The following is a 72,089-nucleotide window of genomic DNA, read 5'->3' as shown; positions in this document are numbered from 1 at the left end:
ATATAATAATCAGTTAATTCCAATCCTTATCGACCTGCAGACACTTTCATGGCAATAAGCCCTTGTCACATTGTCCTGCATTGGGTAATAATAATTGAGTAGTTTTATAAATCACACCTCCTGCCAGCAAATTACGTTTGCGTGTAAGAAGAAACTGCAGATGCTGGATTAAACGGAAGATAAACACAAAAAGCTGGAGTAACTCAGTTAGACAGGCAGCATCCCTGGAGAGAAGGAATGGGTGATGTTTCGGGTAGAGACTCTTCTTCAGACTGGTTAGGGATAAGGGAAACGAGAGATTTAGATGGTGACGCAGAGAGATTAAGAACAATGAATGAAAGATATGCAAAAAAAGAACGATGATAAAGGAAACAGGCCATTGTAAGCTGTTTGTAAGGTGATAATGAGAAGGTAGTATGACTTGGGTGGGGGAGGCATAGAGAGAGCGAGAGAGGGAATGCCGGGGCTACCCGAAGTGAGAGAAATCAATACTCATAGCACAGGGCTGCAAGCTGTCAAAGCAAAATATGAGATGCTGTTCCTCCAATCTGCATTTAGCCTCACTCTGACAATGGAGGAGACCGAGGACAGAAAGGTCTGTGTATGAATGGGAAGGAGAATTAAAGTGTCCAGCAACTGGGAGATCAGGTTGGTTCACGTGGGCTGAGCGAAGGTGTTCCACCAAACGATCGCCCAGTCGACCTGCAAACATTTTCATGGCAATAAGCCCTTGTCACATTGTCCTGCATTGGGTAATAATAATTGAGTAGTTTTATAAATCACACCTCCTGCCAGCGAATTATGTTTGCGTGTAAGAAGGAACTGCAGATGCTGGATTACTGGTGCTTGGTCTGATGCAGATGCTTGCAGATACTGATGTAGATGCTTGGTCTCACTGATGTACAAGAGTGCACATCTTGAACAATGGATACAGTAGAATTATGTTTACTGGGGAGAGGAGGGGGGAAAAGACAGGGGGAGAAGAGCTATAACAGTAATTTTACTTTACATCAAACTTACCATGTTAGTTATGATAATTAGTCCAAAGGTCTCCAATGAAGTAGATAGGTCAAGTCTGCTCTCTAGTCATTTATAGAATGGTTCAGCTGCCTGAGAACAGCTGGGAAGAAACTGGCCCTGAACCTGAAGGAATGTATTTTCACACTTCTGTACCTCTTGCCCGATGGGAGAGGGGAGAAGAGGGAGTGATAGTGTAAGACTGGACCTTGATTAGGCCAGTGGCCCTGCCAAGGCAGCGTGGTGTAGATGGAGACAATGGAAGGGCAGTTATTTTGCGTGATCATCTGGGACAGGAAGAGGGCGGTTCATATCACCTCTCCTTGAAGTAACTCCCGATGAATTGACACAACGTATACTGGGAGCCATGGTTGACGTGTGCATTGGATTCCTGGGATCAGCTGGAGGTAAAGGATCACCGGGGGTCTGTGCACTTTATTGCCATTGGCCCTTTGTCCAAAATGCAGCCCGCTACAGGTGACAGAGGCCAAATAAATCCTCAGACAATCTTAGCCGCAAGACACTCCTTCATGAAGTGGATCTACTCAATAAAAATCAAGACTGTAGGCCCTTCTGTCCACAGGTCTCATGTCCTTCCCACCCCTTCAGGCTCCTTTGGTTGTCTTGTCCCATCCTATCCCGTAGAACAAGAACTCTACACCTATAACAAATAGGAATTGAAAATGGCACCAAATCTGGCGACTCTATATACTGTCACAGTGTACGACTGTGTTATATCTGAGATGCTTATCTAAGATGTATACAAGTGCTCATGTACAGTGATACATGTACTGAATGGTATACAAAAATGAATTTCTCTGTACCTCAGAAAACATGACAAATAAAGCACATTTGAACCAAACATCCCAATCTCCTCCCAACACTCAAAGCTCCCATTCTGGGACAAAAAGGTTACCCTTACACTTCTAATTTATGGAAGGCTGTTAGCCAGCACAATTCTCTTCCACTCAATGCCCAACAGAGCTGCAAGTAGTTAACAATCTCTTTAATTAGAATTAATTGGGCTTGATTTCAATGGTATGTTGGTTGGGCAATTGCCACTGCACCAGAGCAAGCATCAGATGAGCATTCCTTGAGAACTGATCCCCCAACTGCACACTTCTCGTGTGTCCTTGACAAAACATACATGGATCTTTCAAATTCAATTTGACAATTAGTACCTGATGGGCTACCACAGTGCATTCATGATTCATGACCAAAATTCCTAGCAAATTCCCACCTGATTTCCAGACCACGATGGGAGCTTTACTCTAATATCAAGTCGAGTTGGGTTTATTGTCATATGCACAAATACAGGGTGGTAGGGTAGGCAGAGATTTCTCCCCAGGCTAGGAATTTGAAAAATGATAGAGCCTAGGTTTAAGGTTCAATGGGGAAAGTTTAAAGGAAGTGTATGTGTAGGGCAAGTTTGTATTACGAAGAAAGGCTAAGTTAACGTTAAGTTAAATTAAGGCGGACTGAACCAACCTGATCTCCCAGTGGCTGAGCACTTCAACTCCCCCTCCCACTCCGAGTCTGACCTTTCTGTCATGGGCCTCCTCCAGTTGGAGGAACAGCACCTCATATTTCGCTTGGGCAGCTTGCAGCCCAGCGGTATGAACATTGACTTCTCCAATTTTAGATAGTTCCTCTGTCCCTCTCTTCTCCCCCCCCTTCCCAGTTCTCCCTCTAACTTCCTGTCTCCACCTATATCCTTCCTTGTCCCGCCCCCCTGACATCAGTCTGAAGAAGGGTCTCGACCCGAAACGTCACCCATTCCTTCTCTCCTGAGATGCTGCCTGGCTTGCTGAGTTACTCCAACATTTTGTGAATAAATACCTTCGATTTGTACCAGCATCTGCAGTTATTTTCTTACACTATTTTAACTTACAAACCCGCACGTCTTTGGGATGTGGGAGGAAACTGGAGGAAACCCATGTGGTCACAGGGAGAACGTGAAAACTCCACACAGACAGCATCCGAGGTCAGGATTGACCCGGGTTCTCTGGCATTTTGAAGCAGCAGCTTTACCAGCTGCGGAACTGTGCCATGGGTGCCTGGAATGCGTTGCCAGGGGAAGTGGTGGAAACAGACACAATAACATTTAACAGGCTTTTACATAGGCACATGAACAGGTGGAGACAGTGCGGAGATTAATGGAATTAGTTTAGCAAATTAATTGGCGTAAACACAGTGGGCTGATGGACCCCCTTCCTGCTATCTCTCATCGGGCACTTCTATCTCCCATCGGGTGGTGAGTGAGAGGTGGAGAGGAAATTGTGAAAGACAGAAGTCCAATTGAAGTCAAGCTTTAATGGACAGTGGGAGGGAGAATGAGAGAAAACAAGAGAGAGCCAACACATCCATTGCACCCTACTGCACCAACCTAGAAGTGGGTACAAGGCGATCAAAGTGTACTTTGTCATTCAAAACCATGAGTTCTGATCAAAGCAGACATACTACTAGCCCACCTCCATGGGCCCTCTACACGAAACCAATAACTATTGAAGCAGTGTGCAGGAAGGAACTGCAGATGCTGGTTTATACTGAAGATTGACACAAAGTGCTGGAGTAACTCACCAGAGCAGACAGCATCTCTGGAGAAAAGGAATAGGGGATGTTTCGGATCGGAACCCATCTTCAGACTGAAAGACTTTCAAACTAAAGAAGGGTTCCAACCCAAAATGTCACCTGCCCTTTTTCTCCAGAGATGCTGCCTGGCCCGCTGAGTTACTACATCATTTTGTATCTAACTATTGAAGCAAGTTGTCCAAAGGTTGGATCCTGCAGGAACGCATTCTACTGCACTCTACCCACTGGGATTATTGATGAATTGCTGATGCAAGTTTACCACCATGAGGCCTAAACTCTGCTTCTCTCTTCATAAATGCCGCCTGACCTGCTGAGTATCTCCAGGGTGACTTCTCCTGAGATTTCATGCATCTGTAGTGTTTTGCATTTAAGTACTGCATAGTTTCTCAAAAATGTACAGCAGCCTGATAACTGTAATGTCCAGGCTCAGGGACAACTTCTTCCCTACAACCATGAGATTTCTGAACACTACAACCTCCAAATAGGCTCAGAACTATATAGACTAGGGAATATCATTTTTCACTTTGCACTACTAATGTTTATTTATTTGTCTGTTTATATATATATATATATATATATATATATCGCCTTATGGCGAGTCCGAAACTCGTTAGTTGTAGACGAAGTTTATTGCAGCCGCAATACACGAATACAGAGATAAACAACAAGTCGGCTAACAGGCTAACAATGTCGGCTAACAGACTAACACTGACTAGCTGGTCTCCAGACCAGCTGTTTCAGCCAATCTCAACGTGGGGGCATGGTCACCCTCTTGTCGAGTAAGCTTAAATCCTGAGGATACAAGCTTTTGTCCAAGTGCACTGACTCTCCCATGTCTATCCATGTTTAAGCCGCTGGCCCGGAGTGGACGGCGGGCGTCGGCTAACATGCGAACGAGTTAACTCTGAGCCATGGACATGGTCATTCACACGAAAGGTAGACGTTGGACTCAATAGATTTAACTTTAACTTTGTTTAATGTGCTTAATTCGTTTCAGGAATAGGATGATTTTACAGGATGGGTTCCTGCTAATTTTACAAAGGGAAACGTTTTTTTTGTTGAACAGATCCGTAATTTTGTTTGTTCATCGGAGGGGATGCCGACTGAATTTGTAGTTAACTAGCTAGCGGTTTCACAATTTAGCCTTTAGCTAGCCTTTGGGCTTAACAGGCTAGATAGTTGAAGTAACCCCCGTTTACAGTATGTTAGGATATTTTCTCTCACTTTGTTTGGGAGAGTGGGGATGGGGGGAGGGAAAGTCCGAGTTTTGTGTGTGTTTTTGTGTTGGTGGTCTTCCTGTTTTTTTGTTTGAGGCAAATTATTATGTCGCTGCTTATGTAATACAATTTACACCTTCTGATGGTACCTGGGGATGATGATGTGCGTGGGAGGGTTACCATGGTGAGCTGGAATGTCCGCGGCATGGGCCACCCAATTAAACGAGCTAAGGTGTTTTCACATCTTAGGTCTTTATCTGCCGACCTTGTGTTCCTCCAAGAAACTCACATTAGAACATTGGGGCAGAGACAGTTGCGCTGCAGATGGGCAGATCAGATATTTCAATCCACATTTTCTAGCAAAGCCCGCGGGGTGGCAATTATGGTTAAGAAAAACATAGATTTCAGACATATTTCTACAGTAAGTGACCCGAATGGTCGATTTCTCATAGTAACTGGGTACCTTTACTCTGTTCATGTAACACTGCTTAACATTTATGGTCCGAATATTGATGATGCAGCTTTCTTTCGCAAAATCTTTGATAAGCTACCTGACCTTTCTAATACGAATGTGATTGTTGCAGGGGACCATAACACAATCCTTGACTGGCACCTGGATAGGTCATCAAATAAAATGTGTAGCCCTTCGAATGCATCCACGGTTTTGAAAAATCTCATCTCCTCCACCAATTTAGTTGACATTTGGAGGATACAGCATCCCACAGACAGAGAATACTCTTTTTTTTCTAAAATGCACAATTCATACTCTCGTATCGATTATTTTTTATTAGACTCGAAACTCATACCTAATGTAATAAATACCAAATATCATAACATTTTGATCTCAGATCACGCTCCAACCTCAATTATCTTTGACTTTAAGCTGTCTAAACGATGTGCTAAATGGCGACTACGCCTTTCCTTGCTTAATGATGGAACTTTCTGTAAATACATGTCTGAAAAAATTACAGAATATTTGGAGACCAATGACACTTCTGATGTCTCGGACTCCACCTTGTGGGAAGCTTTCAAGGCAGTTATGAGGGGTCATATTATTTCGTATGAAGCGTCTTTAAAGAAATCCAGAGAGAGACGTCTACAAGAAATTGATTCGGAGCTTTCTCCAATGGAGACGTTGTATCGGAGCACAAACAACCCCCAAACGCTGCAAAATATGCTCAGTCTTAAATATGAGTATAACACGATTCTAACAAATCAAGTCAGTGACCAGCTACTGCGACTGAAACAGCGATATTTTGAATTAGGGGACAAACCGCATACATTGTTAGCCCGTCAGCTTAGAGGGCAACAAGCAAGTAGGGCCATACATATAATAAAATCAGGCAAGGGTGTTGCTTTAACCGATCCAAAATTAATAAATGAACGCTTTGAGGAGTATTATCAAGAGCTGTATAAATCCAAAGCTAACGGTGATATCAATGCATGGTTAAAAAAGTTGGACATACCAAAATTAGATAGTGCCTCTTGTGAGGCCTTAAACTCAGAACCCTCCTCTGTAGAAATCAAGGATGCAATTAGGTCGTTGCAAAACGGCAAGAGCCCTGGGCCGGACGGTTTTGGAGTCGAATTTTATAAGAAGTTTGCTGACCAGGTAACTCCGATTCTGCACAGGATGCTCTCCCACTCAATCGAGTTGAAAAAGCTCCCACCGTCATTGTACAATGCTAATATTTCTCTCTTATTGAAACAAGACAGGGATGAAACCAATCCCTCCTCATACCGACCAATTTCTATGCTTAATTTGGATTTCAAGATTTTTACTAAAATAATGGCGACTAGACTAAATAAGTGTATAGAATCCATTATCCATACGGATCAGACCGGGTTCATCCCCAATAGGTTCTCTTTCTTTAATGTTAGAAGAGTAATGAACATTATGTATCACAAATTCGATAGTTCTTCCAAACAAGCCATTCTGTGTTTAGACGCAGAAAAAGCTTTCGATCAGGTTGAGTGGGGATATTTACTCAGAGTGCTGGAAGAGTTTGGTCTTGGAGCCTCTTTTATTTCCTGGGTGCGTCTTATATATGCTCATCCCACCGCTTCCATACTCACAAACCAGGATAGGTCACCCCCTTTTGCCCTTCAGAGGGGTACGCGACAGGGCTGCCCCCTCTCGCCGCTCCTCTTTGCGTTAGCCATTGAGCCGCTGGCAATCGGCATAAGAGGGCATGCGCTTATAAAACCGATAATACTGGGTGGGGTGGAACATAAGATTTCGCTTTATGCGGATGATATTGCCATCTTTGTATCTGACCCTGAACATTCTGTTCCTTACCTATTCCAGCTTATTAATTCCTTTGGCGAGGTCTCAGGTTACACTATAAACTGGCAGAAGAGTGAACTTATATCGATAACAGCAGAATTAGACCCTGTATTCTTAGCCAACATGCAGTTTAAAACAAATCCGGATAGTATAAAATATCTGGGCATTAAAATATCTAAAAACCCCAAGACCCTTTTTAAAATTAACTTTACCGAAAGGTTGAACAAGCTAAAGGAGAACATAGAGAAATGGAGAACGTTGCCTATTTCCTTGATTGGCCGCGTGAACGCAGTAAAGATGGTCTCCCTGCCGAGATTTCTGTATTTATTTCAGAATGTTCCTGTTTTTATCCCCAAATCCTACTTTAAGTTAATCGATTCTATCATTATGCCATTTATTTGGGGATATAAAGCACACAGGATCTCAAAAGCTTATCTTCAAAAAACGAGGGAACATGGGGGACTGGGGTTACCGTGTGTAAAAGGACGTCCCTCGTACGCAGAGTCTTTTACTGAATAGGTTTATTAATTGCACTACACACATTATGCCCTAGCTGTCCGTGGTCATCACTGGAACTAGAGAGCGAGCTGGGGGTGGGGAAGCTACAATTATACAAGAGACCATGGGGAGTGGTTAGTAGTGGTGAGGTCACTATGTTAAAGGAACATGCACTGATCTACATCCTTCCTCTTGGAAACAAGAGCGACCACGGCTCATACGCTAGACTTAAACTATAAGCAGGGAGCAGATAGAATGCAGCACAACACAGACTACTCGTACCCACCGTACCGGACAGGCGGCTTGACCAGTCGCCCAGAGCGGGTGCGCAACCCCCCATCCCCTTCGGTCGAAGGAAGAGCAGGGACGGGTGCGGGTACCGAGGCAGGGGAACCAGGGGAAGGAGGAGAACGGGGCGGCGATACCCGCAAACGCGCAGGCGAAGGAGGGGAAGGGGGCTGGGGCGAGCCGGGCACAGACAGCCGAGACGGCGAAGGTTGGGGCACGCGAGGATGGACGGGAGCAGGAGGCACATCAGGCACCGGGGACTGGACGGGAGGTGAATACGGGACCGCGGGAGGCGGTGCAGGCTCGTTGACCAGCATCAGGTGCTGGCGGGTACGACGGTACACGGTGCCCTCGTAATTAACCAGGTACGACCGTGGAGAGTCAGCATTGCCAACGACCACGGCCAGCCGGTGGTGACCCGAGGCGGACTCCATCCGGACAACCTGGCCAGCGAACAGAGGGGGAAGGGGACGGGACGATTTGTCAAAGGAGCGCTTCTGAACGACTTGCTTTTCGATGATGCGCGCCTTGACAGCGGCAGGGCTGCGAGCCGTTGGTTTCAGGGATTGCTGGGAGACGGGGATGGGGGGTCTAGTGGTGCGGGACATGAGGCGCTGGGCAGGGGAACCGAGCGCGGGGTCCCGGGAGATGTTGCGGAGGTTGAGGAGGGCAAGGTACAAGTCAGAACTGGCAAGCCGACAACGTTCCATCAGTTCCTTCGCGCTGCGGACAGCGCGCTCTGCAAGTCCATTGCTTTGCGGGTACTCGGGGCTGCTGGTGATGTGGCGAAAGTTCCACAGGGTGGCGAAAGCGGCAAACTCCGCGCTGGTAAACTGGCTACCGTTGTCGGACTGGAGAGATACCGGGGAACCAAAGGTAGAGAAGTGGCGGCGAAGCTTCCCGATGACGGCAGCAGACGTGAGGGACGGCAGCAGGTCCACCTCGAACCAGCTGGAGTAGGAGTCCACCAGGACCAGGTAGTGTTTGCCACGCCACTCGAAAATGTCGGCGGCAACAGCCATCCACGGCAACTCGGGAGCCGGCTGCTGCAGGAGAGGCTGGCGCTGCTGATGAGGTAGTAGGCGGTTGCAGGCAGCGCAGGCGGAGACCCTGTCCCGGATGTCCTGAACCATGCCAGGCCAGTAAAATTGTGCTTGGGCCTGGGATAAAGTGGCCTCCACCCCGGGGTGTCCGTTGTGGGCAGTCTGAAAGTAGTGATCTCGCAGCGCGGCCGGCACCACGACCTTGTGACCCTTCACCACCACGCCCTCGTGCAGCACCAGTTCATCCCGAACCAGGAAGTAGGGCACGGCACCAGCCGGCAGGGAAGACCGTCGGTCAGGCCAGCCACGGCGGATGACGCTCTCAAGCTGTTGCAGGGCAGGATCAGCGGCAGTGTGTGTGACCAGGGACTGCATCTGCCAAGATGGAACGATGTTGACGTTCAACACCATCAGGTCAGCCGATTCGTACGGATGGCGGGAAATGGAAGGTAGTGGGGCACGGGACAAAGTGTCTGCCACGAACATCTCCTTGCCCTTGCGGTACACGATATCGAAGGTAAAGCGCTGAAGCTGCAGCATCATTCGCTGCAAACGGGACGAGGCTGCGTGGATGGGCTTGTTCAAAATAGAGACCAGCGGTTGGTGGTCAGTTTCGATGGTGAAGGTGTTGCCCAGAACGTAGTCTTTGAATTTGGAGCACGCGAATACCACGGCGAGGAGCTCCTTTTCAATCTGGGCGTAGCGCTGTTCAGCAGGGGTCATTGTGCGAGAGGCATAGGAGACGGGCAGCTGCCGGTCGTCATAGAGCTGCAGGCAGGCAGCACCAAGGCCGAACCGAGATGCATCGCAGGTGAGGACGATTGGCCTGTTCAGGTCGAAAAACTGCAAAGTGGGGGTCCGTGCGAGTCTGGACTTCAGGGCCACGAAGGTCGACTGGTGGTGCGGGAGCCAGACCCAGGCATAGTCCTTCTTGGCCAGCTCCCTCAGGGGGGCACTCAGTTCGCTGAGGTCGGGTATGAACTTGCCTAAGTAGTTGACCATGCCCAGAAAGCGCTGCAGGCCGGGCACGTCAGTGGGAGCGGGCATTTCGGTGATCGCCGCCGTCTTCTCGGGGTCTGGCTTCAGGCCCCCCGCCGTGAAAACATGGCCAACGTAGGTGACTTCCTCAACGCGGAATCGACACTTCCGTTGATTAAGTTTGAGATTGATCTCACGAGCCCTGTCCAGGACTTGGCGGAGGTGTCGGTCGTGCTCAGCGACGTCCCTCCCGTACACCAGGATGTCATCCACAATGATGGCGCACGGCAACCCGGCAAACAGCTGCTCCATTGTACGCTGGAAAACCTCGCTTGCTGAGTTGATCCCAAAAGGCATGCGGAGGAAACGGAACCTGCCAAAAGGTGTGCTGAAGGTGGTCAGGAAGGAGGAACGTGCATCCAAAGGGATCTGCCAAAAGGAGCTCTTGGCATCTAGGACCGAGAAAACTGTGGCTGGACCGACCTGTGCCGCGACGTCCTCCACCGTCCGCATGGGGTAGTGCGGGCGTTTGATAGCCAGGTTCAGGTCTTTTGGGTTGATGCAGATCCTGATCTCGCTCGCATCTTTCTTGGCAGCGACCACCATGGTGGAGACCCACTGGGTGGGGGCACTCACCTCCTTGAGGATGCCCATGTCCACCATGCCACGTAGTGTGGACTCCACGCGGCCCTTCATGGCAAAAGACACACGGTGGGCCGGTCTAACCACCGGGTTGACCCCCGGGTCAACAACGATCTTGTAGGCACAGGGCAGCTTCCCCAGGACGTCATCAAATCGGTCGGGATACTCGATCAGGGGGTCCATGGGGGCCTGCACCAGGTGGATGTCGCGGTGGAATGAAACCAAGCCAAAGTCCTGGCATGCACGGGCGCCCAGCAGGGTGACGTTGTCAGATGCTAGCAGGAGGAACGTGAGGGGCCGAGAGGTCTCCAGAACAGTACAGATAACCGTTGCCTTCCCCACGGCAACCAGAACACCTCCCCCATAGGCATGAAGGCGGGAGTCGTCAGGAGTAACCCTCTCCCCCGAGCTTATCTGCTCGAAGAGGCCAACAGACATAACATTTGCAAAAGCACCAGTATCGACCTTCGCAGGGAAGGAGTGTCCATTGACAGTAACATGCACGGAAGGATCCGTTATCAACGCAGGTGCACCCAAAAGCGAAAACACTGTATCTGGATCGGGGAGTTCCTCGTGTTGGTACTGGGAACCGGTTGCGCTATCACTGTTCGCAAGGTTGTTTAGACTCCTTCTAGGAGCAGGGACAGGTCTCCCACGAGAACGACAAGCTGCAGAAAAATGGTTCAGTTTCCCGCAGGAATTACAAGTTTTGCCCTGCGCTGGGCAAACGTTAAACTGGTGTGACGAGAAGTTGCAGTTTGGGCATCGGCGAGGGGTGACCGTAGTGGGCGCGGAGGGGGCGACCCTGGCCGGCGGGGCATTTAGCCGCCGGCGGCCGGTGAAATTTATGTCATGGGACGCCGGCCGAGATACTGAGGCAACAGCAGAGGCCATGCGTGCGGCATGTACGGCGTCCTTTAGCGACAGGTCAGGCTTCATCAGGAGCTCGTCACGCAGCTTGGAGTTTAGGAGACCGTTGACCAGGACGTCCCTGATCATCTCGTCGGGTGTGATCTTTTCAAGGCGGCACCGCCGAGCCATATGCCTCAAAGAAGCAATGAAGGCGTCAACGTGCTCCCCTGGAGTCTGACGACGCGTGAAAAAGTTAAAACGCTCAATAATGTTATTGGTGGGTATATCACACAGGGCAGTGAACTTGGCCATGAGACATGCCGGGTCGTTGCGGTCCTCCGGAGGGACGAAATCGAACGAAGCATAGCGTTCCATTGCCTCCGGACCAGCCAGGTTGAGGAGCAGGTGAGCCTGTACCGCAGGATTTGCATCAGGATGGGCAATCGCGATATAGTGTTCGTAGTCCCGCTGGAAGACAGTCCAGCGGTGCACTATGTCCCCATCAAAAACGAGCGTGTCCGGACGACGACACGAGGGAGCCATGGCAAAGTGGAAGGAGGGGACACAACTGGGAGGAACAAATAATAAAATAAAACCGATCAACAGGAGACGCAAGTCTACCGCTCTGACACCATGTAAAAGGACGTCCCTCGTACGCAGAGTCTTTTACTGAATAGGTTTATTAATTGCACTACACACATTATGCCCTAGCTGTCCGTGGTCATCACTGGAACTAGAGAGCGAGCTGGGGGTGGGGAAGCTACAATTATACAAGAGACCATGGGGAGTGGTTAGTAGTGGTGAGGTCACTATGTTAAAGGAACATGCACTGATCTACACCGTGCTTTTTATATTACTATTGGGCGGCCAATGTTAGAGTCATGGTATACTGGCAGTATGCATATGAACGGGGAGTTGGATATGACCTGCCACCTTGGCTGGCGATTGAAAAAAGCTTAACCCCAAAAACTTCTCTCCCTGCTCTCCTTTTTTCATTACCCAGATCTCTCACCTCTCTTAGAGAGGATCACTTCACGCTGTCCAATGCTCAGAGAATATGGCACCAAATTAGGAAAGCTTGTGAGCTTCCGAATACGTCAATGCACGCCCCAATCTGGCATAACCACGCTTTCCCCCCATCATTTACAGACACAGCATTCAAAGAATGGAGCTGTAAAGGGATAGTTACAATAAAAGATCTTTACATAAATAGACACTTTGCATCATTTGATCAGCTACAATCCAAGTTCTCATTGCCCAAAACTCAATTCTTCAGGTACTTACAGCTGAGAAATTATGTTCGACAAAACAATTCGCTTTTTGAGTCCCTGCCCGAAGACGACTTGTTGTCCAAAATTTTGCTGGGTCCCCCGGAAGCAAAGAACCTAATCTCATCGTTTGTAGGTATCTTTTTAAACAAACTAGATAAATCTACTTTAAAAATAAAACAAACCTGGGAAGAAGACCTTAACATTGAAATTGATGACGATGTCTGGAAGGAAGTACTGAAAAGTATAAAATCCTGTTCTATTAATTCTAGGCTACAACTGATTCAATTCAAGGTTATACACAGATTACACTACTCTAAGGTTAAGCTGCATAAAATCTTTCCTGATCTCTCACCTTTGTGTAATAGATGCAAGACCGCTGAGGGTACACTCGCTCACCACTTTTGGACTTGTCCAAAACTTCACAACTTTTGGTGTCTTTTATTTCAATGGTACTCCACTGTTTTAAACGTCACTTTAACTCCGGACCCTGAAACTGCTCTATTCGGGTATTCCACAACGCTTGAGAAGCTAGACCATAATGCTCGCACAATCTTGGTTTATGGTATGGTAATTGCCAACAGATGTATTTTGAAACTATGGAAATCAGACTCTGCTCCTCAGTTTGAGACTTGGTTAAGAGAATTAATGGGCATATTACACGTAGAGAGGTTGAGATATGAATTGTCTGGCAACCCTCAAAAGTTCTTCAACATATGGAACCCAGTGCTGCAGCATATTAAGGACAAGTAAAACTATCCCCTCAATGCCACATGCTTTTGTACCTTCTTTGAATCCAGCAGTGAAAATACTGAAATATTTGACTTGTGAAAATTACCTTGCCTCATGTTTTTGTGCTTTTGTCTTTTTTTGTTACATTGTAGTTATGTTTTTTTTAAATGTATTTTTATTTATTTATTTGTTTGTTTTTGTTTGTTGGTTTTCATGATTATGTAGGGAAGGGGAGGGATGGGGTTTACTGTTGTTGTTATATGCATTGTAATCAATTATAAAATAAAAAAAATTAAGAAAACAACAAGTTACAGGACAACCAATATAAACTTACTGTCTTCCTTGAAGACTTCGCCGAACTGGCTAAATCGGGCGCCAAACGCGCACCTGACATCGCTGGCCAATCAGCGATGTCGTTCCCTGGACCAATCCCCATGGTCGCGTTCCCACGTGACCTCGCTGGCCAATCCGAGGGTTCGACGACCTGGACCATTCTCTATGGTCGCTACATGACCCCCCCCAGAACCCGAGGTGCGGAACCTAGCAGGGAGCCGGATTTCGCGACCATAACGAGTACGGAGAGGGACAGCCTGAACCACAGGAGCCGGAGGTTCCGGACTTGGTGGAACAGCCGGCACGAGAGGTTCTGGAGGAACTACCGGCACGGGGGGTCCTAGAGGAACTGCCGAAACGGGGGGTCCTAGGGGAACTGCCGAAACGGGGGGTCCTGGAGGAACTGTCGGAACGGGGGTTTGTGGACTGGGCGGAACTAACGGAGGTCGGCCTCTTCTAGGGGTTTGACCGACCAGGACTGGTTGATCCGGGTCCAAATGGGCAGGTTTGAGCCGGGACACCGAGACGAGTTCACTCTTGCCGCCCATGTCTAAGGTGAAAGTAGCCGTTCCCTTACGTAAAACCCGGAACGGCCCTTGATAGACCCTCTGCAACGGGGCGCGATGGGCATCTTTACGCAAAAAAACAAACTCACAGTCCTTCAGGGAAGACGGTTCATGTACCATGGGACACCCATGACGTGAAGTCGGCACTGGAGCCAGGGAGCCCACCCGTTCCCGGAGAGATGCTAACGCTGATGGGACTGTAGGGAGCAGGGCTGAAGGGTCCGGAAACAGATCTCCGGGTACTCGAAGGGTCGAGCCATATACCAGCTCTACGGACGACGCACCGAGATCTGGCTTAGGAGCAGTCCGGATGCCCAAAAGAACCCAAGGGAGTTGGTCTACCCAGTCCGGGCCTTCAAGCCTTGCACTGAGGGACGCCTTAAGTTGGCGGTGGAACCTTTCTACGAATCCATTTGCCTGGGGGTGATATGCAGTTGTGGGTTGTAATTTGGACCCGTACAGTTCCGCCAGCGCGGCCCGGAGGGACGAAGTGAACTGTGGCCCTCTGTCAGTTGTAATAACTGCCGGGACCCCGAAACGAGCTACCCAATGAAGGGCCAAAGTCCTAGCACAAGATGCTGACGAGATATCAAACAATGGGAAAACCTCTGGCCACCGGGTGAACCGATCCACCACCGTGAGGAGGTGGGTGTAGCCCCGGGAGGAAGGCAAAGGCCCGACCAAATCCACGTGGATGTGGAAAAAACGAAAAGCCGGGACTTCGAAATCCTGTACGGGGGGATGGACGTGGCGCTGGACTTTAGCGGTCTGACAGGGCACGCAGGAACGTGCCCACCCCGCTACCTGTTTCCGCAGGCCATGCCAGACAAACCTCGCTGCCACCAAGGCAGAGGTGGAGCGGATGGACGGGTGCGCCAGCCCATGAATGGCATCGAAAACCCGGCGCTGAAGGGAGGGCGGTACTACCGGCCTGGGACGAGGAAGAGAAACATCGCACCAGACTTTCGTGCCCTCCGACCCACAAGCTACCTGGGCCAACTTCAATCCCGAAGTGGTGGACTGGTACGTCGAAACGGTATCCGCCAGGAGCTGTGCCTCCGCGAGCTCCTGGGGATCCACTTCGCAGTCCACCGCCGAAATAGGGGGAAAAGCAGGTCTAGACAGGGCGTCAGCAACGGCATTAAGCTTACCCGCGATATGACGGACATCTGTGGTAAATTCGGAGAAAGCAGTCAGGTGCCGCTGCTGGCGGGCCGACCATGGGTCAGACAATTTCAAAAAAACAAATGTTAATGGCTTGTGGTCCGTAAATGCCACAAATGGGCGGCCCTCAAGGAAATACCTGAAATGACGGACAGCTAAATAGAGAGCTAGAAGCTCTCGGTCAAATGCGCTATATTTCAGCTCGGCCGAATTTAGTTGCCGGCTGAAAAACGCTAAAGGCTGCCAACGGCCACCAACCTGCTGCTCCAGAACCCCACCCACCGCCACGTCAGAGGCGTCAACCGTCAGGGCCGTGGGGGCGGAGGGGCTCGGATGGACCAACATGGTGGCGTCTGCCAAGGCTGCCTTAGCTGCCGTAAAAGCCGACTCTGCGGCCGGGGACCACAACAACTCTACCGGATTCCCTGCAAGGCATTGGAAAAGTGGGCGCAGGACTCGCGCCGCTGCTGGAACGAATCTATGGTAGAAATTAACCATGCCTACGAACTCCTGCAGCCCTTTTACTGTGGTGGGCATGGGAAAAGCCCGGATAGCCTCCACCTTCTCGGGCAAAGGGGCGGCGCCGGCAGGAGTAATTCTGTGCCCTAGAAAATCGAGAGCAGGCAGGCCGAATTGACATTTGGAGGGTTGGATAATAAGCCCGTGGTCTTGGAGCCGCTGGAACACGGTCCGCAAATGGGCCTGGTGTTCCTGCACTGAGGGGCTGGCTACCAGGATGTCGTCCAAATAAATAAACAAAAAGGGTAAACCCCGGCCCACGCGGTCCATCAGTCGCTGGAAAGCCTGTGCCGCGTTCTTTAAACCGAAAGGCATACGCAACCATTCAAACAACCCGAACGGAGTAATAGTTGCAGTTTTTTGTATGTCCTCCGGTCGCACCGGAATCTGATGGTATCCTCGCACCAAATCGATTTTGGAAAACACCACCGCTCCTTCCAGGCCAGATGAAAAGTCCTGTAGGTGCGGTATGGGGTAGCGATCAGCCGTGGTGACAGCATTGAGACGCCGATAATCGCCACATGGCCTCCACCCCCCAGATGCCTTGGAGACCATGTGCAACGGCGAGGCCCACGGGCTGTCAGACTGACGGACAATTCCCATTTCCTCCATCTTCCTGAACTCCGCCCTTGCCACCACCAGTTTGTCTGGCGGTAGTCTCCTGGCCCGAGCGAAAACGGGAGGGCCTTCGGTGCGGATGTGATGGACCACACCGTGCTTAGCCGAAGGTGCGTCAAAATGTTGGACAAGCAGCTCTGGGAACTCTGCCAGAATCGCAGCATACGAGTCGGGGGCCGCGACGACGGCCTGGACAGTAGGGCTGAGCGAGGAGGCGATTGTCGGAGCGACGTGCTCATCTTCGGCGGAGGGTCGGAGGTCGTTCCCGCGGACATCAGGAATCAGTGAAAAAGCCCAGAGAAAATCTGCGCCCAGGATCGCTTGTTTGACGTCGGCTATGATGAATGGCCATTCGTACGTGCGGAGGCCTAACACAAGGGACATCTTCCGTGTACCGAAAGTGCGAATTGGGCTGCCATTAACCGCGATGAGAGTGGGACCTGTCTTACCCGATCTGGTTTCGAGGTCGGTCGGCGGCACTATGCTGACGATGGCTCCCGTGTCGACCAAAAATTCTGTGTCCGTGAATCGATCATGGACATAGAGGCGCCAGTTCTGGCCAATCGTAACTGCCCCTATGTACGATCGGCCGAGGCATTTCCCGCGAAGGTACAAGGCAAACGACAGTTGCGGGATTCGTTACCCCATCGTAGGTGATAATAGCACCAGCCGCGCTTGTGCGGATCTTTTTGGCGGGCTTTCGGAGAATTGGCGGGAGACGTGGCGCCATCTTGCCGTCGCTGTGGCGTGGTCACCGATGTCGAGACTTTGTTGATTGAACCACTTGCCTTGTTTTTTGCTGCTATGAGCGCGTCCGCTTTCGCTGCATATGCTTCGGGGTCCTTAAAAGAACAATCCGTAAGCAGCAGTCGGACATCATCGGGAAGTTTCTCGCGGAATGCCTGTTCAAACATCGGGCAATCCGTATGCTCACCGGCTAGCACCATCATTTCGGCCATGAGGACGGAAGGCAGTTGGTCTCCAAGCTCCGGTAGGTGCAGAAGTTTTGCCGCACCACCATGCTTATTTAACCCGAAGGTTCACAGTAATACCTTCTTCATGGCTTCATACTTGTCTTCCGCAGGTGAATTTACGATGAACCGCATCACGCGCTTGGTTGTGTCCGGCGATAGAGCGCTGACGAGGTAGAAGTACTTCGTGGATTCGTCCGACACCTTCTTTATATGGAATTGGGCCTCACGTGGATGAACCAAGCTTGCGGTGCGTACGTCCAAAATAACGGAAGATGAACGCCTGCCGCGCTTGACTCCGGTGTGCCCTGCTCGGTCATCGTCAACGAGGCGTCGGGTTCCTGCTCAGTCGGTGATCGTCCAGATCACGTTCGGGGTCACCAATATGGCGAGTCCGAAACTCGTTAGTTGTAGACGAAGTTTATTGCAGCCGCAATACACGAATACAGAGATAAACAACAAGTTACAGGACAACCAATATAAACTTACTGTCTTCCTTGAAGACTTCGCCGAACTGGCTAAATCGGGCGCCAAACGCGCACCTGACATCGCTGGCCAATCAGCGATGTCGTTCCCTGGACCAATCCCCATGGTCGCGTTCCCACGTGACCTCGCTGGCCAATCCGAGGGTTCGACGACCTGGACCATTCTCTATGGTCGCTACAGCCTGCTGTATATATATAGGAATAGATAGGGGGAAAAAACTGCAGATGCTGGTTTAAATCGAAGGTAGACACAAAATGCTGGAGTAACTCAACGGGTCAGGCAGCATCTCAGGAGAGAAGGAATGGGTGACGTTTCGGGTCGAGGCACTTCTTCATATAGGAATATAGGAATTCTTCATATAGGAGTAGGAATGGGAATACATTACTGTCACATGTGACTAGGCCCAGTGAGATTCTTTGCTTGCATACACAATGTGCATACACAATGTACATTATGGTGTTTACAGAGCACTATGTTTACATGTTTGTTGTGCTGCTGCCAGTAAGAAATTTATTGTTCCGTTTCGGGACATATGACAATAAAACGCTCATGAATTTTGACTCTTCTCTTGATATTTTTCTGTTTTTGACCTTTGTCTTAATTTTTTTTTATTTTATAATTGATTACAATGCATATAACAACAACAGTAAACCCCATCCCTCCCCTTCCCTACATAATCATGAAAACAAACAAACAAAAACAAACAAATAAATAAATAAAAATACATTTAAAAAAAACATAACAACAATGTAACAAAAAAAGACAAAAGCACAAAAACATGAGGCAAGGTAATTTTCACAAGTCAAATATTTCAGTATTTTCACTGCTGGATTCAAAGAAGGTACAAAAGCATGTGGCATTGAGGGGATAGTTTTACTTGTCCTTAATATGCTGCAGCACTGGGTTCCATATGTTGAAGAACTTTTGAGGGTTGCCAGACAATTCATATCTCAACCTCTCTACGTGTAATATGCCCATTAATTCTCTTAACCAAGTCTCAAACTGAGGAGCAGAGTCTGATTTCCATAGTTTCAAAATACATCTGTTGGCAATTACCATACCATAAACCAAGATTGTGCGAGCATTATGGTCTAGCTTCTCAAGCGTTGTGGAATACCCGAATAGAGCAGTTTCAGGGTCCGGAGTTAAAGTGACGTTTAAAACAGTGGAGTACCATTGAAATAAAAGACACCAAAAGTTGTGACGTTTTGGACAAGTCCAAAAGTGGTGAGCGAGTGTACCCTCAGCGGTCTTGCATCTATTACACAAAGGTGAGAGATCAGGAAAGATTTTATGCAGCTTAACCTTAGAGTAGTGTAATCTGTGTATAACCTTGAATTGAATCAGTTGTAGCCTAGAATTAATAGAACAGGATTTTATACTTTTCAGTACTTCCTTCCAGACATCGTCATCAATTTCAATGTTAAGGTCTTCTTCCCAGGTTTGTTTTATTTTTAAAGTAGATTTATCTAGTTTGTTTAAAAAAATACCTACAAACGATGAGATTAGGTTCTTTGCTTCCGGGGGACCCAGCAAAATTTTGGACAAGAAGTCGTCTTCGGGCAGGGACTCAAAAAACGAATTGTTTTGTCGAACATAATTTCTCAGCTGTAAGTACCTGAAGAATTGAGTTTTGGGCAATGAGAACTTGGATTGTAGCTGATCAAATGATGCAAAGTGTCTATTTATGTAAAGATCTTTTATTGTAACTATCCCTTTACAGCTCCATTCTTTGAATGCTGTGTCTGTAAATGATGGGGGGAAAGCGTGGTTATGCCAGATTGGGGCGTGCATTGACGTATTCGGAAGCTCACAAGCTTTCCTAATTTGGTGCCATATTCTCTGAGCATTGGACAGAGTGAAGTGATCCTCTCTAAGAGAGGTGAGAGATCTGGGTAATGAAAAAAGGAGAGCAGGGAGAGAAGTTTTTGGGGTTAAGCTTTTTTCAATCGCCAGCCAAGGTGGCAGGTCATATCCAACTCCCCGTTCATATGCATACTGCCAGTATACCATGACTCTAACATTGGCCGCCCAATAGTAATATAAAAAGCACGGTAACCCCAGTCCCCCATGTTCCCTCGTTTTTTGAAGATAAGCTTTTGAGATCCTGTGTGCTTTATATCCCCAAATAAATGGCATAATGATAGAATCGATTAACTTAAAGTAGGATTTGGGGATAAAAACAGGAACATTCTGAAATAAATACAGAATGTGCATACACAATGTACATTATGGTGTTTACAGAGCACTATGTTTACATGTTTGTTGTGCTGCTGCCAGTAAGAAATTTATTGTTCCGTTTCGGGACATATGACAATAAAACGCTCATGAATTTTGACTCTTCTCTTGATATTTTTCTGTTTTTGACCTTTGTGACTCAAACTTTCCATTCGATTCGTGAAAAAGAAAAAGTACCATCTGATCGCTAAGCTGCTGTCCCACAGATGATGTTTCAGGGATGTTTCCAGGGCTGACAGTGACCTTTTCCAGACGATTATATTTTTATAAATGATGCCTGCCAGATGAACTGTATGCCCCTTGTACAAACATGCTGCAGACGCCTCTCTCTTCAGCCGACTCCCACAGCAGTCCATAATTCAGCACTTTGAACACAGTTCCATTAACAGGGTGGATATTTGCAGACGCACTCTCGAGTCCTTCGCACTGTTCCAGAATGTTCCCATCTCCTTCAAGGTCGAACGGAGTTCGAAATGAATAAACTAAAGGAGTTTTGGGTCTTGTTAAAAATTTGGAAGATTGTCTTACTGTAACTCTCAGAATAGAACAGTTAAAGAAATTCATGTATTTTGGAAAAACGTTGCCAGCTCCCCAGAACATTGTCTGAGTGCTAATCCCTTGTGGAGCTGGATGGGCCGATGAGTGACCTCAACCAGCCCACAGAGAGCGGGTCAAACGGGGGAGAAATCCTCCCTCAATGCTCTCCCCTGCTCCACCCACCTCTCCTCTTTAGATTCCACTCTCTTGTTTTCCCTCTTGGATCCCTCTCTCTCCTCTGCCCCAGACATCTTCCCACCCCTCCTCTTTCCAGCTGCCAACCACTCATTCTATGGTATTGGGCAGTCACCACCCCTCAGCCACAAACCTTGCCCTGAAATATCACAGTAGAAAGCTGCCACGCAAACTCTCGTTGGTGTTGGCAGATCTTGCCTCCCTGGTGTCTGGAGAGGAGGATGTTCGGTCCCAGTTAATGGAAGTGCATTGCTTCCATCAGTTGGGACCCAATGGAAGGATTGGGTCCAATTCATGGTCTTTGTGGATCTCACAAAAACTATGACTTCCTCTTGCTCACCAAGCTGTGGTACTGCATTCAGTTTCCCAGGACAGGTCCTTCCCAGGTTATAAAAGGCTCCGATCCAGGCTGAGAATTGTAATATGCTGTTAAAGGCAGTGCTGAGGGACACGCCCAGCTGGTCAGACTGTGTGAAAGAACATCCAAGCCAACATCACATCACAGATGGAGTCTTGCAGCCGGTCTGGCCAGCTCTGGTGCAGGCATGAACATATATCTAAAGCTGGAGAATGCGATTTGAGTCAGGAAGACTGTAATGATTCCAGATGGACCTTTGCTATTGTCTGTGTGGAGTTCTCCCTCCACTCTCCTCCCCTGAGGTTTCCACCCTCATCTCAAATATGTGCAGGTTGTTAAATTAAATGTCTGTTACTGGGGTCTGAAAGGTCCCGACCCAAAACGTCACCTACCCATGTTCTGCAGAGATGGTTCAATGGTTCAATGGTGCTTTATTTGCTACTTGTGCAACTGCACAGTGACATTCCTTTTGAATATTTACACATGTGGGCACCACCATGTTTTGACGCCATTTCCAAAGTCCGTCACGTCTGCCCGCATGCTCGGTCTACTGGTGCAGTTCTCAATCCAGGTAAACCCCAGGCTCCAGAAGGGCCTCTCTCTGTTGCCTCCGACTGGATCAGCCCGTGAACCGACGTCCCTCTCCTCCCCCGGCCATCTTTGTGTTGCCTGACCCGCTGAGTGTCCTTTTGCAGTCCCTTGTTTACACTGGGGAATGAGATTGCTCTGTGAGTTGGCATTGATTTATGGGCCCAAATGAATTCCTATGTTGTAAAGAAATGTGAAATATATTAAAATTCATTATTTTTTTTTACAAGCATCAGCACCTTCCAATATTTTCTTCCAAAGTCCCATTTTATAATTTACGATGTTATAAACAATTGACATCAGAGCCATTTATTATCAGTTCTGATGAGGTATCTTGGACCTGAAACATTAATTCTGTTTATTCTCATTCCAGCGGTTATCGAGCTGAGTTCTTCCAGCTTTCTCTGTTGTTATTTCACTTGCTTTCATTGGGGACCTGTCAATTGTATTGATGAACTGTTAGCTGCTGCTGATGTCACTGGGACTGAATAATTATTCTACAGAGGTAGAATCACAAACGCAAGGATGAGTCAGCCTGCATTTCCATGACAGCCCATGATCATCGCACTGACAACACGTCACCACAGTTGAAACAAAACCTATTTCTCTCCAGGATTTGTGGAATAAATGTCAGAGGAGTGAATGGAGGGTGATGCAAACAAAAAATACAGTTTTACATGATTTTTCGGGATATATGTGTTGCTGACAAGGTCAGCTTATCAGGCAACTGAACCATCCTGTCGACAACTAGAGAGTGGTCCTGAGCAACTATCTACCTCATTGGAGACCTTTAAAATATATTTTATCAGACTTTAGCTTGTACTAAAGGTTATTCCCTTTATCATGAATCTGTACACTGTGGATATATAAGAAAACAACTGCAGATGCTGGTACAAATCAAAGGTATTTATTCACAAAATGCTGGAATAACTCAGCAGGTCAGGCAGCATCTCGGGAAAGAAGGAATGGGCGAGGTTTCGGGTCGAGACCCTTCTTCAGACTGATATCAGGGGGGCGGGACAAAGGAAGGATATAGGTGGAGACAGGACGATAGAGGGAGATCTGGGAAGGGGGAGGGGAAGAGAGGGACAGAGGAACTATCTAAAGTTGCAGAAGTCGATGTTCATACCACTGGGCTGCAAGCTGCCCAGGCGAAATATGAGGTGCTGTTCCTGTGGATGATCGATTGTAATCATGTATGCTCTTCCCGCTGACTGGTTTGCATGCAACAAAAGCTTTTCACTGTACCTCGGTACAGGTGACAATAAACTAAACTCAACTGAACATTTACTGACCATCTGAAGAAGGGTCTCGACCCGAAATGTCACCTATTCCTTCTCTCCAGAGATGCTGCCTGGCCCGCTGAGTTACTCCAGTATTTTGTGTCCACCTTCAATTTAAACCAGCATCTGCAGTTCTTTCCTACACATTTACTGACCATTCATAGCTGCCCTTGTAAAGATACATAAATCAATGGTTGCACAGTGGCTCAGCTAGTAAAGGTGCTGCCTCACAGCGGCAGGGACCCAGGTTCAATCCCAACCTCAGGCGTTGTCTGTGTGGAGTTTGCCCCTCTCCCTGTAACCTCGTGGGTTTCCTCCGGGTGCTCCAGTTGCCTCCCACATCCTAAAGATGTGTGGGTTTGGAGGTTAATTGGCCGCTGTGAAAAGAAATGTCCCTAATGTGTAGGGTGTGGATGTGAAAGGGGGATAATGTGGAATTAGTGCGAATGGGTTATCAAGGGTAGGGATGGATTCAGTGGGCCAAAGGGCCGGTTTTCATGCTAACTCTTTGTATCAAATGAAACATGGCAAGATTTCCAAGCAATCAAATTTGGTGGAACTCAAAGCAGAAAAATAAGGAAATGTTCTTTTTGGGACAGAGATAATTTTGAAGCAAATTGATTGTTTTGTGGATTGAAAGATACAATGTGGAAACAGGCCACTGAGTCCACGCCGACCATCGACCATCCATTCTATGTTGTTCCACGTTCACATCCACTCCCTATACATTAGGGGCAATTTACAGTGGTCAATTAACCTGTAAAGCTGCACATCTTTGGGATGTGGGAGGAAACCGAAGCACCCGGAGGATATCCACGCGGCCACAAGGAGAATGTACAAACTCTATACAGGCAGCACCCGAGGTCAGGATTGACATTTCTGGTGCTGTGAGGCAGCAACTTTACCAGCTGTGCCATTGTGCCGCCAAGTTCAATGGCATTGAAAAGATACAGGATGAAAATAAAGACTGGCAGTTTTGTGGGATATTACAAGGCATTAGCACATCCCCAAACACTTTACAATCAATGAACTATACATTGCCACAGGGAGTGGCACAGGGACGTAGCGGTAGAGTTGCTTCCTTGTAGCTCCAGAGACCCTGGTTTGATCCTGTATGTCAGTGTGGAGTTTGCACGTTCTCCCTGTGACCGCGTGGGTTTTCTCTGGATGCTCCGGTTTCCTCCCACACTCCAAAGACGTGCAGGTTAGGAGGCTAATTGGCTTCTGTAAATTGTCCCTGGGCTGTAGGATGTGAAACAGGAAAACATAGAACTAGTGTATGGATGATCATTGGCTGGTGGGCCGAAGGGCCTGCTTTCACACTGTATCTCTGCTGGTGCAGGACTCCCAAAAAGTTAATTTGCAAGTCGAATCGGTGGTAAGGAAGGCAAATTCAATGCTGGCATTTATATCAAGAGGACTGGAATACAAATGCAGAGATGTAATGCTGAGGCTCAATAAGGCTCTGGTCAACCATATCTGAGGAAGGTTGTGCTGGCTCTGGAGAGGGTCCAGAGGAGGTATACAAGAATGATTCCAGGAATGAGTGGGTTAGTATATGCTGAGCATTTGACAGCACTGGGCCACGACTCGCTGGAGTTTAGAAGGTTGAGGGGGCGCCTCATTGAAACTTACAGACTAATGAAATGCATTGATAGAGTGGATGTGGAAAGGATGTTTCCACTGGTGGGAGTAGAAAAGAGGTGAGGAGGTACTTCTTTAGTCAGAGGGTAGTTGATCTGTGGAACTCATTCCCACAGAGGACTGTTGAGGCCAAGTCACTGGATATTATTAAGGCAGAGATAGACAAGTTCTTGATTGGAATGCATGTCCAGAGTTATGGGGAGAAGGCAAGAAACTGGGATGAGGTGACAGAGATCAGCCATGATTGAATGGCAGTAGACTCGATGGGCGGAATGGCTTAATTCTACTCCTAGTAGAGTAAGACCACACACAAATTGGAGGAAAAGCACTCATATTTCGCTTGGGCAGCTTACAATCCAGCGGTATGATAATAATTTCTCTCATTTCAAGTAACCCCAGCATTCTTTCTCTCTTCGCCCCTCCCCCATCCTAGTTGTCTTGCGAGTTCCACCGTTCGCATCCAAATATCCCCTCGTTATCACCTATTCCACAGCCAACAATGAACCATTGTGGGCTCGAACTTTCTTTGGTCACCAGTGACGGCTCTGATTTGTTCTGAACCTTTTCATACCTCTCGTTTCTCTCTCCCGTAATTCTCGCTCTGAAGAAGAATTTTGACCCGAAACGTCACCTATTCCTTTTCTCCAGAGATGCTGCCTGACAAGCTGAGTTACTCCAGCATTATGTGTCTATCTTCGATGTAAACCAGCATCTGCAGTTCCTTCTTGCACAAGGGAGTTTTATCTGGTTATACAATGGGAGTAAGTTCTTTGTGGTATTAAGGGAAACGGGATCACATGATCCTTATCCCTCCGAATGCATGTGCCTAACTAAACGTCTCTTAAATGCTACTATCACATCTATCTCCACCACGACCACCCCTGGCAGCGTGTTCCAGGCCCTCACTACTCTCTGTGTAAAAAAACATGCCCCGCACATCTCCTTCAGATTGAAAGTAGAGGAGGGGGAAACTGGAGGTAGGAAGTGAGGCCACACATCAACAGCACCTCATATTTTTCTTTGGCAGCTTATAACCCAGTGGTATGAATTTGATTTCTCTAATTCCAAGCAACCCCTGCATTCCCTTTTGCTCGCCCCCCTCCCACACCCTAGTCATTGCACTAGTTCCAGTTCACATCCCCGTATCCCTTCATTATCACCTCTTCACCAGCCAACAATGTCCATTATGGGGTCCACCTTTTCTTGGTCACCTCTTGCCAGCCCTGATTTGTTCTGGCCTTTTCCAATCTCCAGTTCCCTTCTCCATACTTTTCAGTGGAAGAGTTCTGACCCAAAACGTCACCTGTTCCATTTCACCGGAGATGCTGCCTGAACCGTTAGAGTTACTCCAGCACTTTGTGTCTATCTTTAATATAAACCAGCATCTGCAGTTCCTTCCTACACATGTTATTTTTGTACCTGTTCTTGTATTTGTACCGCAGAATTAACATTTTCAACCAATCAGTATATTTACAAGGCACACTGCTATGCAGAACATGTTGCACTAAGAACCAGTTCAAACCACACGTCCAAATTAGGAAATAATTTGACATTAAGAAGATATTACTTAAATGTCATCATCTTAATACTCTGAGAGGATTCCTTTCTTTAAAGGAATATTTATTTCTCTATTCTTTGAGGTTAGTGTGACAGATTCCATCTGTTTCACTATAATTTCTGTTCTAAATCTCTATATCAACATTTCCCAGTGATGTTTAATCTTTTCTGACAAGGAAATATTCTGCCAGGCACATAGAGTGTTAGCAAAATACATAGTAATATAACAGTATTACCAAACATTTGCAAACAAAAATAAGTAAGTTTTCAATCACAATATCAAAGGTTGGCATGGTGGCACAGTCCTAGAGTTGTTGCCTTTAAGTGCCAGAGACCCGGGTTCAATCCTGACTACAGGTGCTTTCTGTACAGAGATTGTACATTTTCTCCGGGTGCTCCGGTTTCCTCGCACACTCCAAAGACGTACAGGTTTGTACGTGAATTGGCTTTGGTTATATTGTAAATTGTCCCTGGTATGTAGGATGGTGCTAGTGCTAGTGCTGGTCGGTGAGGACTCGGTGGGCCGAAGGGCCTGTTTCAGGCCCCGTATCTCTAAAGTCTAAAGTCTTATATCAGTGGTAGCAATTAATTCATTGGGAGTAAGTTTACAGTGGGAAATGAGGCAATGGGCCAATTAAGTAATTATTTATAAAATAAAATATTTTTGGTGAACATTTTCACAGAGCAAATACTCTGGGTCACAAGGACCTCATTTAAGTACAGAATTGTGGACAAACTCCTCAGTGTCAACCTGAAGAGTTATAACATTGGAATGGTTTTCACGTCAGGAGTGCCGATTTCACTTTGTTAGATTAATAGACAACTCCAACCACTATTTAAAGAAGAGTGGAGTTATTCTCCGCTCAGATCATAGTTGAGGGTAGCGTTGTGTGACCATCAGAGTCTGATGGTTGTTGGGAAGAAAGTTATTCTTGAACCTGTTGGTCACGGTTTTCAGATTCCTGTAGCTTCTTATCAATGGTAGGAATGAAATGAGAGCGTGGCCAGGCTGGTGTGGGTCCTTGATAAAGCTGGCAGCCTTTTTGAGGTAGTGTCTCTCTTCAATGGTGGGCAATCCACCACCTTTTGTAATCTCCTTAATTCCTAGGTGTTCGAGTTGCCGAACCAGGCCGTGATGCAATCGGTCAATATGCTCTCTACCGTACACCAGTATTCCACAAGAGGGTATTCATGGGCATACACCACGAGGGTATTCATGGACATACTAAATCTCTACAATTTTCTAAGGAAGCAGAGGTGTTGATGGGCTTTCTTTATGTTTACATCAATGTGCTGGGCCCAGGACAGTGTTAGATGATTGTTGATTTTGCTTATATTATGAAGTATCATTAGATTTCGCTGATTCATTATATATTGGTCACTTTTTGAGACGAGAGATGTCGCTCAGTCCGCCTTGGCCTATGCGATCTCCCAGTTCCTAAAGATTTTAACTCCCCTTCCCATTCCCATACTGTCCTTTCTGTCCTGGGCCTCTTCCGCGGTCAGAGTGAGGACTACACTCAAATTGGAGGAACAGCACATATTTCGCTTGGGCAGCTTACAACCCAGCTTTATGAATTTTTCATTTATCTGATTTCAAGTAGCCCTTGCATTCCCCCTCTCTCTCCAGCCCTCCTCCAGCTGTCATCCTGCTCGCTCCATCCATGTATCTTTTTGTTAACTCCTCTTCCCCACCTAACAATGGGGCATTATGAGCTCCACCCTTCCTTGGTTGACTGCTGCCGCCGCTGCTTTGTTCTGGCCTTTTCCTAGCTCCAATTCAGAAGAGTCCCGACCTGAATCGTCACCCCTCCTTTTTCTCCAGAGGTGCTGCCTGACCCAATGAGTTACTCCAGCACTTTGTGTCTGCCATGAAATATAAGTCTTTGGTTTTGTATTAAAAAAGTAAAGACTTGCATGTTGTGGCAATGATGTCTACCTCCCTTTCAGGATGTCTAAAGCATGTTCCAGAGGTTGAAATGTATCCAACATCGCAATTCAAGAAACATTACAGTCAGTCATTTCCGTCTGAAGTAGGGTCTCAAGCAGAAACGTCACCCATTACTTCTCTCCAGACATGCGACCTCTCCCGTTGAATTACTCCAGCATTTTGTGTCTACCTTCCAAACATTACAGACAATTTCCACTCATCCACCTCCCACAAATTGCAATGCGGTAAAGAGCTGATGATCTGTCCTGGCACGTTAAATATTGATCAAGATAACAAGAGTGAATTCTGCTGTTCTACTTTGAAATTGGGCAGAAGGCCTCTTTGTTAACATCTGAGACCTCGGTTAAATGTTACCTCAGCAGTACGAACTACTTAAAAATATGTTCCCAAGGCAATAGACTGCCAAGCAAAAACAGAGATTATTGTCCATCCCTTGGTTTAAATGACTTGCTAGTTATTACAGAAGTTATTTTAGGCCAGACCAGCTAAAGATCTCTGCGTTCTTCCTTGAAAGACAATAATGTAATTGTATAGTTTCATGGCCACCATTACTGAAATGAGCCTGTCATTCTAGATATTTTTAGAGACTTGCATTTAAATTCTCCTGCTGCCGTTTGATGTTGAACCAATAGCTAATCATTACTCCACCGGTAGGTGTAGATTGTGTTGTCAACATTGTAAAGATTCCTCACTTCACTAAATTTGGGTTTACAGTATGTCTTGGACTGAGATCTGAACCTGAAACTCCCACTCAGAGTGGAGGGCACTCAGAATGGGTGATCAATGGTCGGTGTGGACACGGTGGGCTGAAGGCTCTGTTTCCATGCTGTACCTTTCAATCAATCAATCGATTTAATCAGAAGATACAAAGTGCTGGAGTAACTCAGAGAGTCAGGCAGCATCTCTGGACAATATGGATGGGTGATGTTTGCAGGAGCCCTTCTTTGGACTGATTGTAGTGGAGGGGGGAAAGAAAGCTGGAAGAGAGGAGGGGCAGGACAAAGTATGGCAGGTAATAGGCTGACACAGGTGAGGAGGTTTTTGTTAGGCAGATGGTTGGGCAAGTTCAGAGATGAAAAGACAGAAGATGTGCGACCAAAGGATTGAAGCGTTGCGATTGTCAAGGTAGAGGAAGGAATGTTCCTCCAGGTAGCAGTCTTGCTCACTCAATAAAGTAAAATCAAACTCATGTGTCCAGATGTCTATGTCTGCAGGAAGTGTATCCAATTAAATCAATCTGTTATTGACGAGGGACTTTCAAGATTTCTTTGTCTTACTTTATCCTGTTTTTATGGGCAGAATCAAGATAAGGACAAGGTAAGGTGATTAAAGTTTATTTCTCCTTAAGTCTTTTAGATTTATATTCAGACTTTATCTGAATAGATTTATGTTCAGACTTTGTCTGCAGGTAGTGTGTCCAGTGGCATATTGGTGCTGTGGTAGAGCTGCTGGCTGCAGCGCCAGAGACTCGGGTTTGATCCTGACTGTGGGTGAGGTCTGTAAGGTGTTTGTACATTCTCTCTATGACTGCATGGGTTTTCTCTGAGTGCTCCGGTTTCCTCCCGCACTCCAAAAACATAAAGGATTTTTAGGTCAATTGGCTTTGGTAAAATTGTAAATTGTCCCTAGTGTGTGTGGGACAGTGCTAGTGTATGAGATGATCGCTGGTCGGCGTGGACTTGGTGGGCCGAAGGTTCTGCTTCCCCATCGTATCTCTAAACTAAACTAAATGAAAGATCCTCTCAGACCGCATGGTCTCTACAACCCGGGATCGATCCTGACTGCCGGTGCTGCCTGTAATTGGCTTCTATAAATTTTCCCTGGTGTGTCGGATGAAACTAGTCCAGGGTGATCATGGTTGGTGTGGACTCAGTGGACCAAAGGGCTAGTGTGATCACTAGTCATGTTATCTTTGCTCTTTGTCTACGGCTTTACAGTGGTTAGATTAGAGATTACAGATATGCTGTATCTCTGAAACTAAAAACTAAAACTATTTGTCTTAGTCAGGGTTACAAACATACCTATCTGTGGCTGCAAGCGAGACTCCAGGATGATGTGTTGCCTCCCTGGTGCCAGGATCAAGGATGTCTAGGAGCAAGGAGGTCCTACTCCAGTTGTACAGGGCCATGGTGAGACCACACCTGGAGTATTATGTGCAGATTTGGTCTCATAATTTGAAGAAGGACATTCTTGCTATTGAGGGAGTCCAGTGTAGGTTCACCAGCTTAATTCCTGGGATGGCGGGACTGACATATGATGAAAGAATGGATCGACTGGGCTTGTATTCACTGGAATTTAGAAGGATGAGAGGGGATCTTATAGAGACATACGCAATTCTCAAGTGATTGGACAGGCTAGATGCAGGAAAAATGTTCCCCACGTTGGGGGAGTCCAGAACCAGGGGCCACAGCTTAAGAATAAGGGGTAGGCCATTTAGGACTGAGATGAGGAAAATCTTTTTCATAATGAGAGTTGCGAATCTGTGGAATTCTCTGCCACAGAAGGCAGTGGAGGCCAATTCACTGGATGGTTTCAAGAGAGAGTTAGATTTAGCTCTCCGGGCTAACGGAATCAAGGGATATGGGGAAAAAGCAGGAATGGAGTACTGATTTTGGATGATCAGCCATGATCATATTGAATGGCGGTGCTGGCTCGAAGGACCGAATGGCCTACTCCTGCACCTATTTTCTATGTTTCTATGTCTCTAAGTGGGAGAGAAGGCAGTTAATATCAGCGAGTAACAACGTACAGGGGCCTGTAAACCATTCCCTCCATTCAAGAGCTTCTTCCCATTAACCAACAGGTTCTTGAGCCACCCTGCGAAATCCAAACATAACCCTTCCTCAGCACCAATCTACAACGGACTTTACACTGCAGATAGACACAAAATGCTGGAGTAACTCAGCAGGTCAAGCAATATGTCTGGAGAAAAGGAAGACGTGACGTTTTAGGTCGAGGCCCTTCTTCAGACTGAGAATGAGGGGAGAGGGAAACTAGAGGTATGAACAGATACAAAGAACAAATGAATGAAATGTGTGCAAAAGGACAAATCACATCCAGCAACAATGATCAGGGAAAGGTGATCCATTGTTCGCTGTGAAGAAGGTGAGAACGAGTTAAACTAACGAGTGAAACGGTGAAACTAGCAAGACGACCAGGGTGGGGGAGGGAGGGATAGAAAGGGAATGCAAGGGTTACTTGAAGTTAGAGAAATCAATATTCATACCGCTGGGTTGTAAGATGCCCAAGTGAAATATGAGGTGATGTTCCTCCAATCTGTGTTTGGCCTCACTCTGACAATGGGGGACAGCCAGTACAGAAAGGCCAATATGGGAATGGGAAGGGGAGTGAGTGAAGGTGTTTGGCAACTGGGAGATTGCATCGGCCAAGGCGGACTGAGCAAAGTTGTTCAGTGAAATGGTCGCTGCGTCTGTGCCTGGTCTTACAAATATATAGGAGTCCACACCTAGAACAGTGGATATAGTAGATGAGGTTGGCTATGGTTGATCTACGTACTTTGTTTTTAGTTTGGCTTACATAGAATGTGATAATTTGCTGTATATTTATCTGTTGATATTGTGTCTAATTTGCCTACTAGGCTGCAGCAAGGAATAATTTCATTATTCTGGTTCATATCCAGTACGTATGACAAATAAACACTTGAAACACTTGAGTGATAATAATGAGCCTGTTTCTACACTGAATGTCTCATTGACTCTAATCTTGTTACTGTATGCACCTTCCATCAACTTTTTAAATTATAGAATCTCAAACCACAATTTTATAATGGAAACAATAGACAATAGACAATAGACAATAGGTGCAGGAGTAGGCCATTCAGCCCTTCGAGCCAGCACTGCCATTCAATGCGATCATGGCTGATCTATCACCCTTGTTTTTTTTCAAGCCGATATTTCACCCTTCTCAAGTCATGCATCCTTTTGAGTCATAGAGTCATGCAGTGTAGAAACAGGCTCTTTGGCCCAACGGCCCAACCAGTGCATGCTGCCCCACCTGCCTGCGTTTGGTCCTTTCCCTATAAACTAATCGTGTCCATGTACCTGTCCAAATGTTTTTTTTAACGTTGTGACAGTACCTGCCTCAATTATCCCCTTTGGCAGCTTGTTCCATATACCTACCACCCTTTGCGTAATAAATGTATCCCTCAGGTTCCTGTTAAATCTTTTCCCCCTCACCTTATACCTATGTCCTCTGGTTCTTCATTCCCCTATTCTGGGTAAAAGATTTTGTGCATTTAACCTAACTATTCCTCCCATGATATTACACACTTCTATAAGATCACCCTTCTGCCCTCTGAGGAATAAAGTCCTAGCCTGCTCAACATCTCCCGATAGCTCAGGCCTTTGAGTTCTGACAACATCCTCTGTACATCCCCACCTTCTCTATACCCTTTCCAGCTTAACAACATTTTCCTGCAACAGAGTAACCAAAACTAAACACAATAAAGTGTGGCCTCACCAATATCTTGTACAGAAGACATGAAGGTTTCATTCTCCATTTTAGATTCCATAAGTCTCAGGGAAAGGGCATAAAGAAATAAAACTGAAGTTAACAATACAAGAGGGGGCAGAAGGTTATGGAATGAGGGCTAAAGAAAGATGGATGGGTGACATGATCAGAGGAAAGTACAAATGGGTAAATTGGCCGATTCCCCTCCAAAAACAATGTGGGGGATAATCTGTCGACTGATAGCTTTGTAAATCGCACTTAACTTCTCAAGGCTGGGACAACTTTAAATGTAATTTATACGTTGCAACATAATGTTTTTTAAGTTGAGAGACCTTGGCCAAGGGACATATAGCCCTCTCCTGCCTTGCTGAACCCCTCTTTAAATAATCCACTTTTATCTTGCCCTCATTATTCTTACACTTTGTTCTTTGCCTGATTACCGATCCCCCTTGTTCATTTCTCAGAGCACTTGGAACACTTCATTCTATTAAAGACACTATGAATAGCAAACGTTGCTTGCGTAACCTGAATGTCGTCAACCGTACATGGTTTCATTGCCACAATCAATCAAATGGGGCCAGTTTTCGCCTCTCTGCACAGAAAGGTGCTGATGGGTTTTAATCAGCAATTTACTTCAATCAGAAATATGTAAAAATATCACTTTAGATGTTCTGTTAAATTAGCCGTAATATACACACACGCCACAATAGATTTGAATCTACGGAAACCCAAAGGATTAATCTGTTTCACTGATATTATTTTGCTTCAGCAAGCACAGATTTTTTTTTGTTTAGTTTAGAGATACAGCGCAGAAACAGTCTTTCGGCCCACCGAGTCCGTGCCGACCAACGATCCTTAACCAACAAGCATTATCCTACAGACTAGCATCAATTTACAATTTTTACCGAAGCCAATTAACCTACAAACCTGAAGTACTGGAGTAACTCAGCGGGTCAGGCAGCATCTCTGGTGAAAAGGAATAGATGACGTTTTGGGATGAAGGGTCTCGACTGGAAACATCACCTATTCCTTTTCTCCAGAGATACCGCCTGACTCGTTGAGTTACTCCAGCATTTTGTGTCTATCTTGGGTATAAACCAGCATCTGCAGTACCTTCTTACACAACCTACAAGCCTGTGTGTCTTTGGAATGTGGAAGGAAACCGGAGTTCCTGGAGAAAACCCATGCGGTCACTGGGAGAACATACAAACTCCATACAAACAGCGCCCGTAGTCAGGATCTAACCCAGGTGCCTGTCGCTGTAAGGCCGCAACTCTACCACAGCATCACTATGCTGCCCTTGTGTGAATTTATGGAATGACCAGTAATCACTTATGTAAGACCTCACTGGAGATCCTCGAACTATCTTTAAGTGGATGTTACTGGACTTCATCTTCATTAAACATTATTCCCTTTATCCTGGATCGGTACACTGTGGATGCCTTGTTTGTAATCACATATAGTCTTTCTGCTGCCTGCGTAGCTCACAACAAAAAAGCTTTTCCACTCGGTACATGTGACAATAAACTAAACTAAACAAAATAAATCTGATTATTTTGTGAATTTATACTAACTTATTAGCTTTGTAAATTCACACACCATAGGGGGAGGCCATTTGGTCCATCATGACTGAATCTTCGCTTTGAACAAGACCAGGTAATTTCACTCCCCTCATGGTTTTGAAACATTTCAATTCGGTTTTCTCACCAATTTATCCTTCAGATCTCGTGCAAGATTAATTGCTGTTAATCTTCCTTTCCTGGCAACTTACTTATTTCATGACGCCTTCAATTGGCAGTGGAGCTGCTGCCTGACATCACCAGAGACCCGGGTTAGAATCTGACCTTGGACGCTGTCTGTGTATAGTTTGCACATTCTCCCTGTGACTGCATGGGTTTCCTCCGGGTGCTCCGGTTTCCTCCCACATCCTGAAGGCGTGTGATTTTGTAGATTAATTGGACTCTGTAAAAATTGTTGTTATGTGTAGGGAGTGGATGAAAAAGTGGGATGACATAGAACTAGTGCGAATGGGTGATCAATGTATGGCATGGATTTGGTGGGCCGAAGTATCTATTTGCATGCTGTATCACTAAATACTAAATGTCTCCTTTGCAGCATATTTACTTTAATTTTATCATGGCCTCTTCATACACGATCAAATACTGACTATTATTAGGGCAGTCACTCACACCATTCCTCAACTCTAGAATCCAGCTCTTTGTCCTATATCTGGAACAAAGCAACAATAGTTTCTGAGCCAAATAATTCCCACAAAACCCAAAATGGATGCCAGTGAGCAGGTTATTGGTGTGCAAGTGCCAGTTAGAGACAGAAACATATAAACATAGAAAATAGGTGTAGGAGTATAGGAGTAGGCCATTCGGCCCTTCGAGCCAGCACCGCCATTCATGACTGATCATCCATCAGTGGATCACTTCTGTGGTTTAATTTAATGTTTAAATTGTGCTTTATTGTCACGTGGTGCACTGCACAATAAAATTATTTTTGCATACATCACACATGCATGAGTCACCATATGTTTGCTGCCATTTACAAATGTCCAAAGTCTGGTCCACTGTACCTCGGCACAGGTTGCTACAGGGCCTCTTCCGTCGCCCACGATCGGCTCGGCCCGCGAACCGACGTCCCTCTCCTCGCCTGACCGTTTCTGTGTCCCGGGGCTGCCTCCTGCAGCCGACCTTGAAGGTGCTGGAGGTCCCTCTCCTAGTGGCCCACTCCTCGCATCCGTCATCACCAGCGGCTCCCTCATTCTTCTAAAGATTAACTTACACATGGGGCATTAAAAACTAAAAATAAACACTGTTGGAAATGATTTTCACCACATTGCCTCTGCTGCCCTTTAAGTTAAGTTTATATGTGATAACATCGTGCATTCCAATCACTTGAAGATGGGTCTCATGCAAGCAGTCCATTATAATGAAAGCCTTTCTCAGGAAATTCTCAGAAACAAATTCCAATTAAAGACCAAAGGAAACAGAAACTAAAGCAACTCCTTGGGATAAAAAAACAAGTAATCTCACCGGAATAAAAGCCAGTGAATGGAGAATTGTTATAGCAATAATTTAGTTATCTGCAAATACTGTATATCGGGTAAATGCACAGTCTTTTGTCCAGAGTAGGGGAATCGAGAAGCAGAGTTCATAGGTTTAAGATGAGGGGGCAAAAATGGCATATGAACCTGAGGGGTAACTGTTTTACACAATGGATGGTGGGTGTATGGAACGAGCTGCTGGAGGGGGTAGTTGAGGCAGATACTATTGCAACGTTTAAGAATCAGTTAGGCAGGTATATATATATATATATATATATATGATCAGCCATGATCATATTGAATGGTGCAGGCTCGAAGGGCCGAATGGCCTACTCCTGCACCTATTTTCTATGTCTATGTTTCTATGACACAAAATATATATATATATATATATATATATATATATAGTGTCATAGAAACATAGACATAGAAAATAGGTGCAGGAGTAGGCCATTCGGCCCTTCGAGCCTGCACCATTCAATATGATCATGGCTGATCATCCAACTCAGTATCCCGTACCTGCCTTCTCTCTATACCCCCTGATCCCTTTAGCCACAAGGGCCACATCCAACACCCTCTTAAATATAGCCAATGAACTGGCCTCAACTACCTTCTGTGGCAGAGAATTCCACAGATTCACCACTCTCTGTGTGAGAAAAAAATTATCATCTCGGTCCTAAAAGACTTCCCCCTTATCCTTAAACTGTGACTGCATGTTCTGGACTTCCCCAACATCGGGAACAATCTTCCTGCATCTAGCCTGTCCAACCCCTTAAGAATTTTGTAAGTTTCTATAAGATCCCCCCTCAATCTTCTAAATTCCAGCGAGTACAAGCCGAGTCTATCCAGTCTTTCTTCGTATGAAAGTCCTGCCATCCCAGGAATCAATCTGGTGAACCTTCTCTGTACTCCCTCTATGGCAAGAATGTCTTTCCTCAGATTAGGAGACCAAAACTGTACGCAATACTCCAGGTGCAGTCTCACCAATGCCCTGTACAACTGCAGCAGAACCTCCCTGCTACTATACTTAAATCCCCTCGCTATGAATGCCAACATACCATTCGCTTTCTTCTCTGCCTGCTGCACCTGCATGATTTCTTTCAATGACTGGTGTACCACGACACCCAGGTCTCGTTGCATCTCCCCTTCTTCTAATCGGCCACCATTCAGGTAATAGTCTACTTTCCTGTTCTTGCCACCAAAGTGGATAACCTCACATTTATCCACATTATACTGCATCTGCCATGCATTTTCCCACTCACCTAACCTATCCAAGTCACGTTGCAGCCTCCTAGCATCCTATCATCCTATCTTCACACAACTGTTTGCCAATAGCGAGCAAATTTGAGTGCCACGTCGTTGGCCTCTGCAAGATCCTGTACAGTGCGTGTGTCACGCAGCATGTCACAGCTCAGGAGATGTTCCATGGTTTGGAGGCCCCGTCCGCACTCGCAGTCTGCCGCATCTTCAGTATATCCCCACTTCAGCATGTTCGATTTGCTCCTCCCCATGCCTGTCTGCAGTCTGTTGAGACTGCGCCAGGTTATCCACGGTTGGTCGGAACCTGGTGGGAGTTTCTCAGAGGGATCGATTGCCATGTGAATGTCTTCCGGAGATTTCTCTAGTCCCTCTTCCCAGAGTTTGAGCCTTCTGGACGATGCACTGCAGTCCAGGGGATGGACAGAAGAGAGGAAACTGCTGCGTGATTTCAAATGTTGAGGTAGCAGAGGGTGGTCATGTAGGGGGTGTCTCTCACCCTCTGATTGTCTGTGGCGTTATTTTTGACTGTCTACAGCTCTTCTGATTCCAGGAGGTGCAGGTAAATGGATAGGATAGGTTTAGAGGGATATTGGTTTAATGCAGGCTGGTGGGACTAGTGTAGTTGGGGCATATTGGTTGGTGTGGGCAGGTTGGGCTGAAGGCCCCATTTCCAAGCTGGATGACTATGATTCTATGCAAGAAATTCTGGAAATTAAAAAAAATAATCAGCCTTAAATGTGTTGTCACCAAATTTGATATAAGAGTGAACTAGTCAGTCATCTAAACAAAGCTAGGCCAAAACCTTGCCATTATTTGAAATATTTGAAATAATAACCTAACTATCACACCATTCATCATTTCCCATAACTCAACAAATATTATCGTTGTTAACACTGCAAAGTTCTTTGTAGTTCTATATTTAGTGTTATACGATACAGCATGGAAACAGGCCCTACAGTCCTCCGAGTCCACGCTGACCATTGATCATCCATTCACATTAGTCCTATGTTATCCCACCAGCTCATTTATACACTTTAGGGAAAATTTTAACAGAAGCCAATTAAGGTACAAACCACACATCTTTGGGATGTGGGGGGATACCAGAGCACCCGAAGGAAACCCACGTGGTCACAGGAAGAACTTGCAAATTCCACACACGTGTACACATACACACGCATACATGCACATATACACACACAATACCCAAGATCAGGAACGAACCAGGGTCTCCAGGACAGTGAGGCAGCAGCTCTACCAACTCTGACAGCAACCTATATTATTTATTTGCATAGGAATCCTAACTTTCCCACGCAGATGTACTCTCATTGACACGAGTGCTATAGGTTAGGACTGTGCTAATATAAGTCAACATGAGATATATTCACAAAATGCTGGAGTAACTCAGTGGCAACATCTCTGGAGAAAAGGGAAGTGACGTTTCGGGTCGAAACCCCTCCTCAGACTGAGAGTCAGGTGGGAGGGAAACTAGAGGTATGAAAATGTTCAGAATAAATCAGAGCTGGCAACGATGACCAAGGAATGGTGGAGCCCACAATTGTCCATTGTTGGCTGTGGAAGAGGTGATAATGAAGGGAAATATGGATGCGAACAGTGGAACTAGCAGGATGACCAGGGTGGGGGAGAGGAGGAGAGAGAGGGAATGCAAGAAATCAATATTAATACCGCTGGGATGCCCACAGCTGCCCAAGCAAAACATGAGGGGCTGTTCCTTCAATTTGCATGTGGCCTCACTCTGACAGTGGAGGGGACCTGGGACAGAAAGGTCAGTATGGAAATGGGAAGGGGAGTTAAAACATAAGTCAAGGTGAGGATGTTTTGTTACATTTTAGCTGTAGCTGCTAAAACAAAGGTTGACAATTGCTTTGTGATAGCTTTATTGGATAATGCAAGAGTAAATCAAGCTGGAAATTAGTCAAGGCTGCCGACTCTCTCAACCAACCATCCAGTGACATCAATTGAGGTTTGTTGACTGCGACTGAAAATAGCAGGTCTCCATGGCGATGTTGAGCAACAGAATTAAGTGATTTCTGGATGAGTGTTTGCGTAGCTTTAAGTAAAGGCTGCCTGTTATATTTAGACCCATGTTGCCTCCATTAACGCTGCCTTTAACAGGAGTATATATTCTCTCAGCAGTTGTGTCCTGTCATGAAACTAACCAAGAACTTCTGAATAACTATTTTTTGCATTATCAACGCACAACAGGAGACAAAGCTGAGAAACAAAGAGAGAAATATTTCAGTGCTCCCACAGGGTGGTAGAGCAAAACTCTTCTTTATTTCATTAATTCCCAGCACCTGAATATATAACTCAAGGAGTCCAGCAAAGGAGTGATATAACACAGTCACACAGTTAGGGCAGTACGGTGGCGCAGCGGTAGAGTTACTGCCTTACAGCGCCAGACTCAGGTTCGATCCCAACTACGGGTGCTGTCTGATCGGTGTTTGCACGTTCTCCCCGTGACTGCGTGTGCTTTCTCCAAGATCTTAGGTTTCCTCCCACACTCCAAAGACAAACAGGTTTGTAGGTTAATTGGCTTGGTATAAATGTAAATTGCCTGTAGTGTGTGTATGATAGTGTCAGTGTGCAGGGATCACTGGTTGGTGCGGACTTGGAGAGCCGAAGAACCTGTTACCATGTTGTATCTCTAAACTGCACTAAAGTTATACAGCATGGAAACAGGCCTTTCAACCCAACTTGGCCATGCCGACCAACATGCCCCATCTACACTAGTCCCACCTGCCTGCATTTGGTCCATTTTCCTCTTAACCTGTCCTATCCAGGTAGCTGTCCAAATGTCCTTTAGGTGTAGCTATAGCACCTGCCTCAACTACCTCCTCTGGCAGCTCATTCCACACACCCACCACCCTCTGTAACAACACATGGGCCACAGTGGAAGGGCGAAGGGTTATTTGGGTGGGTCAGTAGTGAGTTTAGCAGAGGTGCCACCTCACAGTGCCAGAGACCTCGGTTCAATGAGGTCTGGGACCTGAGGTTCAATCTTGACCTCTGTCTGTGTGGAGTTTGCACATTCCCATTGTGACTGTGTGGCTTTCCTCCGGGTGATCCAGTTTCCTCCCACATCACAAAGATATGCGAGTTTGTAAGTCAACTGGCCTCTGCAAAATTGTCCCTCATGTGTAGGAAGTGAATGAGAAAGTGGGATAACATAGAACGAGTGTGAATGGGTGATGGATGGTTGGTGTGGATGCGATGGGCCAAAAGTCCTGTTGCCGTGCTATATCTCTAAACTTGGCGTCAATCTCAAACCGCCTACCTCACTACCATCCCTGACCCAGCACCGTCTATCATAGAGATAGAGAGAGATACAGCATAGAAACAAGCCCTTTGGACCACAGAGTCCATGCCGACCATCGATCACTTATTAATAATGTCTTTACATTAATCATAGTTTTTATTCTCCCGGCATTCTCATCAACTCTCCCAGATTCTACCACTCACCTATATACAAGTGGCTATTTTACAGAGACGTTAACCTATAAACCCATACGTCTTTGGGATGTGGGAGTAAACCGGAGCAGGCAGAGGAAACGCACATGGTCACAGGGAGAACATACAAACTCTGCATTGATGCCATAAAAGGTCAGAGTTGCACTCGGGTCTCTAGCATTGGGAGGCAGCTGCTCTACCAGCTGAGCCACCATACCAACTCAATCAGTATGGTGCAACCTAAAGCAAACATTTACAAAGCAAAGCAGCATGGAACCAGCCCCTTCTGCCCGCCATGTCTATGCTGACCATCGATCACCTGTTCACACTGGTTCTATCTTATTCCACATTCTACAAAACTGCCCATCTTTGGGAGTTGGGAGGAAACTGGAACACCCGGAGGAAATCTACACGGTCGCAGGGAGAATGTGAAAACTCAATTCAGACAGCACTCGAAGTCAGGATCAAACTTGGATTGATCCAGCGCTGTAAGGAAGCAACTCTTCCGCTGCGCCACTGTGCCACCCTACACCATGCCACGATGGCACAAACATTGTGGGCTGAAGGGCCTGTTCATGTGCTGTACTGTTCTGTGTTGTATGTTCTATGTTCTAGTTTCTAGCTGTTAGATTTTTGGTCCAAGTGTACTATCTGCACCAAGTGAACCGTACATATTCTGTGCAATTTGTATTCTGTGCAGAAATGATGCAGTGTATTTTGGAGACACACAAGGCCGGAGTCTCAAGACATACGTGATGTAAGCCAAAGATTTGAATCATATAAAGTAATTAAGGAAAAGAGCTCTGGGATCAACAAAATACAGGAGCATTTATCTTCCTGTCACAAATGAGCAGGCATTCTGATTGTCTTCCTCACTCCACTCCCACTATTCTGTAAACCATCAGCATTGGAATAAAAGGGCACATAGTGCTGGAGTTACTCAGTGGGTCAGGCAGCATCTCTGGAGAACATGGATAAGTGACATTTCAGGTCTGTCTGAAGAAAGGTCCCGAACTAGGACATTACCTATCATTACCACTTTGTGTCCTTTTGCATAAACCAGCATCTGCAGTAGGTTGGAAGGAACTGCAAATGCAGGGCACAAAGAGCTGGAGTAACTCAACGGGTCACACAACATCTCTGGAGAAAAGGAATAGGTGACGTTTCGGGTCGAGACCCTTCTTCAGACTCTTCAATCTTTATTTTATCCAGAGATGCTGTCTAACCCACTGAATTGCACCAACGTTTTGTGTCTAACCAGCATCTACAGTTCCTTGTCTCTACTTTGAAGTTGAAATGCTCCATGTTACCCAGAGCAGGGGTTATGTGCATGGTTCAGTAAAATATTTGCAGCATTTAAACCATTCGAGTATCAGTCCATTTAGTTTTGACTTCATTCACTTTCCTGTTTGAATTTGAGTCTGTATTTTGTTGATAATCCTCATGCATGGATGCAGTGAAGCAGGTCACCCATGGATCCCTCCTGCCGAACAACATTCTCACTGAGTCAGGGCCCACAACCAAGTCTTAAGCCACACTGACCGGCTTTGATGATACTGTCACCGTTGAGTCAGAAGCTTGTAGGCTTCAATCATAAACAGGATCTATAAATAGGCCGGAGCAAGGGTTAACTAAGGTAAAATGGGTCATTTTGTCCGATAACATATTGTCTGATGCAATCTATTAGAGAGATACAGTGTGGAAACAAGCCCTTTGGCCCACCTAGTCCATGCCGACCAGTGATCACGCTCCACAGCAGCACAAACAAGCCCTTTGGCCAAACAAGCCCTTTGGCCCACCTAGTCCATGCCGACCAGTGATCACGCTGTACAGCAGCACAATCCTGCACACTAGAAAGTTTACAATTTATAGAAGCCAATTAAACCTACAAACCTGTAGGTCTTTGGAGCGTCGAGGAAACCGGAGCACCTGGGGAAAACCCACAGGGTCACAGGGAAAATGTACAAACTCCGTTCAGGCAGCACCCGTAGTCAGGATCGAACCCAGGTCTCTGGTGCTCTGAGGCAGCAACCGTACCACTGCACCACCATGCCGCCCTCATGGCATCATGCTCACCATGGACACTGTGGGCCGAAGGGCCTGTTCCTGTGCTGCACCCTTCTATAAATACCATACATTTCCAATTAATTCACTTCCTGCTGGATAACCCATGCTTTATATTTGCTCTGATGTGCACAGATAATCAGACAGAAAAGTAGGTAGACACTTCCGTGCCCGCTTGTTCCAACAATTCTCCTTCTGTGCCCTTTTGTGTCTACCTTCAATTTGAACCAGCATCTGCAGTTATTTTCCTTGACAGAAAAGTAGAGTCGAGGTCACAATTTAGGCGGGGTCAGGAGCAGGCATGACGGGCCAAATAGCTTATATCTGCTCAAATACCCAATGTATATTCGGGTGATGTTGCTAAACTTATCGCCTCAGTCCACCATCTGGCTGTGCATCAGAAAGCACACACATGCACTGTTTGTTGTGTTTTGGGCATAACCGCCTTGCCAGAAATTTGTGGCTATGCGTTGATCTTGAGCCCAGTGCTCGAGGGTGTTTTTAAGTATTAACAATTGATCCATTATTTGACCTAAATACGCAAAGCATTTTAGCCTGTGATGTTAACCCCTAGAGCTGTAGATGGTTCAGCATCAAAAGTACGCATTTTGTCTTCAATTGGATGCATTCCAAAAAAACATTATTGTTTGGACAAGTAATCCCTTTTTGGAAGAGAAGGTAAACTAGCACGTTGTTTCATGTAGAGAGAACTTCAGATGGTGTTTAGTTTAGTTTAGTTTGGAGATACAGCGCAGGAACAGGACCTTCGGCCGTGCCGACCAGCGATCTCCGCACATTAACACTATCCTACACACACTTACAATTTTTACATTTCCCAAGCCAATTAACCTACAGATCTGTACGTCTTTGGAGTGTAGGAGGAAACCAAAGATCTTGGAGAAAACCCCTTACAGGTCACGGAGAGAACGTACAAACTCTGTACAGACAGCACCCGTAGTCGGGATTGAACCCGGTTCTCCGGCGCTGCATTCGCCGTAAGGCAGCAACTCTACCGCTGCACCACCGTACCGCCCAAAAAAGACACAGTGCTGGAACAACTCAACGGGTCAGGAAGCATCTCTGGAGAACATGAGTAGGCAACGTTTCAGGATGGTACCTTTCTTCAGACTGTTTGTAGTTGTGGGGGGGATAAAGCACTGAAAAAGAGGTGGCGATGGGACAACGCCTGGCAAGTGATACAGACACAGATGCTGCTTGACCTGCTGAATATTTCCACACTTTTCTGATTTTTGTTTTTTAAATCAGTGAACATTAGCATGATTCCAGTCAAGCCGCCCATAGTGTACAGATACACGATAATGGGAATAACGTCTAGTACAAGATTAAATCCAGCAAAGTCTGATTAAAGAGAGTCCGAATGAGGTAAATGGTAGGTCCGTACCGCTCTTTAGTTGGTGATAGGATGCTTCAGTTGCCTGATAACAGCTGGGAAGAAACTGTCCCTGAATCTGGATGTAAGCGTTTTCACTCTTCTTTACCTCTTGCCTGATGGGAGAGGGGTGAATAGGGAATGGCCAGGGTGGGACTCATCCTTGATTATGCTGTTGGCCTTGCTGAGGCAATGTGGTGCAGATGGAGTCAATGGAAGGGAGGTTCGTTTGTGTGCTGGTCTGGGCTATGCCCACTACTCTTTGCAAATTCTTGCGGTCTTGGATGGAGCTGTTCCTGAACTGTTCCTGTGATGCATCCCGATAAAATGCTGTGATTTTAAGTTCCTTTTATATAAACAGGAAGCAATTGTGTCTTTGCTGTTGACTCATCTTCAATACTCAGTCACAATTAGATCTTAACATTTAGTGATTTGCAACAAACTGCAGCTGCTTCTCTGCAGTACGAAACAAAGTAGAAAAAATACATAAACCCTGAAATAATTCACGTTGATTTAAAAGCAGGACAGCTTTATTACTCTTAAATGAATTAAAGAGAAAACAATAAAATCAAATGAGAAACATAACAGACATAAAATGGAGATCTGCAAAACTGTGATATGTTTTGGGTCAGTCATAATTTCATTGGCATCTGACAATATTACATTTAAGATATCACAGACCGTTATCTATTTAAAAAAACGGCATTTCAAAGGAGTTTGTCTACGAACTGGTTCACAAAGCCTCACATCATTCATTCAATAGTTTTCCATTCGCCTAATAATTGGTTTACAGAAGAAACTAATATCCTGATCTGTAAGTCACTATCAGTTTCTCTCCTGATACAAAATGGCAGCGAGAGCTAAATTAACTCAGATTTACGAGGATGTTGTCAGGACTCAAGCGCCCGAGCTATAGGGAGAGGTTGAGAAGGCTAGGACTCGTTGGAATGTAGGAGGATGAGGGGTGATCTTATAGAGGTGCACAAAATCATGAGGAATAGATTATGTAGAAGCACAGAGACTCTTGCCCACAGTAGCGGAATTTAAAAAAATAGGACATTTAGACAATAGACAATAGACAATAGGTGCAGGAGTAGGCCATTCAGCCCTTCGAGCCAGCACCGCCATTTAATGTGATCATGGCTGATCACTCTCAATCAGTATCCCGTTCCTGCCTTCTCCCCATACCCCCTCACTCCGCTATCCTTAAGAGCTCTATCCAGGTCTCTCTTGAAAGGATCCAACGAACTGGCCTCCACTGCCTTCTGAGGCAGAGAATTCCACACCTTCACCACTCTCTGACTGAAAAAGTTCTTCCTCATCTCCGTTCTAAATGGCCTACCCCTTATTCTTAAACTGTGGCCCCTTGTTCTGGACTCCCCCAACATTGGGAACATGTTTCCTGCCTCTAATGTGTCCAATCCCCTAATTATCTTATATGTTTCAATAAGATCCCCCCTCATCCTTCTAAATTCCAGTTTATACAAGCCTAATTGCTCCAGCCTTTCAACATACGACAGTCCCGCCATTCCGGGAATTAACCTAATGAACCTACGCTGCACGCCCTCAATAGCAAGAATATCCTTCCTCAAATTTGGAGACCAAAACTGCACACAGTACTCCAGGTGCGGTCTCACCAGGGCCCGGTACAACTGTAGAAGGACCTCTTTGCTCCTATACTCGACTCCTCTTGTTATGAAGGCCAACATTCCATTGGCTTTCTTCACTGCCTGCTGTACCTGCATGCTTCCTTTCAGTGACTGATGCACTAGGACACCCAGATCTCGTTGAACATCCCCTCTTCCTAACTTGACACCATTCAGATAATAATCTGCCTTTCTATTCTTACTTCCAAAGTGAATAACCTCACACTTATCTACATTAAACTGCATCTGCCATGTATCCGCCCACTCACACAACCTGTCCGAGTCACCCTGCAGCCTTATTGCATCTTCCTCACAATTCACACTACCCCCCAGCTTAGTATCATCTGCAAATTTGCTAATGGTACTTTTAATCCCTTCATCTAAGTCATTAATGTATATCGTAAATAGCTGGGGTCCCAGCACCGAACCTTGCGGTACCCCACTGGTCACTGCCTGCCATTCCGAAAGGGACCCATTTATCCCCACTCTTTGCTTTCTGTCTGTCAACCAATTTTCTATCCATGTCAGTACCCTACCCCCAATACCATGTGCTCTAATTTTGCCCACTAATCTCCTATGTGGGACCTTGTCGAAGGCTTTCTGAAAGTCGAGGTACACCACATCCACTGACAATTTTCTTAGTTACATCCTCAAAAAATTCCAGTAGATTTGTCAAGCATGATTTCCCCTTCGTAAATCCATGCTGACTCGGAATGATCCTGTTACTGCTATCCAAATGCTCAGCAATTTCGTCTTTTATAATTGACTCCAGCATCTTCCCCACCACTGATGTCAGACTAACTGGTCTATAATTACCCATTTTCTCTCTCTCTCCTTTCTTAAAAAGTGGGATAACATTTGCTATCCTCCAATCCACAGGAACTGATCCTGAATCTATAGAACATTGAAAGATGATCTCCAATGCTTCCACTATTTCTAGAGCCACCTCCTTAAGTACCCTGGGATGCAGACCATCAGGCCCTGGGGATTTATCAGACTTCAGTCCCATCAGTCTACCCAAAACCATTTCCTGCCTAATGTGGATTTCCTTCAGTTCCTCCATCACCCTAGGTTCTCCGGCCCCTAGAACATTTGGGAGATTGTGTGTATCTTCCTCAGTGAAGACAGATCCAAAGTAACGGTTTAACTCGTCTGCCATTTCTTTGTTCCCCGTAATAAATTCCCCTGCTTCTGTCTTCAAGGGACCCACATTTGCCTTGACTACTTTTTTCCTCTTCACGTACCTAAAAAAACTTTTGCTATCCTCCTTTATATTATTGGCTAATTTACCCTCGTACCTCATCTTTTCTCCCCGTATTGCCTTTTTAGTTAACTTTTGTTGCTCTTTAAAAGAGTCCCAATCCTCTGTCTTCCCACTCTTCTTTGCTATGTTATACTTCCTCTCCTTAATTTTTATGCTGTCCTTGACTTCCCTTGTCAGCCACAGGTGTCTCTTACTCCCCTTAGAGTCTTTCCGCCTCTTTGGAATAAATTGATCCTGCAACCTCTGCATTATTCCCAGGAAACCTGCCATTGCTGTTCTACCGTCTTCCCGGCTAGGGCCTCCTTCCAGTCAATTTTGGCCAGCTCCTGCCTCATGCCTCTGTAATCCCCTTTGCTATACTGTAATACCGACACTTCCGATTTTCCCTTCTGCCTTTCCATTTGCAGAGTAAAACTTATCATGTTGTGATCACTGCCTCCTAATGGCTCTTTTACCTCTAGTCCCCTTATCAGATCAGGATCATTACACAACACTAAATCCAGAATTGCCTTCTCCCTGGTAGGCTCCAGTACAAGCTGTTCTAAGAATCCATCTCGAAGGCACTCTACAAACTTTCTTTCCTGGGGTCCATTTCCAACCTGATTTTCCCAGTCTTTATGTTTTAGCAACATGTGTTTTAGGCAAAACGCAGCAAAATCTTCAGATTTGGTTTCACCAACTATTTATTTCTGCTCTCCACAGAGACAGTCCCCTCTGCAGCATCCCATCCCATCCAAAATACCCCTTCCCTGGGTACCTTCCCCTGCAACTGCAGGAGATGCGACACCTGTCCCTATACCTCCCTCCTTCAACTCCATCCAGGGACCCCAACAGTCCTTTCAGGTGGGTCAGAGGTTCACTTGCTCAGTTTCACCACTTGTATCTACTAGTTATCACCTCTTCCACAGCCAACAATGGACAATTGTGAGCTCTACCTTTCCTTGATCATCGTGGCTGGCATTGATTTGTTCTTTTCATACCTTTCATTCGTTTGTTCTTTGTACCTTTCCATACCTCTAGTTTCGGTCTCCCCTGACTCTCAGTCTGAAGAAGGGTCTCAACTCGAAATGTCACCTATTCCTTTTCTCCCGAGATGCTGCCTGACCCGTTGAGTTACTCCAGCATATTGTATCCATCTTCAGTGTAAACCACCTGTTACAGTTCCTTCCTACACGTACCTGTTAGTTATGCTTGCCTCCAAGTTGACATTGTGCCCTGAAACATCTTGCATACGGACACTGTGAGTTGCTGCTGAATTGAAGAACAGGTTCCTTTAGATCTTTGATAGATCAGCAAAACAATGAGAGTGAATTTGACGCATTATATCCATTGAAGGTGGATCCCATGGCATTTACTTTGACACAGAACCTAATTCGATGAATGCAGCCAGCTGTTTCCCTTGCCTCTGATCAGCTGCCTCTGTTTTTCATGAGGTTGGAATGTACGCAAGATATTCTGAACTCTGGTCAGTAGTTCAAAACAACACAGCAGAAATATAAAGCTGTTGCCTGATGAAGAATGACTACTAGTGATCCTTCCTCAAAACAACATCCACGAAACCCAGAGGAGATACTTTTGAGTTTAGACTTTAGGGATGCAGCGTGGAAGCAGGCCCTTCGGCCCACCAAGTCCTTGCCAACCAGCGATCATCCACACACTAGCACTATCGTACACACACTAGGGACAATTTATAACTTTACCGAAGCCCACTAACCTACAAAACTGTACGTCTTTGGAATGTGGGTGGAAACCAGAGCACCTGGAGAAAACTCATGCGGTCACATGGAGAACGTACAAACTCCGTACAGACAGCACCCGATGTCAGGATCGAACACGGATCTCTGCCGCTGTAAGGCAGCCACTCGGCTGCTGCGCCACTGTGCCACCTAATACTACTGTACTACTACCAACGGCACTTCTACCTTTGGGATATAAGGAAACCAGAAGACCGATTTACAAAAAAAAGCCAAAGTACTGGCACATCAAAGCGAGTCAGGAGTATCTTTGGAGAATATAGATAGAAGAAGGGTCTCAACCTGAAACGTCATCTATCCATGTTCTCCAGCTATGTTGCCTGACCCGCTAAATTACTCCAGCACTGCATCTTTTTTTGGTCGCAAGAAGAACTTTGAACTCCATATTAACAACATTGGAGATCAGGATAGAACCTAGGTGTATACTAGCTGTATCACTGTGTTATGTTCAACTCTGTCATCTGACCAACCTTATTGAATTAAATATTAAAATATGAAAACAAGATTTTTTTTTTTCCTTTATTCATCTATGGTTGTTTATCTTTTAATGGGTAGATTCAAAAGACAGGTTAGAGTTAACGATTTAGCCCTGGCAGCTAAAGGCTGTTTATGATGAAGTGATTAAGACTGGGGAAAATGGCCCTCTTGTTTGAAACTAGTCGAGGAATGAGGCAAGATTGCCATGCAAACTTGGCATCATGTTCGGCACAAACATTATGGGTCAAAGAGACCGTTCCTGTGCTTTACTATTCTAAGTTCTATTGCAAGCTGCCTCCTTTTTTAACCATTTCATGCCAGCAGATTTTTTTTTGTTAATACTACAAAGGGGAGCAAACTGGAAACCTGAAAAGACGGCTTGCAAATGATCTGAAACTAGAGAAATGCATTGGAAATACTGCCAAAAATCAGACCTCTTCATTCCTTCAGGTATTATCATTGCAGCACACAGATTACCTTCAGCAGCATGCCAGTGAAGGGGAAGGATTTAGGGAAGGTTAATTGGAGACTTAGAATATAAAACAGCGCAGATCCACAATGTCGGTGCCAAACATGACACCCACTTAAACTATTCACTTCTGCCTGTTTACAATCCATATCCCTCCATTACCTGTATATTCATGCAACTACCTAAAAACATCGTAAATAGTATCTGCCTCCACCGCCACCCCTTGCAAGGCATGCCATGAGCATGAGAGGAAACTTTTTTGCACAACGGGGAGTGGATACACAGAACGAGCTGCCGGAGGAGGAGGTAGTTGAGGCAGTTACCATCAGAACATTAAAAAAACATGTGGACAGGTACACGGATAGGATAGGTTTAGAGGGCTATGGGCCAAACACAGGAAGGTGGGACTAGTGTGGATGGGGCATGTTGGTCGGCATGGGCAGGTTAGGCCGAAAAGCCTGTTTCCACACTGTATGACTCTACAACTCTAATAGAGCAAGATATTTAGCTCAGTTACAGTTAACTACAGTTACAGTCAGTTACAATTACCAAGCCATTGCCACCCTACATCAGGAGGTATCGACTTATTTTGTGCCATTAACTAAATTTCAGTCTCTACCCTGGTATCATTTGTTCGCGCCAACCCTTCCCATTCCCTGCAACTTAAATGTGTTCACCTTCTAGCTTTATTAAGTTCTGATGAAAGGACCTCAAACTCAAACTTGAAGTAGGTTTCTCTCTCTGCAGATGCTCTCTGACCTACAGAGCATTTCCTGCACTTTCCATCATTTATTTCATTGTGCAACCTCCATAGTTTTTTGTTGCTATTTGTTAACAACCAGGATGCTGTCCTACATAAACATGGTTGTATTGTTAGTAGAGGGAGATTGATTGGTAATCTATTACAAGCAGAACTGGAGGGCCTTGAGACCTTCCTGATGAGAGATGGAGGGGTAAAGGGACTGGATGTTCATGGTAAATGTTTAGTAGAGGGAAATTGATTGGAAATCTGTTCAAGGAAGATCTGGAGGGCCCTGAGACATTCCTTGTTGCAGGAGAGTTGGAATGAGAGGGATTGACTCATAGGGGTAGACTCTATGGGCCGAATGGCCTAATTCTGCTCCTATGACTTATGAACCTGTGGATGGAGGTGTAAAGGGACTGGAAGTCCAAAGTAAATTGTTAGTAGATGGAAATTGAGTGGATCTCTGTTTGAGGAAGAACAGCTCTGCTCTTGAGCTTCGACTTTAGACTATAGAGATACAGCGCCGAAAAAAAGCCGTTCCCTCACGGAATCCGCACCAAACAGTGATCATCCTGCAAAACTAACGCTATCCTACACATGAGGGACAATTTACAATTTTTCAAAAGCCAATTAACCCTACAAACCTGACTATCTTTGGAGTGTGGAAAGAAACCAGAACACCTGGAGAAATAAAACCCACGCAGTCACAGGGAGAACAATACAAACTCCAAACAGATAACACCCGTTATCAGGATCAAATCTAGGTCTCTAGTGTTGTGAGGCAGCAGCTCTACCGCCGTGCCACTGTCCTGCCCCGTGAGAGTTCTTCTGGAAAAACTCAGGCTTCAAGAGTCTATTCTTGCAGCCTGGGTTATATTCTTTGCTCCAAGTGATTGGGAATGAAATTGGCTGAACTGGTTTCTGTGAGGGTGGCAGTCTCATGAGGAAGCTTGTGATGGACCATTCATTCAAAACCGCTGGCTCCAAATGCTTCAGCCTCTCCTTTGGCATTCACATACTGGGCATTGCCATCACAAAGGTTTGGTGATGCTCTTCTGGAGACACCTATGGGTATCAAGGGTTATGGGGAGAAGACAGGAGAATGGGGAGGGAAAGATAGATCAGCCATGATTGAATGGGTGGAGTAGACTTGATCGGCCAAATGGCCCAATTTTGTTCTTATAACTTATGAACATGACAGAGCCTCTCCTCTCATGATCTATTTAATTGTCCATTCCTTTCCTGACTGCACTTAGTACTCCCACAGAGATTTTCTTTGATGCATGTGACGTGATATTATTTCACACTGTCCATCTCACGCTACTCTAACTGATTGGCACACGTTGCTGTCTTAGAAGAAACCAGTTGGAAAGAGGTTACATCAGGAGATCATCATCGCATATGGTAAAGCTTGTGTCTGTAATCACTTGAAAGATTGAGTAATACAGAAACAGGAACCAGATATCCTCTGATCACATTAAATTACAAGACTTCAGCGTTAGATCTCTATTTTATTTTCTGTGCAGCCGTATGGATGCAAATACCAAATGTCTCTGAGATAGTAAAAAAAGTATATTACATAGAAAAAAGAAATGGCAAAGAAAATAGCTTTTATCAATTGTGGTTAGAATTTGGAATTCTGCAAATACTGCTAAATCAGAGCTATAATCTATTAAGAAAGTTACAATGAGAAAAAAAAAGATTCTTTTCAGCAGTATGGAAACGAGCAAGAATATTGGATAAATTTCTATGGGTCATTTAGTTTATAGTTTAGTTTAGAGATACATCGTGGTAACAGGCCCTTCAGCCCACCGAGTCTGGCCGACCAGCGATCTCCGTACGTTAGCACTATCCTACACATCAGGGACAATTTCCAATTTTTACCAAAGTCAAATTAAACTACAAACCTGTACATCTTTGGAGTGTGGGAAGCAACCAGAGAACCCAAATAAAACCCATGCAGTCATGGGGAGAACATACAAACTCCGTACAGACAATAGACAATAGACAATAGACAATAGGTGCAGGAGTAGGCCATTTGGCCCTTCGAGCCAGCACCTCCATTTAATGTGATCATGGCTGATCATTCACAATCAGTACCCCGTTCCTGCCTTCTTCCCATATCCCCTGACTCCGCTATCATTAAGAGCTCTATCTAATTCTCTCTTGAAAGCATCCAGAGAATTGGCCTCCACTCCCTTCTGAGGCAAAGAATTCCACAGCTTCACAACACTCTGAGTGTACAAGTTCTTCCTCATCTCCTTTCTAAATGGCCTACCCTTTATTCTTAAACTGTGGCCCCTGGTTCGGGACTCGCCCAACATCGGGAACAGCACCCGTAGTCAGGATTGGACCCAGGTCTCTGGCGCTGTAAAGCAGCAACTCTACCGCTGGGACACTGTGCCGCCCTATTTATGAAAAGCTTAGACTAGATTGCCAATGACCCAATTCCATCATGTATAATTTAATGCCAAGTACTTAGACTAGATTAAATCCACTCACATTGGACTGAAAATTAAGTTCAGAGCCCAATCTTATTCTTGTATTAGATGGGAATAACCAACACACATCCTACCTATTTACTCAGAAAATCACACGCCATGCCACAAGACCTGTAGGATTCAAGATTAAGCACGTCTTGAATTTAACTGCTGGACAAATAGGATATGTAATTCTTAATTACTTCAGATTGACTGTAAGCATGTCTTGCAGAGATGTGAAACCAAATAAACCCAAAAGAATATGATCCAGACCGTGCCAAGATGTTGTACCAATTAACATGTGAAGGGCAAAAGGCTCATCAAGCCTAAAGCAGTGAAAGGCCATGCAACATATAATAGGAGCAACGCATAGCATTTTGAAGATGAGATTCCATGGTTCCTTGCATTCACTCTAATTACAAAAGTATAGTCTGAGTTGAAGACATTTCAATAAATCATCTGATATCATGGCCTAGTTCGGCAACTCGAATGCCCAGGAAAAAAGAAGATTGCAAAAAGTGGTGAATGCTGCCCAGTCCATCACAGGTACTGACCTCCCCACCATCAACTGGATCTGCAGGAGTCGCTGCCTCAAAAAGGCAACCAGCATCATCAGAGACCCACACTACCCTGGCCACGCTTTCATTTCACTCCTGCCATCAGGCAGAAGGTTAGTGAGCCTGAAAATCGTATTGTCCAGGTTCAGAAACAGCTTTTTCCCTACAACCCAGGCTATTAAACACTAAACCTCCAAATAGGCTCTGAATTATATAGACTTGGGGACATTATTTGTATAATTGTTGTCCATTTATTGTCTGCTTTTTTATATACTGAAATTTTGTTGTTGTTTATTATGGGTTTTACAGAGTACAATGTTTACATATCTGTTGTACTACTGCAAGTAAGAATTTCATAGTTCCATTTTGGGACACATGACAATAAAACACTCTTGACTCTTGATATTAGAAAGGAATAAATAATCTTATAATTGTCATTTTACAATTTAAACCTTTAGTCTTAATTTAATTTCTGGAAAACCATGGTATAAGCTTTGCTATTGAATTGTTGGCTTCAAGCCAACTTCAAGATAAAGCAAAATACTTTTTTACATTTACTTCATTTAAAACATAACTTTAGAAATCTATATCCAAATAAGAGTTTTAGTTGTGGCTCAGTTTGTACTGCCCCTGCTTCTCTCAGAGGTTTTGTGTTTAGGTCCCACACTAAAGTTTGAAATATACAAATCAAGTGGACACGATAAGAGGGGCATGCAAATATTTACCTATGACAATAAACCATGGTCGAGTCTAAACTACCAAAGATTCCAACCACTATCTCACACGTTGTTAAGCTGGAAAGGGTGCAGAAAAGATTTACGAGGATGTTGCCAGGACTTGAGGGCCTGAGCTACAAGAAAAGACTGTTTAATTTTGTGTGTGAACTTTGCACATTTTTCCCTGTGACCACATGGGTTTATTGGATACTCCGGTTTCCTCCCACATCCCAAAGATGTGCAGGTTTTGTAGTTTAATTGGCCTCTGTAAGTTGCCATTAGAGAGTAGGGACCAGACGAGAAAGTAGAATAATATAGAACTAGCATGAACGGGTGATCAATGGTTGGCGTGGACTTGGTGGGCAAAAGGGCCTGCTTCCATGCCGTGTCTTTCAATCAATCCATCAACTTTCTGGGGAGTTGTGAATAGAATGGTCTCTCCAGAGTGGATCTAGAATTAGGGGGGTATGAACTACAGGGAGAGGTTGGACAGACTTGAATTGTTTTCTCTGGAACACTGCACGTCATTAGGAGACCCGATAGAAGTATATAAGATTATGAGAAGCATAGTTAGGGTAGACAGTCAGGACCTTTTTCCCTGAGGGTATAGCTTTAAGGTGTGAGGGGCAAATTTTAAAGGTGATGTGCGCAGCATGTTTTTGTATACAAAGGGTGGTGGGTGCCTGGCAAGTGCTGCCAGAGTTGGTGGTTGAGGCAGATATGATAGTGGCATTTAAGAAGCTTTTGGATAGGAACATGGATGTGCAGGGAATGGAGGAATAGGATCATGCGCAAATAGATAAGAGATAGTCTGAGCATCAGGTTCACCATAGGTATTGTTGAACAAAGGTCCTGTTCTGGGCTGTACTGTTCCATGTTCTATGTTCTATGTTCTATGTTCTATGTTCTATATTCTATGTTCTATGTTCTATGTTCTATGTTCTATATTCTATGTTCTATGTTCTATGTTCTATGTTCTATGTTCTCAATCTAGTCCTTAAAAACCTTCTGTCTCAAAGGCATGAGTGTAACTCGTTTGAACAAGGCAAACATTGTGCTGAGTTTGTTAAATTAACTACTGCATGTGTCAGGCCCTGATTACACAAGGCTAGAGTAACAATAGGTTTGAGAGGGAAAGATAGATCAGCATGATCGAATGGCAGGTTAGGCTCGATGGGCCAAATGGCCTATTTCTGCTCCCAGGACTTATGAACTAATGAACCTGGACGTGGCTGATCTAGCTGTGTCAGAGTAATTCCCAGTGAGGATGTTTTCCAGTAAGTCAGTGTACTTTCACAAGTGATACATTCACAAGTTTTCAGAAGTGCTGGTGAATGGAGGCATAGATTTAGACTCCACCTCAATGGGAATAGCAAACCTCAGACTCACTATCTCACAATTAAAATGGCACGTGGACCTGCACTGAAAATCTGTAAGCTCTATGTTGGATTGAAAGAAGGACATTGATGTACGTCCTTAGATCCCTGAAGGTGGCAGCATAAGTATGTCAGGTGGTGCAGAAGGTAAATACGATTCCAGCCTCCATTAGCCAGATCAAACAATAAAGCATGGAGGCTATGGTACAATGGGTAGACACCCAGAAACTTTTTCCCCAGGGTGGAAATGTCCAACACTAGAAGTCATAGCTATAACGTGTGGGGGAAAGTTTAATGGAGATGGGGAGGTGGAGTGTAATGGGGCAAGATTTTACACAGAGTGGTGGGGGCCTGGAATACATTGCCAGGGATGGTGGTGGCAGATATGATAGTGGCATTTAACAGGATTTTGGATAAGCGCAGGGAACAGAGGGATATGGATCATGTACAAGCAGATGTACATGATGTAAATTTGTTATCAGTTTTAGTTTAGATTAGTTTAGAGATACAGCGTAGAAACAGGCCCTTCGGCCCTCCGACTCCATGCCGACCATTGATCAACAGTTCTCTAGTTCTGGTTCCCACATTTGCATCCTGCACACTAGAGGCAATTTACAGAGGCCGATTAACCAACAAACCAGCATGTCTTTGAAATTTGGTAGGAAATCGGAGCACCTGGAGAAAACCGGTGCAATCACAGAGAGAACATGCAAACTCCGTACAGACGGCATCCTGTAGTCAGGATTGAACCCAGCTCCCTAACGGTGTGAGGCAGCAGCACTGCCGCTATACCACTGTGCCGCCCTCATCATGTTCAGCATAAACATTGTGGGCCAAAGGGCCCATTCCTGTGCTGTACTGTTCTATGTTCTATGTTCTATCTATGTATTACAAAACATTGACGAGGCCACAACTGGAGAATTGTGTGCAGTTCTGGTCTCCTGATGTTAGGAAAGATGGGCTTGCACTGAAGAGCATGGAGTGGAGATGCACCAGGATGATTCTAAGAAAGAGTGCTGAGCCGAAACCACCGTGAGTTCCAGAGATCCTGCCTGACCTATTGAGTTACTCCAGCACATTTTTTTTTTCATTCGTAAACCAACATCTGCAGTTCCTTGCGTCTTCACCGTGATGTTGCCTGGGATCCAGCTTTGAGGAGTGATGAGATCACCTGGGTTTGTTTTCCATGGACCACGTCGGCATGTGCGGGGCGATTTTATTACACCGAGGGTAGTGGGGGCTGGAACGCATAGCCAGGGGTGGTGGTGGAGGCAGATACGATAGTGGCTTTTAAGGGGTGCCTAGAAAGGGATTATAAAATATAGATGGTAGGATACATTTCCCATGTCAGAGGTGGGGGGCACCTTATTCATAGGGTGATGAATAAGAGGTTTAGAGAGGAACTGCGGCAGGCTGTAGATAGGACTGTTCGGTACTTTGGTATCTTTGTCGGCGCCAACATGTGGCGGCACTCGTGTACTGCCTCGGTTGAATGCAAAACAAAGCTTTTCACTGAAGTATCATTCGTTCATTTAACACTCAACGACAAACAAAAATCTGACCTGTAAATATATTTTTTCTTTAATAGTTTCACAGTGTCAGAACATGAACATTTCAAATTGAAAATTGCATGTTTTACATATCGAACAAACCTGTGATAACTAATGGCAGAGCATATGGTTTCAGAGTGTTGCTTCTAAAGACATAACCATCAGAAAGTGCAGACTTTTAGATAGCAAATGCTGCAATGGAAAACACAAGCTGAGAAATATCAGTTAATGTGGGTTGATCACATTAGTTATTGGGTCTGGAGATTCTTTCTCTTGATAGGCAGAAGATGACCCATTCAGGTTATGGATGTCAACTTTCCAAAGGTATCTTGGAGTCTTCACCAATTAAATGTTAATTCCCTAAACACTGTTGCAAGACAGTCAGGAGAAAAATCTTAGGGGCATTAAAACATTAAAAAATCACTTTCTTTAATATCTTTGCTTTTTGCTTTAGAACGGCAGCACAGTGGAGCAGCTGGTTACGATACTGCCTTTCTGATTCAGTGAACCAGGTTCAATCCTGACCTCCCGTACTGTCGGTGCGGAGTTTGAATGTTCCCCATGTGACCGCGTGGGTTCCCTCGAGGTGCTCTGGTTTCCTCCCGCATCTGTGAGTTGGTAGATTAATTGGCCGCCGTAACTTGCCTTTATTGTGTAGGTAAGTGTTGTAAGGTTTAGAGGGATATGGGACCAATCACGGGCAGGTGGGACTAGTGTAGATGGGGCAGCGTGGGCCAGGGGCCTGCTTCTGTGGTGTATGACTCCATGAATCTATGACTAAGTGGTAGAACCAGGGGGAAATATTAGGAGAATAAAATGGGATGGGAGTAACTGGATGCTTCATGGACAGTGATGGATATGTAGGCCTGTTTCCATGCTGTATGACTCTATGATTCTTTGTTTGACCTACGTGATACGAACCATCTCATCAGGAATTTAATAAAAAGCCTACACATGATATTCTTGAGGTAGACTCTGAATCAATGGAAAACTATGGAGCAAAATTCCAAGGGAAATCCAAATCTTCCATCTGTGGTGCTACATGGAATTGTTTTATTGATAGACACGGTGTAAAATAAGAAAGGCTTTGGTTCTTAAAATTGAACAGTTTGAAAATTATCCTAGAAACACAATGCATTATATTGGACTTAATTCCGATGTTAAAAGGGATGGTAACCTTTAAATTATTTTGCTAAGATCTACTAGAAATGCCGAAGGTTTTGTAGAAAAACAGTTCAGCAATCTCTGCTGGTTTTCATCAATAATTGAAAGCTTTACCAACTTCTGGTTAATCACAATGCCATATTGCCAACAGCCAATGCTAATCAGAAGGAATGATAGCAAATATCTACATTTAAATAAAAATGTTTATCTTAAAACAATCAGGGTAAAAAATGAATTAGGATTTCAGTACAACATTGCAAAAGCAATCCACTCTATATCTTGCCTGCAATTCACTTCCAAAAGGTGTAGAATAAGGTAAAGGCTAAATTACTGGATTATAGACAAGAATGGATAGGAAATATTCAGAGGCATATGGGTGAAACACTGGCAGGACAAGTTGGGCCTGTTTCAGAGGCATGGACAAGTTGGGCCTGTTTCCACACTGTATGATTCTATGACTCCATGAACCTAAACCTGGCCTATTAAATTGATGAGATGAATTTGGATCCCACTCAGCTAATTGGGGAGTTTAAATTCAGGTAACTAGATAAATCTGGAATTATAAGCTAATATCAATGGTAATGGTGGCCGAGAAAATATAAACCCATTGAAGTGTAAGTCTGCATGGATTAGCAAGCCACTCAAAGCAGGGGGCAATTTGGGATGGACAATAAATGTTGTCCCTGGCAACAATGTCCACATCCTGTCAATAAGCATCTGGTGGCACACCAGTAGAGTTGCTGCCTTACAGTGCCAGAGATCCGGGTTCGATCCTGACTGATGCTGCGCTCTGTGTGGAGTTTGTACGTTCTCCCCGTGACTGCGTGGGTTTTCTCCAGGATCTCTGGTTTCCTCCAACACTCACAGGTTTGTAGGTTAATTGGCTAAGTATGATCGTAAATTGTCCTTAGTGTGTGTTGGGTAGTGTGAGTGTGCGAGGATCGCTGGTCAGCATGGACTCGGTGGGACAAAAGACCTGTTTCCCTGCTGTATCTCTAAACTAAACTAAATAATGAATAAATTGGGCAGCATGTGTGATGTTGATATTAATGTACAATTGTCTACATTAATTTCCACCCATCACTGTTTGATATCATTGAAAAATGCACATCCATGAAGATACTTATTTCAACACCTTCCATTGAAAAATGAATGCCAGAAAGGTTATGACCAAAACCACTCTGGAGTAGGCAGTAGGCTCTAAGGAATTAGGTATTCACAAATATATTTCTTCTCGTTACGACACACTTCGTCCGACCATTTGCCGCTAATAGACGCCGCTGCACAATTCTCACGGGTCCCACCACGTGGCTCATTCCGGTCCCAGTTGAGGTAATTAATTGCTATTCCATTGACGTCGACGAACTTGCCCTCAGAGGTCATGTCGTTGACCCCTATCCAGAAGTCCTTTGCCCCATTCAGGCTCTTCTTGGCATAGCTGCGGATAGAGTTGCTTTCAGAGATGTCTCGTGGGGTGCTCAAGGTTCCTCCTTGGGCGATACAATCTTCATTGGCAGCGTGGTACCTCTTTGCGACCTTCGCTGCCAGGTAACACTTCTTGTGAACTTTTATCCCTCTTAGGCAAACTGTGGGGGGAGAAGAGGAACTTTAATTCATGTTGTGCTCTTTACAGTAGGCCGGGTACTGGGAACATGGTGAGGACCATTCCCAAGATGGAGGTAGTGACTGTGAGTGAACAGGGACAGGACTGCACAGGGGCGGCATGGTGGCACAGCGGTAGAGTTGCTGCCTTACAGCGCCTGAGACCCAGGTTCAATCCTGACTATGGGTGCTGTCTGTGCGGAGTTGGTACATTCTCCCTGTGATGGCATGGGTTTTCTCTGGGTGCTCTGTTTACCTCCCACACTCCAAAGTCATACAGGTTTTGTAGGTTAGTTGGCTTCGATAAATCGTAAATGATCCCTAGTGTGTAGGATAGTGCTGGTGTATGAGAGATTGCTGGTCGGCACGGACTCGGTGGGCCAAAGGGCCTGCTTCGCGCTGTATCTCTAAACTCTAAAGTCTACAAGGATTTCTGTGTATGGCGTTAATACTGATTGGCGTGATGGTAGTTAGTATGAGGAAGGGCAATAGTTACTGGCATTGGTATTGGTTTATTAGTGATTCATGTAGCTGCTCCATTTGGATTACTCACCAGTCTGAAGTGCCTGCGACTCCTTCAGCGTGTTTACTTCTCGCCACAGTTTGTCGATCTCATTCCTCAAATCCTCTTTACCTGTCGTTTAGCCGGAACAAAATGAAGAGTATATTTGAGATGCTTCGCTCGAAGCTTGACTTAGTGTCTGCGACTGAGGACAGCGATCGTCATATCTTCGCAAACGACCAGCGGCAACACTGCTCTGTCAGCACTCAGTCATGCAATGCAGCAATTAGTGGTGAGAGCTTCGTAGAGTCATACAGTACAGAAACAAACCCAGGTCCATAATGGCCATCAGATGCCTATCTGGACTAATCTCACTTAGGTTTAGCTTTATTATCGTCATGTATACCCACGTACAGTGAAAAACGTTGTTTTTCCGTGCTATCCAAACATATCAGATAACACGTAGAAACAAAGAACTGCAGATGCTGGTTTGTACCAAAGATCGACAAAAAGTGCTGGAGTTACTCAGTGGGTCAGGCAGCATCTCTGGAGAAAATTTGCTGGGTGATATTTCGAGTCAGGACCTTTCTTCATTCGGAATAAGGGTCCCGACCCGAAACGTTACCCATCCAGTGCTGCCTGACCCACTGAGTTACTCCATGACTTTGTGCCTATCTTAACTCAGATAACACGATACTTAAACATGATCAAGTCAAACTCAAGTACAATAGGTAGAGCAAAGGGGAAGATACAGAGTACAGAATCTAGTTCTCGGCATTGTAGCGCATCAGTTCCATAGAACAAGTCCAATGTCTGCAAGGGGGTAGAGGTGAATCAAATAGTACCTTAGCTTGTGGAAGGATTGTTTAAAAGCCTGATAATGAAGAAGCCGTTCCTGAGTCAGGTAATGCGTATTTTACCAGGGTTTGTTCCTGGTGAATCTGAGCTACCTGTAATCAGGGAGATTACTGCACTGAAAGTCGCCACTGGCAATATTGTTGTACTCGGTTTACTTGGCGTATATCGTTGCTTTCCCTGCAATTTTAGTGATTGGGAAGGAAGTTATGAACTCAGGTGGGGACACCTGCCTGTGCCTCCCCAAGGCAGTGTTCCAGTCAGAACATACCGGAAACGGCTCTTTGGCCCACAATGCCTGCGTCAAACATGATACCAAGATAAACGAATTTCGTCTGCTGACACATGAACCATATCCCTCCATTCTCTGTCAGAGTGATGCCACAAGGACACTGGAACAACAGCGCCTCATATTCCACCTGCGCCACTTACAACACAACGGTATGAACATTGAATTCTCCAATGTTTGGTAACCACTCACAACATCCTCCCTCTCCCTTTTCCTCCCTTGGTACAGTGACAGCAATAAACTAAGCATGAACCTATCTTCACTTCCACAAAAACCTCACTAGCCCAGCAAGAGGAAGATAAATCTCTGTGTGGGATTAGCACGGGATGGAGAGTTGGTGAATACATTACAATGCGTAAACGTAGAAACCAGGAACTGCAGACGCTGGTTTACAAAAAAGGACACCAAGTGCTGGAGTAACTGACCGGGTCAGGCAACATGGATCGGCAATGGCGTTACTCTACTGGACTGTGTGTTAGCCCTTTGCACATGTGACAATAAAAGCACCATTGAACCATTGACCCATTGAGGTGACGTTTTGGGTCGGGACCCTACTTCAGAATGATTGTGTGGGGGGGAAGAAAGCTGGGAGAGAGGAGAGCCAGGGCCAAGTATTGCAATTTATGCATTCATAACAATGCTTCGTGGCACGCACATGCCTATCCACTATCAATGCACCATCCTCATGCAAACGATTTTTTCAGCCTGCAGGTTATTCAATTCCTGCTTTGTTCCAGAAGATGGAGCTCTCTTACCACAGGTCCCTAAGTGAAGCCAGTATGTGCGATCACAATGTGCGAACCAGAGGCATCAGCAACAACCAACACACGTTCCTGTCATAAATGTGACTGAAAGTCTCTGTAGGGGACTTGAACAGCTACGCCAAGTCTTCCGACAAGACTCCTCACTCTACACCTTCAGCAACCCTGTATTATTTTCAGATCGGACCAAAAAATTAAATGCTGCAACGAAGAAAAGAAACAGAGTGCTGGAGTAACTCAGCGGGTCAGGCAGTATCTCTAGAGGGAAGAGAGACACAAAATGCTGGAGTAACTCAGTGGGTCAGGCAGCATCTCTGAAAGAAAAGGAATGGGTAATGTTTTGGGTCGGGACACTTCTTCAGACTCGGGGGAGAGGAAAGCTAGAGGTATGAAAAGGTACAAAACAAATCAGAGCCAGCACCAATCACCAAGGAAAGGTGAAGCCCACAAGGGTCCATTGTTGGCTGTGGAACAGGTGATAATGAAGGGATGTATGGATGCGAACAGTGGAACTGGCAGTAAGACTGGGGTGGGAGAGGGGCCGAGAGAGAGGGAATGTAAGGGCTACTTGAAATTAGAGAAATCAGTATTCATACTGCTGGGTTGCAAGTTACCCAAGCGAAATATGAGGTGCTGTTCATCCAATTTGCATGTGGCCTCACTCTGACAGTGGAGAAGGCCTAGGACAGAAAGGTCAGTGTGGGAATGGGAAGGGGAGTTAAAATGTTTGGCAACCTGGAGATTGCGTAGGCCAAGGCAGAGTGATCGTAGGTATTCAGCGAAGCAATCTCCCAGTCTACTTTTGGTCTCGCCGACTGAACACATGTTCTCCAGTTCAGTGACGATAGAGTGTGACATTCTCAGAGGCAACATTTCTTAGGCAAGGGCTCAAAGCAAGACCATAGAACATATAGACTAGCTATTCTCTCAGTTGAATATAAATGGTCTTTTGGAGCTACTGAGATGGCCTGGGGAGTTTTTCCCTGGTGTCCTATGCAATGTTTATCTCAATATTGATGCCTAAAGGCAGATTGTTTTACTCAACACATTGATGGTGTGTAAACTCGTTCAGCTTAAATTTAATCTCATGTTTTCACCATTAAATTGGTGACTGTACTTCAAAAATACCTCAACAAAAGGCACCTCAAATTACCCTGAAAAGAATGTAATGGCACTGTAGAAAAGCAGAAGAAAACAAAATGGAAAAAAAGCAAACCTTCTGACACATTTAAGCCACCAGTCACATGCGTTAATTGAGGGAAGACATTGCATTGTGAAAAATTGCACACTCAATAAATTGAGGAATCCAGGTCTATAAAAAAGCAATCAATTGAAAGCAATGGCACAAGATGAAAAAGTTGCCAAATGAAAGCAACTCTTCAGTCATTGATGGGAATGGGAGAGTTTAGAACCAGAGGGCACAGCCTCAGAATAAAAGAATGGAGATGAGGAGGAATTTCTTTAGCCAGAAGGTGGTAAATCTGTAGAATTCATTGCCGCAGAAGACAGTGGAGGCCAAGTCATTGGGTATTTTTAAAGCGGAGATTGATAGGTTCTTGATTAGCAAGGGACTCAAAGGTTACGGGGAGAAGGCAGGAGAATGGGGATTGAGTGGGAAATATGAACCGGCCCTGATTAAATGGTGGGGTGGACTCAACGGGCCAAATGGCCTAATTCTGCTCCCATGTCTTATGGTTTTATTTCTTCATTGAAAGTAGCTAGGATGTTGAAGAGTTCTGACAAACCTGCACAGGAATATTAGAAATAAGTCTGAATGTTAACCACCAGTGGGGTCACAATGGGAGCTTTGTCACTGCCCAAGCAAGATCTCAATGTGAGTCTGGCAATCAACACTGACTAATAGACCCATTGTATTTACATGGTCTTTGCAAATAACTGTTGAGCTAAGTTACACTGGCAACAAATGTTAGCTTTTAGATTTCAAGCTCTGTGCATACACTTTAGGAATGATGATAACACAACGGGAAATAAATTTATCATTCCCGAAAAATAGCAGAACTAGTCAGAGAATAAATTCTTCTTCTTCAGGGCGGTACAGTGGTGCAGCGGTAGAGTTGATGCATTACTGAACCAGAGACCTGGGTTTGATCCTGAATACGGGTGCTGTCTGCATGGAGTTGTGCATTCTGCCTGTGACTGCGTGGGTTTTTCTCCGGGTGCTCCGGTTTCCTCCCACATTTCAAAGACGTGCAGTTTTTGTGTTAATTGGCTTCGGTAAAATTATATATTGTCCCCTTTTGTGTAGGATAGTGGCAGTGTACGAGGTGATCGCTGGTTAGCGCGGACTCAGTGGGCTGCAAGGCCTGTTTCCACCCTGTATGTCTAAAGTAAAGTCTAAAGTCTAAAGGTTTTAGTTCCAGTCCCCTCGTTCTCCTGCTGATGATTAGATCCATTCCATTGGAAAGGATATTTTTTCACTACCTGAATAAAAGGGTCAAAATGACTGAAACCAAAACCACTTTGCTGACTCCGTGTGAATACCAGCAATAGCAACATTAATCAAACTTTGCTCTATCAGTTCATTCATGGCGTTTAAACTGAGAGACATTTCCAGTTTACACAGGCTTAGAAAAACATTGCAGCAGTGCAGAGTCCAGAAACCTTCATTCCAAAGTAAGACGACTTGGGTGGCAAACCTACTGCTGAGGATCAAGCACATTCTACTTAAAGATGCATAAACTTAACCTACATAATTTGAGGGGAATCGTTAATTCTTTTATTACAGAAAGCTTTCTAAAAAAAATCATTATTGTCAGTGCAGGATTCCTTTCTCTTCATACCGTGAATATTTTCTACTGGTGTGGTAAGGTGGGCATCATATATACAGGCAGCTCTTAAATACACAAAGTTTTGTGTCAGCACAGATATAGACTCAGTCAGACACACACACCACACGTACACACACCACACGTACACACACGCGCGCGCGCGCGCAACTTGCATGCAGGACCAGTGGAATACTTCTGTACATTTGCTAATCGAGGATGTGCTTAAGTCTGGCAATATTGTACTGTATGTAAGAAAATAATTTCACTGTTTGTTTGCACATGTGACAATTAATGCACCATTGAACCATTGAACATACACAGACACACACAGACACAGACACATAGACCTACACACACATACACACACACAGTCACACTGATGGACATACACACACATACACACACAGGAGGCATCTCACAGACTTTATGTCGTGCACTGTTGTAGTGTGACTCTTATCCTAGTGGCTTTGATGGCATCTGCCTCCCTTTTCAATCACCATCGGCAACTACACCCCCCACCACAAAAACACAATGCACATGTGCAAGTAAACACCACAGAATAGCATTTACATGCACACATACTCGTGCTCACACATTCACAGAGAAATCATTTTCTTCTGTTCACAGAGAAATCATTTTCTTAACACAAAACAAAAACTTTTCACTGTACCTTGGTACACATGGCCATAAAGGAACTGAACATTCATTCTTTCACTCACACAGAGCAGAGAATCTGCTCACATTTCTCTGCATGCACGCACGCAGACGTACACGTTACATATCATTCAAACATGCTACACATTACACACGTGCTACATAGCACACACACAGACACACACAACATTTTAACACACAGGCGCACACTACATATCATAAACGCATATACATACACTGCATATCACACATGCACCTACACATTGTATACCATACACTGTATCACATACACTATTTACGTCACACACACTACATATCACACTAACACTATATTATGCACCATATATCACACACTATATATCACACACCACAGACCACACTAACACTATACATGGCACCACATATCACACCCTAATAATCACACTCACACAATATATCACACACTACATATCACAGTTATACTATATATCACACACACACATATATATAGAATGAGACTTTGATTATCTTTACCAGTTTTAGGTTTCGACCTGGATGACTGTGCTGTGGCCATGGACATTATTGCAATGCACACACAAGCAACCCAGATGATGTTTGGTCCTGCCATGGTGAAATCCCAAATATCCAGACAGCAATCCTGAAGGCTGGGATACCTCCCGGCGAAGCCAGCAGAAGAATCTAAACCAGGATGCCGAGTTAGCGGCCCAGGGAGGCACTGAATGTTTGCACACTCCGACCTATATTTAAAGGGAAGTTGTGACGTTGTTGGAGTGTCTCAGATCGGTCATGAACACAGTCCTTTCAGGCTTCAGCTTGTTTAGCCCATCATTTATTCACACGTTGAACCACCTTATGTTTTTTTTTTAAGCTTCATTTCTTCTGGGAGTTTAATGTATTTTTTACCCACCGCTTCTCTTTTGCAAGCTTACTGCTCCGTGCTAAGTTCTATTCCATGTGCTTTGCCTGCCTGACTTGTGCAAACAGCGGGATACCTTGGTTTAGTAAAAGGGAAATGTTATAACCAGCTGTGACTCAGAGACTTTTCCATCTGAAGGTCATCGGGTTCAATTACCCCCTCCAGAGCCCAAATCGTGACTGACAAACCTTAGAGTCTTACGGAGGAAGGGGAATTAAATTGAAGCCCCCTCCTGTCCTCACTAGTGTATGTTGACATTCAATGTCTCACCTTCAGAGAAGAGAGAATAAAAAGATACAAAATGTCTGGGACGGCATGGTGGCGCTGTGGTCGAGTTGCTGCCAGCAATAGCTAAGGAAACACACCTTAGACCTTCATGCAACATGTAAGTCTAGAGTCATGAATTTAACTGTCATTTTATCAAAAACAGAACAATGCAACTCTTACTTGCAGCAGCGTAACAGGTCAACAAACTAAGTACTCGGAGATAACACAATACACAACAAAAATTCAATACATTTAAAAATCATGAATTGATTGATTGAATTGATTGAAGGATACAGCATGGAAATAGGACTTTGACCCACCGTGTCCATGCCGACCATCGATTGCTTATTCACAGACCACCCGAGAGAGCAGCCAGACACTTAGTTTAATGTTTTATCCAAAAAGTAGCCTTGTAGCGCAAGATAATGAAGGATGATCTTATAGGTGTATAAAATCAAAAGGAAATAGATAACATACAGTAGATGCAGAGTGTATATGTGTGTAGGTAAAGCTGTGTGTGCGTGTGTCTACATGCGTGAGTGTGTGTCTGTGTGTGTCCCTGGGTCTGTCAGTGTGTATGTCTGTTTTTGCGAGTATGTGTCTGTATGTATGTGAGTGTCTGTGTGCCTGAGTGTATCTGGATGTCTGTGTATGTATGTCTGTGTGTGACTTTGTGTGCTTGTGTGTGTGTGTGTGTGTGTGTGTGTGTGTGTGTGTGTGTGTGTGTGTGAGCATGTGTGCATGTGCGAGTGTATATGTGTGCATGTCCGTACATGTGTGTGCGTGCATGCATGTGCGTGTGTACGTGTGCATGTGTGTGCGTCTGTGTTTATGAGCAAATGTTGCCAATAATGTGACAGTGTTTCAAAACAAAGTCCAGCTGCTCATCCCAAATCCACATAAAACCACGTGAGAAAAAACAGGAACTCAGAGGGTCAGTCATCATCAGTGGAGGGAATGGGTAGGTGACATTTCAAATTGGGATCCTTCTTTGGACCCGAACCGAAATGTCACCTATCAATGCCCTGTAGAGATGCTGCCTGATGTCTGGAGAACATGGGTAGGTGGTGTTTTGGGTCGGGACTTAACGAAAAATGTCACCTATCCAGGTTCTCCAGAGATGTTGTCTGTACTACTAACTTTGTAAACTAGCATCTGCAGTTCCCTCCTTCTCTAAAGCCAGACAAAACCTAACGATTACATTACCACACGCTTATCATGGTCTACTTGGAGACGATACGTACACAGTGAAAGTAGTGTCAATTTCAGCAACTAAAATGGAGTAAGCAGGGAGAATGGAGTGATACAGTGAGTTAGCACAGTGTCCTTTCACTGCAGGAGGCTGGATTTGAATGCCGCCAGGAGCATTGAGATGAAAGCCTCCTCTCTCCTCGAACCCCAAGTGGATTGAGCCAAGCCACAGACTCAACACAAGACGACAGTGAAAATCCATGCATGAGTTGGCACTCAGTTACCGTACGCTGCAAAAGAAACCGCAGAGAAGGCCAGTAGAGGAAATGGAAAAATCCATACTGAAGCAGGGAAAAACACGGCGAGGTTGGAGAGAAGTGGAGGAGAAGGAAACTGGATATCACCTGATGCACATTATGCAAGAAATGGGTGTCTGTGACGGGCGCGGAGATGAAAATTGCCGCAGCAACATTCCCCAACTTTGCAAACATTTCCCCTTCCAACGGATACAATTTGTCCATGTTTGTGGACGCAAAGGCACTTTATTTGAATTTTGTGGTGCACTGTACACTCACATACCTGCAGCTGCCAACACAAGCAATATACGGCAATAACAGGTTTGTACTTCTGTTTCTGCGTATTTTACATGATGAACATAAACAAAATGTACTTAAAGAGGGACAAGAATCGTCATCACAACCAAGAAGGAATTATTATGCATGAAAATAAAATATCCCCAAAAGACTCAGCAGGTCAGGCAGAGTCTGTGGAGAGAGTAATAGAGGTTCAAAGCCTTTCATTAAAACCCATCAGAAAATATGTTGTACAACTTTTTCAAACAGGGGATGGCGGGTATATGGAACAAAGTTTCAGAGGAGATAGTTTGGGCAGGTACTAGAACAGCATTTAAAAGACACTTGGACAAGTACATGGTTGGGAAAGGTGGTATTATCTGAATGGTGTCAAGTTAGGAGGAGGGGGAGTTCAACGAGATCTGGGTGTCCTAGTGCATCAGTCAATGAAAGGAAGCATGCAGGTACAGCAGGCAGTGAAGAAAGCCAATGGAATGTTGGCCTTCATAACAAGAGGAGTTGAGTATAGGAGCAAAGAGGTCCTTCTACAGTTGTACCGGGCCCTGGTGAGACCGCACCTGGAGTACTGTGTGCAGTTTTGGTCTCCAAATTTGAGGAAGGATATTCTTGCTATGGAGGGCGTGCAGCGTAGGTTCACTAGGTTAATTCCCGGAATGGCGGGACTGTCGTATGTTGAAAGGCTGGAGCGATTGGGCTTGTACACAGGAATTTAGAAGGATGAGGGGGGATCTTATTGAAACATATAAGATAATTAGGGGATTGGACACATTAGAGGCAGGAAACATGTTCCCAATGTTGGCGGAGTCCAGAACAAGGGGCCACAGTTTAAGAATAAGGGGTAGGCCATTTAGAACGGAGATGAGGAAGAACTTTTTCAGTCAGAGAGTGGTGAAGGTGTGGAATTCTCTGCCTCAGAAGGCAGTGGAGGCCAGTTCGTTGGATGCTTTCAAGAGAGAGCTGGATAGAGCTCTTAAGGATAGCGGAGTGAGGGGGTATGGGGAGAAGGCAGGAACGGGGTACTGATTGAGAGTGATCAGCCATGATCGCATTGAATGGCGGTGCTGGCTCGAAGGGCTGAATGGCCTACTCCTGCACCTATTGTCTATTGTCTATTGTCTATTAAGAGAGATGTGGTCTGCATGTGGGTAAATAGGACCATTTTAGATGGAGCGTAGAACATTGCCATACAACACAAGAACAGGCCCTTTGGCCCACAATGTTTGCACCAAACATGTTAAGTTTGCACCAAACATGTTAAGCTGATCACTTCTATCTAAAAATATGATCCATATCCATTTACTTGCACTTCCATTTACCAATCTGAAGCCTCTTAAACGCCACTATCATACCTGCCTCCACCATCAGCCCTGGCATATAGTATTTATAATTTTACTGAAGCCAATTAACCTAAAAAACTGTACATCTTAGGAGTGATGACCATTTTAGTTTATTAGTTTAGTTTAGTTTAGTTTAGTTTAGAGATACAGCTCAGAAACAGGCCCTTCGGCCCACCGAGTTCAGGCTGACCAGCGACCCCCGTACACTAGCACTATCCTACACACTAGGGACAATTTACAATCTTTACCGATGCCACTTAACCTACAAACTTGTATGTCTTTGGAGTGTGGGAGGAAACCGTACTATCAGGAGAAAGCCTACGCAGTCACAGGGAGAACATGCAAATTCTGTACAGACAGATCCGTAGTCAGGATTGAACCGGGGTCTCTGGCGCTGTAAGGCAGCAACTCTACCGCAGCACCACCTAATTCCGTGATTGATGAAGTTTCTTCATACTACAGAGCAATTTACAGTGGCCAATTATGGGCCAAACGCGAGAAGGTGGGGCTTTAAATCAGAGCTTGCTAGGCAAAAAACATTGAAAGTATTTTGTAGAAACAAGGAACTGCAGATAGAAACAAAATGCTGGAGTAACTCAGTGGGCCAGGCAGCATCTCTGGGGGGAAGGCATGGTTGACGTTTCGGGTCAATAGCCTTAGTCAGACTGAGAGTCAAGGGAGAGGGAAACTAGGAATATGGATGGGTAAGGTGTGAAAAGGTGTGTCAAAGTAGACGATGATCAAGGAAATGTAGAATGGTTTATTGTTGGCTGACGTGAAGGAGACAACGAAACATACAAACAAGCTAGCAGTATGAATATTGATTTCTCTAACTTCAAGTAACCCTTGCTTTCCCTCTCTTCCCATCCCTCCTCTGCCCTAGTTCGCCAACTACTTTCACTGTCCTCTTGGTTAATTTTACTGTTTGTCACCTTCCCCATAGCCAACAATGAACAATTTCCTTATCATCGTCTGCTTTGATCAATCCTTTTCTCACCTTGCATTCTCACTGTACCCTTCCATACCTCTAGTTTCCCTCTCCCCTGACTCAGTCTGAAGGGGGGTCTTGACCTGAAACGTCACCTAATCATTCTCTCCAGAGATGCTTACTATCCCACTGAGTTACTCCAGCATTTTGTATCTATCTTCGGTGTAAACCTGCATCTGCAGTTCCTTCCCTCACAAGGAACTGTGGATGAAGTTTTACAAAAAAGAACACAAAGTGCCGCAGTAACTCAGCGAGTCAGGCAGCATCTCTAGAGAACATGGTTACGTGACGTTTTGGGTCAGGACACTTTAGGTACAATCAAGAATTATTATTACTATAAATTATTCCTCTGTGCTTCCTTCACTGGTTTTGTGATCCTATTCTTTTAACCCCCACACCCACCCCACACCACACCCCCACCATTCCCAACAAAATCGAGCTGACCAAGCAAAGAGCTAATGTCACGGAGTTTGTAACCTCGAAAGATTAGCTGTTTCCAATCAAACTCAAAGGAGGCCTGAAAGGTAAAAGACTTGGCATTGTGCTGTAAAAAGTCAAAAACATTTAGAGGTAATTTAGGCAGGCAATCGTGTTGTTAAGATCATATTAAACCTCATAAATCTGCTCAACGGTGAACAATTAGTCACAGCTGCTTTTGCTCACACCTTGTTGAATCTAGTTTTAATGAGTTCAGCAGCTACCATCTGTGACTTTAAATAAAGCCTCACCTCACACTGTTCAGGAGCTGGGCTGCAATGAAAAGTTTCATTTACGACAGCAGCAGGTCAACTGGGAGCTGGTAAACTCCAGTAAACTCCACTTGCCCTCAATCAGGCAAAACTGATAACGGCAACATTGTCCAATTAAATTTATGTGCAATTTGTAATTTAGGTGTAATTGCATCTGGCGTATGGGCTCAGTGGGCTGTTTCCATTTGGTACTTAAATGGAGACTGTACTTATGTGTGGCAATAATCTTACTGATCAACGTTAAAATAAATGAATTTCGCTGTCGGTACACA

At 45.2% G+C, this 72,089-nt stretch overlaps 1 protein-coding gene across 1 annotated transcript; it reads right to left on the bottom strand.

Moving 5' to 3' along the window:
- Positions 1–57,190: 57,190 nt before the first annotated feature.
- clec3a (C-type lectin domain family 3, member A) lies at positions 57,191–66,739 on the bottom strand. Its single transcript, XM_078400729.1, has 3 exons — positions 66,290–66,739; positions 60,480–60,560; positions 57,191–59,910 (listed from the first exon to the last, which is right to left on the bottom strand). The coding sequence occupies exons 1-3, from the start codon at positions 66,381–66,383 to the stop codon at positions 59,525–59,527; spliced, it is 561 nt and encodes a 186-aa protein (XP_078256855.1). The 5' UTR covers positions 66,384–66,739; the 3' UTR covers positions 57,191–59,524.
- Between the last annotated feature and the right edge of the window lie 5,350 nt (positions 66,740–72,089).

This window comes from Rhinoraja longicauda, chromosome 6, assembly GCF_053455715.1.
Source record: "Rhinoraja longicauda isolate Sanriku21f chromosome 6, sRhiLon1.1, whole genome shotgun sequence".
NCBI classification, from domain to species: Eukaryota; Metazoa; Chordata; class Chondrichthyes; order Rajiformes; family Arhynchobatidae; genus Rhinoraja; species Rhinoraja longicauda.
The sequence above is the reverse complement of the archived record's forward strand: the minus strand, read 5'-3'. Positions and strand labels throughout refer to the sequence as shown.

Excerpts from the sequence above, each read along its gene's own strand:
- clec3a (XM_078400729.1), bottom strand. The coding sequence starts at position 66,383 with ATGGCAGGACCAAACATCATCTGGGTTGCTTGTGTGTGCATTGCAATA. Across the intron at positions 60,561-66,289 it reads CAGGTCGAAACCTAAAACTG|GTAAAGAGGATTTGAGGAAT; the intron begins GTAAAGATAATC and ends GCTAAACGACAG. Across the intron at positions 59,911-60,479 it reads GTCGCAGGCACTTCAGACTG|TTTGCCTAAGAGGGATAAAA; the intron begins GTGAGTAATCCA and ends CTCCCCCCACAG.